The 72,089-nt window shown below is 35.2% G+C and overlaps 1 protein-coding gene across 1 annotated transcript; it reads right to left on the bottom strand.

The window, feature by feature from the left end:
* Positions 1–15,082: 15,082 nt before the first annotated feature.
* Positions 15,083–64,728, bottom strand: LOC123666237. Its single transcript, XM_045600415.1, has 9 exons — positions 64,531–64,728; positions 31,314–31,397; positions 29,646–30,308; positions 24,281–24,468; positions 23,400–23,503; positions 21,836–21,988; positions 17,410–17,501; positions 16,741–16,901; positions 15,083–15,867 (listed from the first exon to the last, which is right to left on the bottom strand). The coding sequence occupies exons 2-9, from the start codon at positions 31,378–31,380 to the stop codon at positions 15,211–15,213; spliced, it is 2,085 nt and encodes a 694-aa protein (XP_045456371.1). The 5' UTR covers positions 31,381–31,397; positions 64,531–64,728; the 3' UTR covers positions 15,083–15,210.
* Between the last annotated feature and the right edge of the window lie 7,361 nt (positions 64,729–72,089).

The raw sequence follows: 72,089 nt of genomic DNA, 5'->3' as shown, positions 1-72,089 counted from the left end.
AATATTGTCAAAATAACGAGAAACAAATAAAATTGGATATAATTGCACAAAATCATGCTGACAAAAATTTTAACAAATTTTGGAAAAATACAAATAAACTTAATCCAAAGTCGAGCCTCCCCGTGAGTGTAGATGGTAAGTTTAATCCTACCGATGTAGCGAATGCCTTCCGTGAGCACTTTAAGGTGGAGTGTCCCCTCCCTCTGGCGTCACAGGAGTTCGATGCTGGGTGTCGCGACGGGGACCTTACTATCAAATTTTCTGAGTTCGAGGTCGCCTCGGTTATCAAAGGAATGATCGGAGGTAAGTCTCCCGGTCACGACGATCTCAGCATCGAGCATCTGAAGTACGCGGGGGTGCACTTGCCTCGAGTGCTTACTATGTTATTTAATTTATGTTTAAGCCATTCTTACTTGCCGAAAGAATTGATGTTTACTGTTGTTGTGCCTATTATAAAAAATAGAACTGGGGATGCCTCCGACATGTCCAATTATAGGCCTATATCATTGGCTACGGTTATAGCCAAGGTGCTTGACGGTTTGCTTGACAGAAAACTGACCGAAAACATTGACATCCATGACTTACAGTTCGGTTTTAAGCCAGGTCTGTCCACAGAGAGTGCCATTTTCTGTCTCAAGCAGACCGTGCAGTACTACACGGCTAGAAAAACTCCAGTCTATGCTTGTTTTTTGGACTTGTCAAAGGCATTCGATTTAGTATCATATAATTTATTGTGGAATAAGCTAAGATGTGAAACCAGTCTACCTTCGGATGTCATATCAATATTTAAATATTGGTATGACAACCAAAGGAATTGCGTTAAATGGGCTGGCTCGAGGTCGGATGAGTATGGGCTTAGAATGTGGAGTGAGGCAAGGAGGGTTGACCTCACCAAAGCTTTTCAACTTGTATATGAACAAACTGATCGAGGGGCTCAGCAGCACTTACGTGGGATGCCATGTAGGCGGGACGTGCATAAATAACATAAGCTACGCAGATGATATGGTGTTGCTGAGCCCGTCGATCGGTGCCCTGACTAAGTTACTTAAATTATGTGAGGAATACGCAGTGGCTCATGGGCTCAAATATAACGCGCTTAAAAGTGAGTTCATGGTTTTTCAGGCTAAGGATACGAGGAGTAGGAGAATTGCTTGTGTTACACTAGGGGGATCCCAGCTAAAAAGAGTAGACCGATTCAAATATCTGGGTCACTGGGTCACTGAGAACTTGTCAGATACGGTTGACATTGAAAGAGAGCGTAGGACGTTGTCTGTTCGTTGTAACATGTTGATTCACAGATTTGCACGCTGTAGTAAACAAGTCAAACTGACGCTTTTCAAAGCTTACTGTCAATCTTTCTACACTTGCAGTCTGTGGGTCGACTTCACGCGGCGAGCTTACAGCGCACTGCGCGTCCAATACAATAACGCGTTCAGGATGTTGTTCGGTCTGCCACGCTTCTGTAGTGCGTCGTCTATGTTCGCCGAGGCGCATACTAATTGCTTCTACGCGATCATTAGAAGCGGTGCGCCTCACTGTGGAAGCGAGTGCGTGGAACATCGAACACCGTCCTGAGTGTGTTGGCCGACCGATGGGACTCCCCATTGATTCATCGCTGGATACAGCTCCATGCTCCCGCTGCGGACTACTATTTTTAGTACGGGAGTCTCACCGGAAACCACAAATTTTAATTTAGTTTAATTTAATTAATTTAATTTAATTTAAGGCTGGTACTTGTCATGTGGTTCCAGTTAAATTTGATTGAGATCTGACAATTACTTTTAAAGGTATCCCTACTTTAAAGGTATCCCTAATAATGCATAATTATTTAATTTAATAATAATAATAATAATAATAATAAAATGATTTATTGCCACATATATACAAGTTAAAATAGGACGTTAAGTAAACATACACAAAAAAAAACATGAAAACATAACATATATTAAAACGTATTAAAATTTGACAAAAAATAAAATATGAATAGGCAATAGGAAGTGGCTCAGCTTCAGCTGACACAGAACGATAGTCCCATGCAGCGCTGTTTTTCAGCCACTCCCTTCTCCCTGTGATACTGGGTGGGAATAAGCAGTGTGCTCCCCGGTTTCCGTACGACTTTGTAAATGTATCCAAAGCAGGACATTGACCAAAAAACGGTTGTAGTATAAACAATAATATTATAACATGTAAAAGTTACCCTTGCGTGAGCATGCATTTGTGTGTGCGTGTGTATGTGTATGTTTGTGTATGTGTGCTTGTATATGAAAAAATCATTTTTGGAAAAAAAAAATTCTCAGATCAAGCAGTTTCCAATGGGCATGACTCAGATTCTCCGCAGCAATTTGTCGATTGAGTAAAGCTTTTCGATACTTTGTCTTAAACGTTTCAGTACTCATTTGACATCTCAATGGGCGACATCTATCGCGCAGCATATAAACTAAGGAACTAAGGATTGACGTATCCTACATCGCGATATTTAAGTTATCCAAAGATTTAACATATATACAAGAACCCGGCAAAAAATGATGGGAGCAATAGCCCACCAGACGCAACTTCCGTCTGGTCGGAGGATCCTCCCTTTTCAATGGCGGAAGAGGAACTTTACACGTTGTCCCTTACGCACGCACAAAATTGATTGTTTTATTGACTATTTCCTCATCTTGTCGATGTAATTGAAGTCGGTTTGGGTTCTGCGAGCAAACACATTTTTACAATTCACAGTTTTACACTTTCAATATTATCAAACAATAAAACTATCGAATTTTGGTATATTGTTTTCTAATGTTTACGCGAATTTCACTCATTCCAATGAAATAACTTTTTCAGATTTCATAGCGGTTTATTTTTTTGCGGTCACCAACCCGCCCAGCGTGGCGACTATGGGCAGATGAGTTCATGACATTTTTGGCGCGAATCTGTGGACGCCTATGACCAGTAGTGGACTGCGATAGGCTGAAATGATAATGATGATGAAGTTTTTTAGATGCCCGATGTTTCGGATACTTTACAGCAACCATGATCACGGGAGGACTTGTCCCTAAAAAAATTAATAAACCGCGATAAAATCCGAAAAAATTGTTCCATTGTTATGTAATTTGGTAGTCAAAAAATTATTATTTATAAGAGATAGTTGCCAAATTCAATTCTATTGTACTAAGATATTTACTATAAGCATTTCTTCTTTAGTCGAAAATAATCTAGACTTCTTGTTTTTGGAAAATTTACTTACTTGTCCTATTAAAGATGTTTATAAAATACATATCGCAGAATCAGTCTGAAAGCAGATGAGCTTGTGCTGCTGGTAAAACTGAGGTATAATGCTATCCAGCAGATAAAAGCTTAGGATATAATAATGTTTTCGACCTCTATCTAACTCTTTGATAGTTAAATATTTGCTATCAATAGGAACTAAAAGTTGTAGTTTTAATTAGTTGAGGTGAAGCTGGCAATTATTCACGTAGCTTATCCTTAACTTATGTACGTTAAGATAACCATGATCAGCCTTTCATAGGCCACTGATGGACGTAACCCTCCCAGGGTACGCCACAAGACCCAATCACCCACTTTAGCCATCCAGCCACGTCTTCGGTCAATCTTGTTAGATAAATTCTATCAAAAATATTGGAAACTGGTAGTTCTTGAGTTGAAGGGACAAAATCGGATCAAACGCTTTTTTCAGACGATATTTACCAAATGGACTTTACCTTTCCAGGAATCGTGTTAAAACAAATAAAAAATTGTTTTACTAATCATAATAAATATTATCCAGCGTATAAGTTATAGATTATCAGCAGGAGATTTATTAGTTAAATTTTAGATCCACAGCGAGCGACTAGAAATATTTGACTGATAAAACTTGGATGGTGAAAAGGGAAGTATATTTAATTATCTGCTGGATAGCGTTATACGTTAGATAGATTTATCAGTAACCTCTTAATCAGGCAATCAGTAGCAATCAACAATAACGGTGGTTTTACAATATTTGCATATGTATTTTGTAAATAACTTCCTTTTAGAAATTTAGAAAAAAAATCTATGGCTTCTAAAGCAAATTCTCAAATTATTAACAATAATTAATAATTAAATAATTGTAAGCACTACGAAAGCAATTACATATATATTAAGGAATATGAATTTATTTATGATTTATTACTATTTAAAGATATTTTATTAATATGTGTTCAAAATCGAGATCAAAGATGATATTTGTATTGCACCGTATTTGGGTGTCATTTACATCAACTGTAGGTGTCATTTCAAATTGTTATTCAATCAACCGGAAGAAAACTCGATCATAATTATGAAAACACACTTGATGTACTTCAATTAAAAAAAAATTGTATCTTTTTCTTCAATTTTGAAATAATAATTCTGCCAAAATTGTATTCAATTCAATCTAAATTTACATACTTGTTATATTTTATTTAGATCCGTGTTGAAATTGTAAGGCCCTTGATATTTGGAGGCCTTTGTAATTTTGGCCCCCTATTACTAGGGGGCCTTGGGGATTGATATGGTTGATGCGTCACTAGCTACGTGATTAGTTCTTGTGATGACGCGTTATTACAATGTCACGCCACTAGCCAATCCCCGCACATGGCATACATTTGTGTTGGACATACAGATGTTTGCCGTGGTCTGGGCATTTGTGCTTGTCTATTGTGTGTTTCAGGACCCCTGACACAGGATTAATTAATACTGGGGTTCGTTGAGCGTGAGGTGTTAATTTATCTATTTGTTAATTTTAAGTATTACCAATAATAGTGTTAAGAATTTCGTGATGACTATAATATATTCTATTTAATGATCAAATAAATCTTCTATTTCACGTTGACTCACTATATCGTGTTTTATTTTAGACTAGCAACTGATCCTGGTTTCACTTGGTATTTATTGAAGTGTTTAATTATCATGTCACCCCGGTTTTGTGTCATGGTAAGGTAATGGTAGGTTGTCGGATGGTAAGCGATTTCCGAAGCCTATAGACGCCTGCAATATCAGAAGCATCGCAAGCAAGTTATCAATTCTATCCTCAATTCCCCCAGGAGCTCTCGTCACCTTACTCAGCAACAGGAATACTATACAGCTTGAAAACAGTATTACTTAGCTGTGATCTTCTGTAAGATCGACTACCCCAGTCGAGCTGCTCCATATTTTGTAAAACTGCAATTATATATTTCGATATTTATATATAGACTAGCGGCCCAGTACGTGCTTCGCTACGTATAATATGAAATAATAATAATAAAAAAATTACATCAAATTCATTTATTAATAATACAAAAAATATTTTATCAATTGCTAGCTATTTTAGAACTTAATCCAAAACATTTGGATAGACAATATTTTCTGTTTTTCCATTATGAATAAACAACCACACAAAACAGTATGAATAAACAAACGGCTCTGGAACAGGCAACATAAAGTTGGCCATGTGAAAAACATGATTCCTCTAAATTCAATTATAACGTTATCAATTTGATCAGGAGTTATTTTATGTACCAGCCAAATTAATACATGTGCGTGTGGCAATTCCCTTTTTTGCCATTCGATGGAGTACATATCGCTGTCCCCGGGCAATAAAGCGGTAATATCAAAAATCAAATTTTACAGGAGAAATAAAAGAAGCTAATTTGTTTATAGTGCAGTGTACAGTGATCCAAAACAGACGTTCAATATGTCAAATGAAAGCTATTTTTTTTACCAATTTAACCTTTAAAAAATAATTGGAATCGTATAATTTTTTAATGAAATAATTAAAAAAATGTATAATACAATTCATAGATGATACTATTTTAATTGCAAGATCATTAACAACTTTATAAACACAACAACCACTGAGATTCAGGAATGTAAGAGAATAATACGACGCAATTTCCACTTTAGATCTCGAGCGTACTAGTCGATTACCACCTTCTTCAGGGAAATTTTATAGCCAAATGTTAGCTGTATTATTCACTAATCGCCATTTTAGAAACCTATCAAACATATTGTTTGTTATGTAACCATTGTAACAGACTGACCGTATAATGTGATTTATTTTTATTTTTAACCATATTTTTGACAGTATTATATAAAATTAATCTTTTTTTAATGTTATTACTACCTAATTTGTGTTTCCTTAAATTTTAAATGATAATTATTAAAAAAAAATCATTTCAAATCACATAATTTTTATTAAATATTAGCCTTTGGAAACAAAAAACCCTTAAAAAGAAAAAATACTATATTGCCTTAATTTGAATAAAATCACATAATTTTTATTAACTATTATACTTCGGAAACAAAAATAAAATGGTCAAAATCTTAAAAATTAGATTTCTACTATGCTACATCAACTGAGGTAAGGACACAGCAGGAAAATTCCGCTCAAAATATAGAGCAGCTCGACTGGGGTAGTACCTCGACCTTACAAAAGATCACAGCTAAATAATACTGTTTTAAGCAGTGTTGTGTTCCTGTTGGTTAGTAAGGTGACCAGAGCTCCTGGGGGGAACTAGGGATGGGGTCGGCAACGCGCTTGCGATGCTTCTGGTGTTGCAAACGTCTATAAGTTACGGTGATCGCTACCAATCGGGTGAGCCGTACGCTTAAATAAAATAAAAAATATATCCGATATAGTTACAAAAAAAAAAAATTAAATTGAATCTTCGCTTTCAATATCGATTTCTTCTTCACAGTTCCCAACACAATGCAAATTGTTGTAAAATGTATGATAATGTTTCGGGATTGCCTCAGTTTTGCAAAGGCTCATCAAATCATCATAAAGTGGTTTTGGTAAGGCGATTGGCTCTATGTATAGATTTTTCAGTTCATCTGCTGAAACATCAGTCACTGGCGTCTTTTTGGATCTTCCTCTTGAAGATCTGGTGGTTGATGCAGTATTTAAAGAAATATACTCATCGTCAAAGTTATACTTTAAATAAATAACATCTGGATGCGCTTGAGTAATCTCTAGTCGAGTCTGCCCCTAACCAGTGCCTTTTGTTCATTAACTCCTTTAAATCAAAGAAATTATTCTGTTCCATTTCCTTAAGATGAAACTTTTCACCATTGATTTTCGCATTCATAATTATGCCATACATTTGATCTGGTGTATAAATCGTATGGTTCTTTTTTGCGCGTTCAATAAGAGAAATGCATCGAATCTCCTTCAGACTGGCTATGGCCAGTTTCAAAGTACCTATGTATATATATATATGTATATATAGTATATTAACTATAATTATATTATATATGTATATATAGTATATTAACTCCATACTTTTTGGACAAATATAAATGCAGAGCAAAGATAATCCTTTTTTAATTCTGCCCAGCACAACCATCGGAATAAAATATAAAATTCTTGATGCCACGTTGTGTCTCAGTTTGAATGAAATTTAGGACGCAACTGCCGATTTCATTGGCACCCCTTTTGGCCACTTGATAGTGCCAAAGATAGCAGTAACCTCTTCCACTTAATGAGTTGTAAATTGTAAAGTTATATATAGGATACTTTCGCTTGTAATGAAAGATTCCCACGTCTGATTGAGGAATCGTCAGGACTTTTTCCAGATAGCAACGACAGTAGTCCTAGAATCGGCTTCTATTTTATCTTTAGTTTTGAGTTCACGTACACAATCCTTGTTTCTAATGTGCGTTGTGTAAGCTTCTTGGAGCTGGTCTTTTCTTTCACCAGAAGCTTGACGATACAATGTACATTGGCCGCACATATCTTTTTTAGGTTTGTGAAAAGAATAATTGAAATTTGTATTGAACACAGTTTCATACTGTCGTTTTGAGGCCATCTTTACATCATTTGGATAATTTGCACTCTTAAACCATTCATCAGAATACAGCCTGTATATTTTGGAAATGTTCAGTGTTTCTTCTAAATATAACTTCTTAGTATCTCTTCGGACATAATGTAATTCTTTAACTGGAAATTGTTTTATATGTGCAATAACACTTTGCTCAGTTAAAACACTCATTTTCCGTGGTCTATTTTTATGCTGTCCCCTGTTATCTTTGACTTCTTCAAATTTCCCTTTCTCTATTGCTGTATAAACTGTTTTTTCGGTAATGCTAAGTGTATTCAAAAAAATTTTTTTACAAACGTCAATTGGTTCTGATCCATTTATTTTGAAAAAATACCTTATAGTTTGTGTCCTGTTTTTTGTTCTAACTAGTTGCATTTTTTTAATATTTAAATATCGTAAGATATAGTGCCACTGATCCTCGTGATCACTAAGTTTCCAAAATTCGTCAAATATAGCCTGCCGAGAGACTTGAGAAATATTTTCACCGCATTTCTTATTACATTTACAGGTTTCCTTCATCGTTTTGGAATCAAAATTTTTTTTCGAATTAGTACCAGTATAAACTTGGCCTGAATTGGTTACAATAAATTTCCGGGAAGAAAGGCGTAATAGCATTGTACAGAATAAAATATTTTGCGATTACTTAGTATTAAGTGTTTACAGTTTATTGATATAATACGTTTATTTCCAAAAACGTGGTTAAATTTATTACTGTTACTTTTTGTTTAGAAATTTAGTGTAAAGATGTTCACCGGTTTTTTGTGTTATGTTTCTTAGAGTAATGCAATAATACATAACTTAGTCGTAAGAGAATTATCCATGCAATAAAACGGTTATTGTCATTTATTCTAACGAAATATTAATAAAAAAAACTGAAAAAAATTAGAGTGATAGATTGATACTCAGAGAAGCCAAAAATCAAATAACATTAAAAAGGGTGTAACCGGCGTATACCGCTTTATTGCCCGGGGCCAGCGATATGGCAACGCACCTCTCCAAAAACAATAATTATAAAATTAAATCCATAAGTGCTTTCAATTTTTGCCGTGCTGTACAGTCATGACGATCAGTTGTTGACTGTCCTTCAAATAAATTATTTTTGATGTCATCCCACTGCGGATTACATGTAAATGTAATGAACAGATCTGGTCGACCGTGTTTTCGTACATAAGACATTGCGTCTTGTGCATATTCATTCATATGCCGTGGGCTACAAATATACGAAGATGGCAATATAGTTAAACGCCCAATGTCATTAACATTAGCATCATTTGCTATCGCATCTTGCAAATTAATATATTCTTCGGATCTTAATTTTGCTTGGTTGAAACGAATAAAATTAAGACGTTCAGTTTCTATTTTGGCATACATATCAGTGATGTACTGATGATATAGTTTACCACATCTCAAGATATAATTGTGTGCTTGTGGATGAACCATTAATCGATACGAATAAAAATTCGTGGCACTAACTTTTTTCAGTACACATAGACCTGAAAATAAGTGCAAAATGTGACTTTAGAAAATTATATAAATGAAATGTTAACACACTGAAAGTGGTTCAATTATTTTTACCTGTTCGTCGATCAATCATTGGTATATTGATATGGTAGCCATCGTCACCTTTCCAATGCAATATTGGGTATTGTAATGCATCGTAACTACGATGAATTTCCGAAACACGTTGCAAATGCTCATTTCTGCGATGAAGTACAATATCACGGGATTGAAACTGATCACCAATAGTTACAATTGCAACCTCGTCAATTGTCGGTGCATTAAATCGCCTTGCGTGCTCTCCAAAAGGTGTTCTATCAGCCCTTATTACGATTTTGTGTTTATCAGATAGCATAGATCGAGAGCAATTTTGAATAATTGAACTAATGCATTTTGCTGATGGAAAAACCTTTGTAGCTCACGAATAATTTCTCGTCTTGACTAATCAATCTGACTAATGACAATTTGACTGTTGTAATTAAAAGCAACACGCATTATTTCCGCCAAAACAGCACGACGTATTCGTGATTGCCGTTCAAGATTCAGTACAGATACAGGGTCCACAGATCTATTTCGTGCATTACGTTCACACTGCGATGCATTAGCTTGTGCGCGTTCATCTGCAGTCTGTGATCGTCTTAGTAATGCCACATCGTTTGCATTACGCGTTCGCCGACCTGTATTTGCTCGTCTGGCCCGTCGCATTTTTCCTTCATATAAAAAAGAATAAATCAAATTAAAAACAAATTGCTACATTAATAGTGGTGTATCAGTATTAACACATGACGTATATTTTTGTATGGAAATATATATGACTGCATACATCAATGTATATAAAAATGTCATTAAATAATTCATTTTTAAATCTACGTGCTTCCATCTATTACAAAAAATGAATAAAACACCTGTAAGCGCATAATATATTTTTTCAATTAAAGAAACACACGTGCATACATGTAATTCACTTCAACAGCTCTAAAGTTACCGTTGTTTGAAAATTTAATTCAAATAAAGCCTGTAAACGATATGAAACACCGACGACTCGCTAAAAAACTGAGAAAAGTACATGCACATATATACATAGTACATTTCAACAATTCAAGACTCACCGTTTGTATGAATGCACTCAACAATATGTTTAAAAATATAAACACAAAGCAATAATTATCAATTTGCTTTAATCGAAGCACGTCCACAATTAAATGACCTCATTAATCACATAACGACATGCTTATACTGTCAACATTGAAAAAAGTTTAAATTTGACAGCACAATCCCCATCTTAAAAAAAGTTTCAATTTGACACAAAAATCTCCATTAACAAAAGGATGATGTTACAAAAAATGTGATAAATGAAGAACCGCTCGACGGATTTTATGCAAACTTCACACATACCATCTTCTAAATAGTCCGAACAAAGACTAAAAATTTGGTTTGGATAGGTGAGCTCGTTCTTGAGTTATAAAATTACAACGAAAAATGGCATTGATTTTTATATATATAGATTAGATATTTTAATAAACGTGAAATAAGATATTATTTTACTGATCTTATTCTAATCCTGACTCTGATGAAAATTATACACCACATAAATGTGATATTTAAAATCATAATTTTAAAGATAACATTAGGAAACGTTGAAAAAATTCTTTTTATATTTACATCACCTCATTTATTAATTTGTTAATTTTTATTGTACTTTTACTAAGGGTATTGGTTAGTTAGTTCAGCCTATTACAGTCCACTGCTAAACATAGGGCTTCCCAAGTTCGCGCCAGACATCACAGAGATAAATAATTAACAAATATTATATTAAATTTTTTATATATTAAAAACAAAATTCAAACTGTAATGGTTATGTTTAAGACCATCTTCTGTAAAATCGTACTCTTTGATTAGTAAAGATTTTTTACGATTTCGTGAAATTTCATTAGAATCCATATATTCATCATTAACTTTATTATCATTACTTTCCAAATCAAAATTTTCGTCATCAACTTTTGTATTTTCTTCTATAGAAGATTCTTTGTTTTGATTGTCATCACCATCACTTATTGTTTTGAAAATGATGTCCATTCCACTTGCTTGAGAAATAATAGAATCTAAATCAGTATCATCATTACCAGCTCTGTCATAGTTTTCGAATTCAAATTCTTTTGACCTTTCAATTGATCTCAAAATATCATTATCATCTTGAGATAAATCCGAGTGACCTTCATCTCTAACCGATGGTTCTAGAATATCACTGACTTCGTTTGCTATTGCTGTTTCCTTAGAAGCTTCTCTACTCCCCACAGCTTCTATGTCTAATCTGTTTTCTACAATTGGTATTATTTCAGTAATACTATCAACATTATTCTCAAGCTTATTTTCGTTTTCAGAATTCCTTAAAGTTTCTAAATTATCATTTTCTTCGTGTCTATCATCATCTTTTAACTGTTGAGCAAGAATAACCGCTATGGGAACGTTATTTTCATGTTCAACAAAATCTCCATTCCAATTTTTACTATCTTTAAAAGGTACGACTTTGAGATACCTCCTGAGTTTATTGAACGGACCTTCATTAATTTCGTCTGGTTTTTGAATGATGATGTGATCAGCGATCTTTGATATCACGAAGTCCTGATTTAATCCTAGTTCTTCGTCTTTGGTGATGGTGCTGCAACTGCTGCCAGCCAGCAGGAGTACTATTAAAACTGGAACAGAAAAAAATTAATTACCTTAATTATTTTTCGTAACCACTCAATTATCAATAATCAGTTATGATTTTGCTTATCACATTGATTCTGTTACAATATATTAATTACTAGTAGGGAACATATCCACCAACCCGCATTGGAACAGCTGGTCTCAACTAGTGTCGTGTCCCCGAGGTGGGTAAGGTGGACACAGATCCTTAGGAGGGTTAGGAGGATTGACAACGAATTTTCGATAGTTTTGCTCTATAGGCTACGGTAAACGCTTACCTCAGTGTGAACCGTACACTTTTTGCCACCCTTTTTGTTACAAAATATATAAACTGATTATTATATTAATACATTATCATACATAATTTTTACGGGACTCGGGGTGAAAAACGAACCTACTAAGCGAGGACAGAAAATAGAATAAATACTAACTGCACCAACGGACAAACTATCTCCAGTATATGTATAAAATGTATTCGTATATTATAATTAACTGACCCGCTGTACTTTGTACCGCGATATTTCGTAACACAAATCTTGAGCTATACAAAAAAAAAATAATCATTCGATTCGATGTAATCATCAAGTTACGCCCGTTCCAACTTTTCGGGACTCCTATTTATTTATATAGATTAGACTGACTAGCTCGTTGGCGCAGTTTGTAGTGACCCTGCTTTCTGCTCCGGGGGTTGTGGGTTCGATTCCCACCCCGAGTCTGGGTGTCATACATATACTTATTTATATGTATTATTTATAAGTATGTTTATCAAAAAAAAAATATATATATATATAGCTATACCAGTCAGCTGTTACCTATAACACAAGCATTAAGTTGCCTACCTTAGGAACAGACGACGGTGTGTGTATTGTGTAGATATTTATTTATTTATATTTATAGGGATCGTCCATTATTCAGGTTCGTTATTTTAACTTTTTACCCCTTTTTAGACCCCCTACCCCCGCTTTGGTGGTATGTGGTTTTAGACTACCTCTCCTAACTAAATAACCAAAAATAAAGTGTATTTTTTTTTGTGGAAAGTATATCATCATTCAATACAGGTACGATCTGATTACATATTGAAATATTCAGCATCGTAACAATGTGAACCATATTTTCAGACAGACGTCAAGATCGTGGAATGTTTATCGTTAATTTTGTCCCACTCCCCCCCCCCCCCTCAAAGCTTATATTTATAACTAGCTTCCCAACCCGGCTTCGCACGGGTATTTAAAAAAAATTTCAAAATAACTTTTTCCTCCCTAATTATTTTGAAAATATAATATAGCTTATGTCACCGAACTCCCGGATAGTGTAACTTTCGAACAGTGAAAGAATTTTTTAAATCGTTTCAGAAGTTTCGGAGCCTATTCGATGTAAACAAACAAACAAACTGTTTGACTGAGATAGGCCACAGAAATTTCCTGCTCTAAATCTGGAGCAGCCCGACTGGGATAGTACCTCGACCTTACAGAAGACCACAGCTAAATAATACTGCTTTCAAGCGGTGTTGTGTTCCTGTTGGTGAGTAAGGTAACCAGAACTTCTGGGAGGACTGGGGAAAGAGTCGGCAACGTGCTTGCGATGCTTCTGATGTTGCAGACGTCTATAAGCTACGGTAATCGCTTACCATCAGGTGTGCCGTATGCATGTTTGCCGACCTAGTTGTATAAAAGAAAAACAATCAAGTCTTTCCTCTTTGTAATATCAGTATAGATGTACTTTACTCACCAACTGTTGATTCCATATCCAAACATTAAATGTCGACAACGATTGCGTATTTTCCTTATATTAATTATTTCTTCAAGCTTCGTTAGAATCGAGTTCATTAAAGATTAATTGATTTTAACCAGATACTGATTAACTTAATCAATAAACGCCAAGCTACTGACGTAATGATGTAATTAAGTGTAAGAAAAAACACAAACACTTGTAACATAATTGCGTTTGTTATCAAAGAAAGAAAAAACCGTGTGGCGTCGTCGGGACACCAGATGTTCTATTCGAGGTACCTATAAAGAAAATAATTATTCGAGTACTTATTACATTTTTTTATGATTTTTTATCGATAAAAATAAAAAAACTACTTTACAAAATTTTCTTAACACCTTTATTTTATTTTCAATGATTTATAAAAATATATAATAATTATCGAATGATATAATAATACTAGCAAACTGCAATAATAATACCAGTCATCACGTAGACTATACATTAGACACTGTATAGCCATCATACAGACTATACATAACAATCTTACGATGATGACATTATCTCACTATTATTACAAAAATAATGAGTCAAAACGAAACAAAGAAAACCATGTAATTACTCGAGTCAAGTCGTATTGGAAAGCTAGTTTATTTTATTTATATACAGGAGTTCTTTATCGAATACTGTGACTAAATTACGTTGGGTGCAGCCGGAGGATCCAAAAAAATGCAAATTAAATTTAAAATTAATTTATTAACTGTTCTACAAAAAGAAACTATGACTAAATTAAATTAGTGACAATTGGTCGATGTTTGTACCAAGAGTGTCGCTTCTACATATCAGGCTTGAAAGGAAATCTTCGATTGACGTCAATCATTGACGTCAATGCTGCTTGTGGTTGCTGCGCTTGTAAAACGTGGAGCCTATGTAGGTCGTAGGTGCTGTGTGCAATAGGCAAGCACGCTGATGCAGCGATCTACTGGCTATGTGTAACAACTATGATAATTGCCAAAATGTTTTGTTAGGCGTCTCAAATGTGTCAATGAATATTAGTGTCTGTGAATCAGGGGCGTAGCTACCGTCGTATCAGCCGTATCAATGATACGGAGCCCCCGGGCTACAGGGGTCCCTAGTGTGTTTAAGCAAAAAAAAATAGTAAAATGTTATCCACGATGTTACTTAATTTCGTGCTTTCCGGGATTTCCAAAACTTACTTGATATTAATTGGATTCCCAATTTCTAGGAGGAAGTGATAACTTATAGTCAATAAATATTTATTTAATGCAAGCATTTTTGTTTCTTTCGTGAGAAATCTTTACCAACCAATATAATACCAATATACAATACTTTAAACTTAACCCAAAAAATAATAAACATTATAAATCGTATTAAATATATTTTAATTTGCGTTTACATTGAAACTATCAGTTACAATATTTAACTTAAATTAATTAAGTCACTCATATATCACTTATTTATTGACACAACTCATAAACACACATACACACAAATATTATGTCCACCATGTCCTACTACCGCTGTAGAATACATTACTATCCGCTGGGTAGTCAGGTATACGATCATTTCCGTTGTCGTTATAATAGCTATTACGTGGTTTGTTGAAATTCGGTCTGACTGTTGTAAAATCATTGTTGTAATAGTGTTCGTTCGAATTATAATAACCGTCGTTTTGTTGATTATTATTATTGTTAACATTGGCATTATAAATATTTTGTCGATTGTTGTTCCACTGATTGTTGTTTTGTTGGTTCCTGGTATTCGAATATGTATTATAAACATTTTGTTCATTATTGCCCCGTTCTGAATTAGTTTGTTGGTTACCATTCCATTGTTGATTATTAGACTGTTGATTTCTGATATTCGATTCTGTATTGTAAGCATTTTGTTGGTTCCTGTTCCGTTCTGTGTTGGTTTGTTGGTTGTTGTTCCACGGATGACTCCACTGATCGTTCGACTGTTGGTTCGACTGGGTTGTCAATTTGTTTTTGTTGATCTGGTCACCGAAAACCACGGCTGATATGAAGGCTTTTTGCACCAGGGCGTATAAAGCTGGTGTGTTGGGAGCTCCACAGGACCTGCCGAGCGATGTGACAGCGACCACGCGCCACGTACAACCGTCTATAACTTGTGCGGGGCCTCCTGAATCACCCTGAAACACGAAAAGTATTCCGAGTAAGTAAAAATTAAATAATAACTTTACGAGCTACTATATGTTCAAATTAAGCAATTTTTAATGCTATATTCGATTCAGTTTTTTTTTTTTATTACTAATTATAAATACAAAAGACTTCTTTTCATCTCTTAGCCTGCTTCACGTCCTTGCTTTGCAAACTTATGTAAGATACAGACAATATAAGTTTTTAATTTGACGACCGCTCTGGTGTAGTGATGCATACATACGCCTACACACCAGCGGTCGCTGTTCAGTTTCCACTCGGGTTGGCTATTTGTATTTGTAGAATTTATATATATATATGTATGATGTGTATGTTATTTATATATGCCTCTTTTACTATGTTATTTATATATGTGTATTGTTAAGTGTTAGTTAACTGTGTCTCAACATTAAAATTCTCTTAAGCATTTTTTGTGTATCGGAATGTACTGATTGTGACTGTTGTTTTCTTTTTTGTCAACGATATTTCCATAATACGAATTTGTAAACTTTAGGGAAACCTGTTATTGGCTATATTATTTGTTATATGCTTTATGATAAGAATAGTATGTTATAAGCTGTTGATTTTCTGAATAAAAAAAAATCTTTATTTACAGTCTGGTGTTCTGTCCTTGAGGTCTCCCCATCGTGCACCGGAGAGCACGTATGGTTTTCGATCCCGGTTGTTATCATAAACACCTGATAACAATCGTTATATGTAATAGGAATATATCCGCCAAGCAGCAGTGAACATAACATGAGACATGAGGCATTAAGCTCCAATCATTCTCTCTTACAGGGAAAGAAGCATATGCCCAACAGTGGGAAGATACAGGCAGAATGACCATCAAGAGTAAGATTTACTACCTGGCAAGTATCTTTTCCTCCTCTTTTCTCTCCAGCACACATCTGACTGTCGCTCATCGGTCCATCTGGAATCTTCCTAGAAGTTCCCAGCACGTTGAAGCACTCGTCCATATTCCAGACGGGTATGGACGCACTCCGCAGTTCCTGCGACTGATCACCACCTGAAACATGATATTTTTATGCTAATGGGATTTTCTCCATATGGTGTACCTGATCATAAGAGGATATCGCAGTCTTTAGACGTCAGCAACGCATTGCCAGCGCGTTGTCGAGACCCCCCCCCCCCCCCGACCCTCTCCAGGATTAGGATTAGTCACCACAGGAACTACTGCACACAGACTACTTGAGAACACGAGACTAACAGACAGACCGAGGATGACAAAAAAGTGTTAGCCTACCCGATGGTAAGTGGATGTCGTAGCTTATGAACACCTGCAACACCTGAGTATCACAAGCGTGACGCCAATAAAATGGGGGTAAAGTTAGTTTTTTTAATACTATTATGATAGAAAATTACTTAGGTGTAGTCTTTGGAAAAATGTAAGGGTATATGCATTGGTCACAGTAAATTGCTGCGTTTTAGGAATAGGGCTCTGTAATATTACTTAATATTAATGATATAACTCCGTAATATTACGACAAAATTAAAAAAATATATAACTAACTTACCAAACTCAGTTCTTCCCCATCCCGTGACGATAATCGATTTTCCAGGTGGTGGTGGTACCCCCAAACACGCTGGCTTCACTACGCTCGAAAACCTTAAACATATAGATAAATATTTTATTGTAAGTAACTATCATCATCATCGCTTCAGCCTATCGCAGTCCACCGCTGGACATAGGCCTCCACAAGTTCGTGCTAAAAATGGCGTGCGTTGCCCATAGACACCACGCTGGGCAGACAGGTTGGTGACCGCAGTACTGGCTTTGTCGCATCGAAGACGCTGCTGCCCGTCTTCGGCCTGTGTATTTCAAAGCCCGCAGTTGGATGGTTATCCCGCCACCGGTCGGCTTTTTAAGTTCCAAGGTGGTAGCGGAACTGTGTTATCCCTTAGTCGCCTCTTACGACACCCACGGGAAGAGAGCGCGTGGCTATATTCTTTGATGCCATAACCACACAGCAAAAAGAAAGTAAAAAAGTAACTATAAAGACTGTAAATATGATTAAGTATGTACCAAAAGGCAGATTGTTTTTGATTTTTAAATGACAATCTAGCGGAGAGCTGTTGTCGATGGCAGACAGATGGCTATCTTGACATAAGCGTTGACAAGATGGCGCCTGATAATCACGTTTTGACGAATCGCTTGGTATTTTAATATTGAAACAACTTTCAATGAAATCTGAAGAATGAATATTGATAGCAACCACTTTGTTTCTTACAAATATATAAAGAATAATTGTGTTTGCTCGCAAACGAAAAAAAACCGACTTCAATTACATCGACGAGTAATACAACGTAGATCGACGAAAAAATAGTCAAGTAACTACGCGTTATCAAAGATTACTCAAAAAGTAGTTATCAGATCTCAATAAAATTTATATGTGACCACATGACAAACAGCAGCTTTCGATTAAATTAAAAATTGTTAAAATCGGAACACCCAGTAAAAAGTTATTGGGGATTTTCAAGAGTTTCCCTCGATTTCTCTGGGATCCCATCATCAGATCCTGGTTTCCTTATCATGGTACTAAACTAGGGTATCTTCTTTACAACAAAAAAAGAACTATCAAAATTGGTACACTCAGTAGAAAGTTATGCGGTATAATACAACGTAGGTCGACGAAAAAAGCGTCAAGTAAAAACGCATTATTAGTTATAGCTCGAAGAATGGTTGTTAGATCTCAAATACATTTAAATGGGACCAATTGACACACACCACCTTTCGATTAAAAAAAATTTTGTCGAAATCGGTCCACACGGTCAAAAGTTCCGATGTAACATACATAAAAAAACCGTCGAATTGAGAACCTCCTCCTTTTTTGGAAGTCGGTTAAAAAACAACGCCGCGTTGGCCCAACGGTTACAGTCATGGATTGTATCTGTTGCGCTGGCAGTTGCGGGTTCGATCCCCGCACATGACAAACATTTGTATTGGCCATACATGTGTTTGCCGTGGTCTGGGTGTTTGTGCAGTCCTTGTGGGTCTCCCCACCGTGCCTCGGAGAACACGTTAAGCCGTCGGTCTCGGTTGTTATCATGTACACCTGATAGCGATCGTTAATCATAGTAGTGAATATATCCGCCAACCCGCATTGGAGCAGCGTGGTGGATTAAGCTCTGATCCTTCTCCTACATGGAGAAAGAGGCCTATGCCCAGTAGTGGGATATTACAGGCTGAAGCGTAAGAAAAAACGAGTGTGCTTTAGACCACACGACTGAAGTAAAACTTACGAAACGTAACTCTCTCTCTTTCTATCTTCACTAACTTATATCTCCCTATCAACTTTCATTCGCCTCGCTCGATCACACTTTTCGTAACGTTCTCGTCACGCATTCATCAGCTTACTCTCCAAGTCAAGCTTGTGTAAGGAAGTTTTACTTCAAAAATACCTTTGTTAGGTATATGACACAAACGAGTATTAGATACTTAAATTATACAGTAACAGACAACATAAAAAAAAGACCAAAAAAAAAAATGATAAAAAATATCACCAGAAATGGCATCTCGTGTTACTCATACGATTATAAAAAAAGGCAACAAAAAACCACAACACAATTTCAACATACGGTAAATTAAAATAATACATAATTAATATCTTGAAACAAAATAACAGAACATGTTCATTAAAAAAAAAACCGTGTCGTGTTGCCAGACACCAGATAGCAACGAAGTTCCTCATTATAAAATATTAATTTCAAGTTCTATTCGAGATATAAAGAAAATAGTTATTCGCGTATTACATTTTTTACTATGATTTTTTTATCGATAAAAAAATTACTATACAAAATTATCATAACACCTGTTCAAGATCATTTTTATCAACCCGACAGACTTCGTTCTGTCAAAAAGATTTATGAGGCAGTTTTTTGTTTCTACCTATTTTATAGTCGGCGCAAAAAAATCTCCTGGACAGAACCGTCACCCTGATGGGTGGTGTGTGAGGTTCAGCTCGGGTGACCAAAGTATCTTCGCTTCCACGAACTTTGGCCACCCTTCTGTGACCCACTTAAAAACCCCGACTGGGATGTCTGCTAGAGGGCTTCAAACTAAGAGGCGAACTTAGGGTTCAAACCTGATTGGAAAATAATCTAAAGGGACAGTGGGGACCTAAAGGTGACAAATATTTAAAAATTGTGTGCCTTACGCCAAGTTGCACGAAAACAAATTAAAATTTAAGTAGTGATTAAACTAATTTAATCGCAAGAATTGAATGAAATTCTTGTGATTATATTAGTTTAATCTCTACTTAAATTTTAATTTTGTTTCGTGCAAGTCGGCGTTAATGACATAACATAGAGATAGACGGGTTATTAACCGACGTGATTGTATTTAAAGGTGGCGCAAGTCTACGTCACAGAACGCGCGACGCGTCGTGCCCGATCGCGCCGATTTGGCCTGATCGTGACATGATATTAAATTAAAAATTAACCCTTTTTTAACCGACTTCAAAAAAAGGAGGAGGTTACTCAATTTGACCGTATATATATATATATATATATATATATATATATATATATATATATTAATGTATGTTCGGGGATAACTCCGTCGTTTATGAACCGATTTTGATAATTCTTTTTTTGTTGGAAAGGAGATATCCCTAGTTTGGTACCATGATAAGAAAACCAGGATCTGATGATGGAATCCCAGAGAAATCGAGAGAAACTCTCAAAAATCCGCATAAATTTTACTGTGTGTACCGATTTTGATGATTTTTAATTTAATCGAAAGCCGATGTTTATCATGTGGCCACATTTAAATTTCATCGAGATCTGATTACAACTTTTGGAGTAATCTTTGATAATGCGTATTTACTTGACTATTTTTTCGTACGTTGTACGTTGTCTACCTACGTTGTATTACTTGTCGATATAATTGAAGTCGGTTTTCCTTCGTTTGCCTGCGAACACAATAATATGTTATTAACGTGATTTGTTTGACAGATGTAATGACTTGAAAACTAATGTATTTAGGTAATGTCGCGTGCCGAAACTAAAACAAAAGAAATAATATCGCGAAGCCAACCAAAATAAAAATCAGTACTAATGATCTATAAGCTCTTACATTTTTTGACTATTCAATTTGGTCGGGTTCGCGATATTATAACTTTTGTTGAGTTTCGGAACGCGACATTAAATCGTCCAACGCGAACACGCACACTGTTTTGATAGATATGGTTGAATTTGAACTTTGTGCAGCGATAATAAAGTGCAAATTGACTCTATGACGTTAGGAACACACCTACATCGCTTAGACAACAGTGAGTGCTTGTAATTTAATATGAACTTTATTGAATAGCAATAAAGTTCAAATTGACTCTAAATTAAGATTTTATAGGGTACCGCAAAGTACCATAAAGAACTTCGTTCCAATTATAATTACTTATTTCTTTATGTAAATTACTCTTCTAACAAAACTGGCTGTCAACTGCGTAGGTTGTTGAAATAATAAAATCAATTAAATACGCATTATTAGAAATAACTCTGTAAGTACTGACCAGATTTCGATCAAATTGAAATGGGATCGCATCAAAAGCTTTCGAATAATTAAAGACCTCCTCTTTTTTAAGTCGGTTAAAATGTGCTCTTGAATAGTACTTGAAATAACGTAATTTTAAATATCTATACAAATGAATAAAATTGGAGTGTCTGTTTGTAATATTAAAATAACCGCTTTTTACTAAATACATATGGATGTATATACGGTACATATACCAAAATAATAATGCTATATATGCAATAGGCTCTGAAACGGCAGAGCCGATTTTGACGGCACTTTCACTGGCAGATATCTGATGTAATAAGGAGTAACTAAGGCTACTTTTATTTTATAAATTTATTTATTTTATAGCTCTGCGAACTGAACAATAACTTTTTGTTAAATTCCACACGGACGAAGCAAAGCTAGTAGTACATATAGTAAAAACTCACGTAACAGTGGTCGCCATTTTGACGATCGCAAGGTCGTAGTAGGATCTCGGCAGCTTGTACTTGGGATGTCTGATCACGGCTGCTACTTTGATGAGGATAGCGTTGCGATCGTCCATAAACGATGAACCCAACTGGACAACTCTTGGTGCACCGCTGAAAATATATAAATATATATAATATCCTAAATAAATAAAAATAGTTTATTAAACATTATACATATTTACAATTCACAACTTAAGAACTAAATATAGATATATACAGATAGTTTTGGTATAAATCATGTCCGCGTGGAATTGTGCCAAGAATGCTGGCAGCATTTCCCCGTTGAATCGCTATGCCGATTCTCTGGGCAAAAAATGCACCAGCCCTCTTGTCACCAGTGGAGGCAATAAGGCAAGGAGTTATCTCATTAAAAAAATTTATAGCACAAAATTAATATATTAAAAGGGTTTGATTGAGAAAAACGAGTGTGCCTTAGACCACACGACTGAAGTAAAACTTCTCAAGCTTTATCTAAATTATCTATCTAAACTACATTTCGGTCACCAACCCGCCTGCCCAGCGTGGTGACTATGGGCAAAACACATGAGTTCACGTTATTTTTGGCGTTAACTTGTGGAGGCCTATGTCCAGCAGTGGACTGTATAGGCTGTAATGATGAAACTACATTTCGCCGTACCCGATCATATTTTTCGTAACACTCTTGTCACTCATTCACTTCTTACTACCCAAGTCAAGTGTGTCTAAAAAGGGTTTACTTCAATGAGTACCTATATCTTAATATTAGTGAAGATAGACAGAGCTACTGGATAAAATTGGTGGTTGGGTCGAGGAAGCGCTAGACGACCAAAGGCTACGGTAACCTAATATAGAAATTAAGTTCTTAGATGTGAAAATTTAACAAGAGATATTTTTTTTTTTTTTAAGATTTTGTCAGTAAGAATTTAAATAATTCTATAACGAATACATACAGACAACCAATTTTTTTTCCTTTTTATTGTATCATTCCGAATTATATCATATTTTTTTGAGATTATACTTCTTATGGCGTGTGGGAAAAATGATGAAAGTAAATTTTTAAGATGCGCGCGAACACCGTCACAAGAAACCGACAGACTGAAGTTAGCTAGTCAACGAAGAAGTTAGCAACGTGAAGTTAGCTAGTCAATGAAGTATAACTTCTTACGTGCGTACATAACACAGACTTTTTTGTGTTATTGTCTAGACAAAGTTTGTTTAAAAGAAAATTTAGACAAATGGATTTAATCACTAAAACAAAATATTGCGACACAAAATTCACCAGGTTAGCTTTATTTATTTATTTTAATTATACTTAAAACATACATATAAAAAAAATTAAATTAAACAATACATAACAACAAAGTATCTGATATGTATGTCACTTACAAGTGTACATAACACTTTGGAGTACATGGATTAAAAGCACAAAAAATCATAAATAATTAAAATATTTGAACATTAGATATACCTACATTAACACAGTTAAACACTTACAATATTCAAAAAAAAAGAAAGCTTGTAAGTAAATAATGAAAAGACTCACGTAACAACACTATTGTCCCTTTCCTGGTAGGCGCAGTGCGCCGCTGTCAACACATACTGGTTACTCACCAGAGAGCCCCCGCACTTCCAAGAGTAACCCCCATACTGAAAGAGATATATTCCATATTAAATTTTGTTGTAATACAATTGTTTGTTCTAAAAACAAAGCAGTACACCGCTGGACGTAGGCCTTTCCAAGTTCGAGCCAAGCTTCCCGGTTCTCTGCAGTCCTCATCCAACCGCTCATGGTGACGCTATCTCCAATCCCCCCCACCCCACCCAGGAGCTCTGGTCACCATACTACACAGAAACATAACACTGCTTGGAAAATGTATTATTTCGCTGTGATCTTCTAGGTCGAGGTACTTTTCCAGTCTGGTTGCTCCAGATTTTGTGCAAAAATTTTCCTGACCTACCTCGGTTTGCTGCTACGGCAGTTTAGAATCTAGCCAACCCCTCTCTTCTCGTGGGTGTCGTAAGCGGTGACTAAGAGATAACAAAGTTTCATTACCATCTTAAAACTGGTGAAGCCGACAGATGGCAGGATAACCATCCAACTACTGGCTTTCAAATGCACCGACCGAAGACGGGCAGCAGCGTCTTCGGTGCGATAAAGCCAGCACTGCCAACCCGCCTGCCCAGCGTGTTGACTACGGACAAAATTCATGAGTACGCGCAAAAAAATTCGGCCCTTAGTTCCCGGCACCCCACTATTCCCGGCTATTTTGATTACCAGTGGGGCCGGAATATTTGGCGCGATCTTGTGCAGGCCTACGTCCAGCAGTAGACTGTAATAACCAACACTACACATCGCGTTTGCCAACACTATAGATATATTTGATAAATAAATAAAAACAACTTTCCGATACAAGTGCTACTTACTCGGACCTTCAACCATCCCAGTAACGCCATGTGGGGGAACTCGTTCACCGTCACCACCTTACCACCTACCACCAGGGGCACGGTGGACGGCGTACAGGTCGACACGTTAACTTTGACCACGTCTGGGGACGGTAGCAAGGGTATAGCTTGCACCTGCTTGTGGTCGAGTGACTTGTATTTATCGCACACTGGAACAGAGAAATTGTACATATTTTTTTTTGGAACAAAGTTCTTTCTGGGGCGTTGTGGAGGGGTTTGAGGGGGAAAAAATCTTAGTAGTAAGATATTTATGTATAGTCATGTATAATGTCTACACAGTGTCTAATTTATAGTCTAGTCATGACTGTTATTATTATTGCAGTTTGCTATTATTATCATATCATTCGATAGTTATTATACATTTTATAAATCATTATAAATAAAATAAAGGTGTTAAGATAATTTTGTAACATATTTTTTTTTATCGATAAAAAAGTTATAATAAAATATGTATACCCGAATAATTATTTTCTTTATACCTCGAACAGAACTTGAAATTAATATTTTATAATAAGAAACTTCGTTGCTATCTAATATCCCGCGACATCACACTGTTTTTTTTTTCGAAACAAACGGTATATTATCGTAACATACAGAACGACAAACAAAATAGTATCACTCACCAAAAACAGTTTTCCATTTTACAACATAGTTGAGAAGACATGCTTAAAATTAACATTCCCACATCAAATAATAAGAATCACAATCATTGTAACAAATTGATTAAAAGCGAGAGAAAAAATAAAATTAATTAATACAGAAATTATAAAATAAATGATGGCATTATCGAATTTAAAAAAAAAAATAAATTAAAATTAAATAGTTGTGTTTGCTCGCAAACAAAAAAAACCGACTTCAATTACATCGACAAGTAATACAACGTAGGTATACGAATAAATAGTCAAGTAAATACGCGTTATTAGATATAACTCGAAAAGTACTTGTCAGATTTCGATTAAATTTAAATGGGACCACATGACACGCAACACCTATCGATTAAAATGAAATCATAAAAATCGCTCCACCCAGTCTTTAGTTCTGAGGTAACATACATTTAAAAAAAAATACAATCGAATTGAGAATCACCTCCATTTTTGAAATCGTTTAAAAAGCGCTGTAAGGCGTCGCTCTCAGCGCCACTGAGCGTCAGGGATTTCACTTCCCATATTTTTTTTAAGTAAATTTTCTTTACGCACGCTTGACTTGGGGAGTAAGTTGGTGAATGCGTGACGATAGCGTTACGAAAAGTGTGATCAGGCGAGGCGAACGGAGTTCAGTTCTTTCTATCTTTCACTCATAGTCAGTAACGTTACGTATATATAAGAGTGTAGGCCTATTGTGAATGCGTCACGATAGCGTTACGAAAAGTGTGATCAAGCGAGGCAAACGGAGTTCAGTTCTTTCTTTCATAGCCAGTAACGTTACGTATATACAAGACATAGTGCAGGCCTATTGTACAGAAGTTTACTTCAGTCGTGTGGTCAAGCACACGTTTTTTTCTTCTTACCAAAAGCCTTACACCATTACTCAGTCAATAAACTCCGAGCCACAAGTAAATAAACACGGCGAAAATCTCAAAAAAGTTTTTAATGTGATGGAAAAATCCAATTCACGAGTTACGCATTATAAATATAGTAATGGGACTAACTAATGTAATTTACATGCAAATCGTAACGTTACTTAAACCATGATTTTAAATAATTACAAAATTAATAAAAAATATAACTTAGTACCATAGTAATTGGGTTTAAAATACAATGATTACTAACTATAATTTATTCTTGTTTGTAACAGCACCTATTATTCATAATTAAATTAAAAGTTTTATGAATTGTTGTTGCTATTTTTATTTCTACAACATTTATATACATCTTATACTAGTGACCCGCCCCGGCTTCGCACGGTTGCAAAAACTATTACTGTATATGAATAGAAAGTCATAAAGCTACAAACTGCTGTGTGGTTACGGCAGTAAGAAAATATATAGCTACCCCCTCTCTTCCCGTGGGTGTCGTAAGAGGCGACCAAGGGATAACACAGTTCCGCTACCACCTTGGATCTTAAAAAGCCGATCGATGGCGGGATAACCATCCAACTGCTGGCTTTGAAATACACGGGCTGAAGACGGGCAGCAGCGTCTTCGGTGCGACAAAGCCAGGTTGTGGTCACCAACCCGCCTGCCTAGCGTAGTTACTATGGGCAACACACATCAATTCACGACATTTTTGGCGCGAACTTGTGGATATGTCCAGCAGTGGACTGCGATAGGCTGAAGTGTGAGTGATGGTGAGTGACAAAACGAAAATTTAAATAAAAATCTAAGGATCAATTTTACTTAATGCAACCTTAATTAGTCGATGTATTTAATAACAATAATAATAATACACTTAATTGTACACCAAAAACAGAAATGATACATAGCAAAGAAAGAAAAATATTAACAATATATTCATTAGGTACAAAGAGTGGCCTTATCGCTAAAAAGCGATCTCTTCCAGGCAACCTTAGAGCAAAGGAAATGGTCTAGCGTCAGCATAAATGTACAAGTAATATTTTTTCATTTCCACTTTTTTATTTGTTTTTTTTTAAACATACTTCCTAATCAATGTTTAAATGTTAAGGATAAAACTTACAAAGATAAATGACGACAGTTATTTATTTTACGTAATTCAAATAAATTTGTTTATTTATTAAACATTTTTCATAATCCAAGTTCAATGATTTTTACTTTATAATGGTAATTCCCAATTAGTCTTTAACCGACTTTCAAAAAAGGAGGAAGTTCTCAATTCGATTATATTTTTTTTATGTATGTTACATCAGAACTTTTGACTGGGTGGACCGATTTCGATAAAAAAAAAATCGAATGAAGGTGCGTGTCATTTGGTTCCATTTAAATCTATTTGAGATCTGACAACTACTTTTCGAGTTATATCTAACAATGCGTTTTTACTTGACTATTTTTTCAACGACCTATTAACCGTTGTATTATACCGCGTAACTTTTTACTGGATGTACCGATTTTGATGATTTTTAATTTAATCGAAAGCTGATGCTTATCATGTAGTTAAATTTAAATTTCATCGAGATCTGATTACAACTTTTGGAGAAATCTTTGATAATGCGTATTTACTAGACTATTTTTTCGTCTACCAACGTTGTATTACTTGTCGATGTAATTGAAGTCGGCTTTTTTTTATTTGCGAGCAAACACAATTATTATAGTCAACAACAGTGGATCCAGCCAATATACGAAAAGGATCGATGTTCGTTCATCTATAACTCTGAACTCATTATAATAAAACTCGAGGCTAATTTTTTAATCGATATTCCGTATTGGAAATAACGCTAGAAGGTTACCAATTACCATAGAAATAAATTTTAGAAATACACAGTAAACAAAAAACCTGTCGTGACATTAATTGCTAATTTATTTAAAAATATTTTGCTGACCGTTTCACCAACCAGTTATATTCTTCGACAAAATAATTTTTATTTCATTTTAAAAACAACAATAATTTAATAATGATAACTATCTAAAATTATAAAAATTGTGTGTGTGTGTGTGTGTGTGTGTATATTGAAACGCCGTATTAATAAATAAATAAATAAATAAATATCTACACAATACACACACGGTCGTCTGTCCCTAAAGTAAGCAACTTAATGTTTGTGTTATAGGTAACAGCCGACTGGTATAGCTACATTTTTTTGATAAACATACTTATAAATAACACATATATGAATATATAAATAAATATATACATTACACCCAGACTCAGGGTGGGAATCGAACCCACAACCCCCGGAGCAGAAAGCAGGGTCACTACAAACTGCGCCAACGGGCTAGTCAACCTAGTCAATTAAATCTGGACCGTGCTAGTTTATTAAATTTTTTTTTTCGAAATGACTGTTACAGTTGGCCCTACTGGCTCTTACAGCATCACCGGTGAGAGGGGCCGGGTACTGTACGTGTGTCAGCTCCAACGCGCGACCGGAGTTTACTTTCCAAGAACGATTTCCATGATATTTAGAAATCAAAATGTTCTATGAAATGAATCAAATTATAAATAATTAAAACAATAAATCTACAATCAAGGCATAAATAGACGTTTGCTACTCATTTTAATGCAGTAACTGCTGGTATACTGTTATACTTGTCTTGCATAAGCAGCTATGATTGTGTTAACTCGCAAACGAAAAAAAAAACTGACTTCAATTACATCGACAAGTAATACAACGTAGGTAGACGAAAAAATAGTCAAGGAAATACGCGTTATTAAAGATTTCTTAAAAGTCCTTGTCAGATCTCGATCAAATTTATATGGAATCACATGACAGGCACCATGGAAATGCACCATTTTTCGATTTAAAAAAAAAATAATTGGAATCGGTCCACCCAGTAAAAATTTCAGAGGTAACATACATCAAAAACAATAAAGTCGAATTGAGAACCTCCTCCTTTTTTTGAAGTCGGTTAAAAAGCGCTATAAAACATCGCTCTCAGTCTCCTTTGTGCGTCAGCGTCATTAATCGTCAACGTCATTTACTTTCAAATTAGTATATAAATAACAATTTAATTACTTGAAAAATATAAGGTGTTTGACCTAACACATATTAATTTACATAATAGTTATATATTTTATTATACAACTAAGTTGGCAAACAAGCGAACGGCTCACCTGATGGTAAGCGATTACCGTAGCTTACAGACGTCTGCAACATCAGAAGCATTGCAAGCGCGTTGCTGACCCTATCCCAAATTCACCTGCTCTGGTCACCTTACTCACCAACAGGAACACAATACTGCTTGAAAGCAGTATTATTTAGCTGTGATCTTCTGTAAGGTCGAGGCACTACCCCAGTCGAGCTGCTCCAGATTTTTTGTACGAGGTTTCCTGCTATGCCCTTTTTTACGTGGGGAAAATCCTTCATGGATACCCTCCGGCGTGAGGGCGCCAGAGGGTTATGTCAGACTCGTAATGACTAAAAACCACCACGTGTGAGCAGTCGTCCGCTTGGGTGGGGCGAAGTGGGGTCGCGCTTGCATTCGCCACCTCGCCCCGGTTCCTGCTGTGCCCTACCTCAGCTAAATTTATTTTATAATAAGCCCTTACAGAAGATCACAGCTAAATAATACTCTTTTCAAGCAGTATTATGTTCCTCTGGTGATAAAGGTCAAGTGAGCTGTATGGCAACATCAGGTGAGCCGTACGATTGTACCTAGTTATATAAAAAAAAGCTTAGCGAGATGTAGTTCGTCACCAATTAGTGTAACAGAATATTTTATTTTTGTAATTGCTAAGAAACAAATAAATTAACTTACTTTTTTCAGCTAATTCAATGTATTTTCTCTTTTCAACTGTAGTCATGTAGTCTTCATTTGGTCCAATAATGAGTTCTGGACTGACTGTGATGTCTTCCTGCGTCGGTTTAGTTTCAAAACTCGGTCTCTGCGTCGCTGGCTTATTTGTAATTGGTGGCCCATTAACAACAGCTGGCTTAACACCAGGTCGGATTGTAAAAGGATACTCAGTTTGGTACTTCTTTGACTCATAATCTTGGTATCGTCTTGTTGTTTCATAGCTTATAACGGTATTTCTTCTACCATCGTCAAATATAATTCTATCATCTCCAGATTGTGATCTAATGTTTACTATTCCTCTGTTATCGGTTATTTCTTTTGGTTTTGATGTTCTGACTTTCGGAGTTTTATTCTGAATTCTTTCTCTGGAATTCGGACTATAATTTTGACTAGATATTTGTTTTGTGGTTTTCCTGATTGGTTTCACAGTTGTGACGCGAACATTGTCGATATCAGAGTTTTGATTTTGTTTTTCTTTGTAAATATCTTTGTATACATCTTCGATGTAAGGTATTCTTGGATTTTCGGTGGTTTTTATGACTTTTTCAGTCTTGGGTCTTTTCGTTGTTATGTCATATTGGTAGCGCGGTGTCGAATGCACTAGTTGGAACGCCGAGAAGAAATCTGTTGGAGAAAGATCACAGAAATATGTGGGATTGATCAATTTATAACGTCAAGAGTTCAAGTACATTCTTTTGGTCTCTTTTTTAAACTAATGGTCCTATTTAACTAATTTTTTGTATACAATTCAGAAATAGTAGTATGTCCTTGTTTGTTTCCCTACCATGCCTCGGAGAGCACGTTATGCCGTCGGTCTCGGCTGTTATCGTGTACACCTGATAGCCATCGTTACTCATAGTAGGGAACATTGCATTGGTACAGCGTGGTGGATTAAGCTCTGATCCTCCTCCTACATGTGGAAAGAGGCCTATGCCCAGCAGTGGGATATTACAGTGTAATTTTTTGCCTCTCAATCATTTATCTACCCTCTTTATACAGCTCGTTGGCGATTCGATACCCGCACGTGTGCGATAAACATATCTGTACAAGTTACAAAATATGTGTATATTTGTAGGGGCCATACAAATGTTTGTTGTATGGTGGATATTTGGTTCTGTACTGTGCATTCACGAACAGGAGTAAATTACACTGGGGCTATTGAGGCATTTTTATATGTCAGAGACAGTCATTATTACGGACGAATGTGAGTTTGACGGCATTCTGAGGTTGCCTGAATGTTGGGCAATGCGGTCAAGATGACAAGACGTCGACGCGTTTCACTATTGTGATGAAATTTGTGAAAATCATTAAAACGAAGATAATGGCGTTTACGTCGTAGTTCCTTTTCTTAATTATCCCATTATTAGACGCGTCTGACAATAGTTAGAATAACGCTGTCTTCGATACATACATCTTATATGTAAAATTCTCGTATCACAATGTTAGTTACCATACTCCTCCGAAACGGCTGGACTGATTTTTATGTTTTGTGCATATCGGGTAGGTCTGAGAATCGGCCAACATCTATTTTTCATACCAATAAGTTATAAGGCGCGGGGGGTTATGGGGGTTAATAACATATATGGCAAAACAACGTTTGCGGGGTTAATATACACATAAGGTACATACCGTAAAATTGGCTCCTCACGTCAGTAACAAGTACGATGAGAAGGATAGCGTAGCTGATCCGAAGCATTTTGTCATTTTATGTATCTGTAAAGAAAATAACACAATTTATAAATTCAAATCAAAATCAAAAATCATCATCAACATCATTACAGCAGCCTTTCGCAATCCACTACTGGACATAGGCCTCCACAAGTTCACGCCAAAAATGGCGTGGACTCATGTGGTTTGCCCATAGTCACCACGCTGGGCAGGCGGGTTGGTGACCGCAGGACTGGCTTTGTCGCACAGAAAACGCTGCTGCCCGTCTTCGGCCTGAGTATTTCAAAGCCAGTAGTCGGATGGTTATCCCGCCATCGGTCGGCTTTTTATGTTTCAAGGTAGTAGTGGAACTGTGCTATCCCTTAGTCGCCTCTTACGACACCCACGGGAAGTGGGGGAAATCAAAAATATCTCCATTCAAATAAGCGTCATAAGCACCTTCGAATCGACATTTAACGAATCAAATTTTTAATTAGTTTTAAAAATAAACTACCAACTGGTTCAGAATGCAGATTATGTAGGAAGGAACCGGCAAGAAAATCCGCAGGTACTCTTTAAAAAAAATACTCTTATTATTTACTAGATTCTGCCCGCGTCTTTGTCCGCGTAGAATAGTTCCTTTGGGCTAATTAGGGAAGCTCTCAAAAGAAAAAAAAAGAACGATTTTGAAACATTCTTCATTGGTGGTCCTCTCCTATTGGTCTTACCGTTATGATATGTAGCCTATAGCCTTCCTTAATAAATGGGCTATCTAACACTGAAAGATTTTTTCAAATCGGACAAGTAGTTCTAAGATTAGGTTCAAACAACCAAACAAACTCTTAAGCTTTATAATATTAGTACAGCTTTACTCATGTCTAAGTCTACAGACTTCAATAATATTTGTAACTCGTTGTGGCTCGCGGTTTCATCCGCGTTAATTTGAGGAAAAAACGTACTAAAGTATTTATGGGCTGATATAGCCTAAGGCATTTTACCTTTCTCGGTAAACGGTCCAATTCAAAAAGAATTTCTGAGATTAGCGCGTTAAAACAAACAAACAATCTCCTCAGTTTTTTGATTATGATATAGATGTTAATAGGCTATATAAAATCAACTACAAATACAACTTTCTTGTAAGAATGTTTACAAAGGAAACAATGAAACATATATCGTATCAACAATTATCCAATATGGCGGCGCTACGTCACTTGAATACTCTGAAGAAAACGAGATTGTCAGCCGACCTTTGTTGTAACCTTGCTTAAAATGCTTATCGAGTTCGTTGCCTTTTTCCTGTATATTAATGGCCTAGTTATAGTTTTACTAAAAAACAGACATCATGATAATAATAAATTAATATCCCATATTTGTATAATTAATTTGATTGATCGATTGATTCAAATACGCATAAGTCCAGATAGCTCAAAAACGACTCAATAGATGTCGCTTAAATTTAAACGGGACATTGACAAGCGCCAGCTTACGACTAAATAATTTTATTTGCTTGAAAATGAAATTAATAAGTATGTGTGTACTTATGCACGCACGTAAGAAGTCATACTTCATTGGCTAGCTAACTTCGCGTTGCGAACTTCTTCTTCGGTGACTAGCTCACTTCAGGGTAGTGATGGTGTTCGCGCACAACGTAAAATTTTACTCTCGTCATTTCCCATAACGTGCCAAGAGAAGTATAACTTCAAAAAAACTACTTCAATTATGTCGAAAAGTAATAATAAATACCCATTATTAGGAATAAATCAAAAAAATCAAATCAAAAAATATAATTGTTATATCTCGCTTAAATTTAGATGCGTCGACAACATGACAAGCACTAACTTCCAAATAATAAAACAATAATCAAAATTGGTTAGCCCGGAAAAGCTATGATGAAACATATAAAAAAGAAACAGTCAAATTAAGCCTCATCCATTTCTAAAAGTTTGTTAAAAATTTAATCAAGAAATCTGTACTAATATTATAAAGCTAAAAATTTTGTTTATATGAAGGCTAATTTCAGGAACTCTTTTGTTTGGATAACTCGCTTACTAAGGTAGGCTTTTAGAGTTTATTGAAGTTTACTCTTTAGGAATCGATTTTCATATAAGTTCCCTGGGTTGAAAAAATATGAGAAGTAAAATCTAATGAGCGAACGACCTCGTTACGTTTTTGTTAACGCCATCTATCGGAACTCTATTGGGTACGTTTTCTATTTGAGTAGTTTATTTACCATTTGATATGGTATTCATATTTTTTTTAGACTAGTAGATCTTTATGTGCCTATTTAGACAGTCGATCTGAAGGAGTAAACTCCAGTCGTGCGTCGGAGCTGACACACACTTTTTATTTCTATTTTATTTGCTCAAATTGACGCATGTAAAACCCTGGGGTAATGATGAAAACCCTGGGGAACAGAGTATGAACTAATAAACTAAAATACTTATAACTTTAGTAGAAAGTCGAACGCAAACAAAATGCAACGCACTTGATTCTAAATTAGAATTTCTGTAACCGTATTATTGAAATAACTGCGCCTCGTCTGGGTCAAATTCCAATCAATGGTTTTATGTTATAATCAAAGTAACTTAACTGTAAAATTCTATAAAAGTTTTGCGGTTTGAATTAGGTTATAATTTTGAATTACAGTTAAGTACTGACAGTAAAGAAAATTTATATATATATATATATATATATATATATATATATATATATATACTAGGTTTCCATCGCGGCTTCGCCCGATTGGACTATACGATTTTACTTTTGAACTCATGTGCTGCCCATAGTCACCACGCTGAGCAGGCGGGTTGGTGACCGCAGGGCTGGCTTTGTCGCACCGATGACGCTGCTGCCCGTCTTCGGCCTGTGTATTTCAAAGCCAGCAGTTGGATGGTTATCCCGCTATCAGTCGGCTTTTTAAGTTCCAAGGTGGTAGTGGAACTGTGTTAGTCGCCTTTTACGACACCCACGGGAAGAGAGGAGGTGGCTATATTCTTTACTGCCGTAGCTAATAAACGCCTCACACTCAACGGCCGCCAATAGGTTTTTATCCTGTGTCGGGGGTCCGGAAACACACACAATAAACAAGCACAAACGCCCTTACCACGGCAAACAACTATATGGCCAATACAAATGTTTGTCACGTGCGGGGATCGAACCTGCAGCCGCCAGCGCAACAGCCACAAACCGGTGCTGTGACCGCCAACGCGTCGTCAAGCAATATAAATAATTAACAGTAACCGGTTAAACATGGACTTAATACAGAATAATACATACAAAATCTCCTAATTATAACCTACATCTACTAGTAGACCAGGGGAGGTTCTTACAACCATAATTTTGTTAATATATCATTTTATTAAACTTTTTCTTCCAACAGTACGTGTAATTTGAAGATACAGACAGATCGACCTCATTTTTTTAATATATCGCAGTTAACCGACTTTACAAAAGGAGGACAACCTAGATATTAGACACTTAATTGTGGATTTGTTTTTTACGATGTAGTGTTTATCGTATTTTCATTAATTTGTTTGTAATGAACCAGATCTTTCTCGAATATTCTTAGTGCAATAGTAATAGACGTTTAAAACGGCAGTTAACGATTTGTTTCCTTCGGACTAAATTATTTAGTTATTACAAACTAGCGACCCGCCCCGGCTTCGCACGGGTGCAACGCTGATACTAAATATACTACAGAATGTCTTTATTTATAGTGTGAAGCTAGCTTATGACATGGTTATTAACATAATACCAACAACATTCAAATATGCGTCGTTAGATTACACGTTGTTACAGAATGCGTTGAAGACATAAAGGTTCACTACTCGTTCCCCGTAGGTGATAGCGTGATATGTAGCCTATATGTTGACCCGACTTCTTAATAATATTCGTGCCAAATTTGAAGTAAATCCATGCAGTACTTTTTGAGTTTATCCCGGATATACATACAGACAAACAGACAAAAATTCTAAAAACTATATATTTGGCTTCGGTATCGATTGTAGATCACACCTCAAGTATTCTTTAAAAAAAATATTCAATGTACAGTTTTGACTTTCCTACCATGTTATTATATATATAGATAATATTTTTTTTTATATTTACCTAGGATAGCGGGAAAATATCTGTTCGTTTTGTAATAATTGTGTTAGCAAACGAAAAGAAACCGACTTCAATTACATCGACAATTAAGCAATACAACGTGGGTAGACGAAAAAAATGTCAAGTAAATACGCGTTATCAAAGATTACTCCAAAAAAAGTAATCAAATTTCAATCTCGATCAAGTTTAAATGGGATCACAAAACAACCGCCACCTTTCGATTAAAACAAGAAAGTTATGAGGTAACATTACAAAAAAAATACAATCTTATCGAGAACCTTCTCCTTTTTAACCGACTTCAAAAAAAGGAGGAGGTTACTCAATTCGACCGTATATATGTTTTTTTTTAATGTATGTTCGGGGATAACTCCGTCGTTTATGAACCGATTTCGATAATTCTTTTTTTGTTGGAAAGGAGATATCCCTAGTTTGGTACCATGATAAGGAAACCAGGATGTGATGATGGAATCCCAGAGAAATCGAGGGAAACTCTCGAAAATACGCATAACTTTTTACTGGGTGTACAGATTTTAATGATTTTTAATTTAATCGAAAGCCGGTGTTTATCATGTGGTCATATTTAAATTTCATCGAGATCTGATTACAACTTTTGGAGTAATCTTTGATAATGCGTATTTACTTGACATTTTTTTTGTCTACCTATGTATTACTTGTCAGTTGTCGATATAATTGAAGTCGGTTTTTTACATTCACTTAAAAAAATCCGCTTCGAGCGGGATTCGAACTAGTTACAAGCGTTGCCTTTTACCACAAACACATAATGGTTGTTATTTGCAAAGAATTTTAATATAATTGTCATATTTATTGTGTTATCATATGGTTATCTTGCAACGCTATGTCGAGTGGGTGGCATCCTCTAATAACACTATTTTATGACCTCATTATAGTAACATAATTAATATTTTTATCATGTTATTGAAACGAAGTTCCTTATGGGGCGTTACGGATGGGTACTCTAGCCGACAAAAACGTCCGTAACGTAAAAAAAAACCGTAAGTCTACGTGTATGTGATGACTGTTATTATTATTGCAGTTTGTTATTATTAGTGTATCATTCGATAATTATTATCTAATATATAAAATTCTCGTGTCGCGGTGTTTGTAGTCAAACTCCTCCGAAACGGCTTGACCGATTCTCATGAAATTTTGTGTGCATATTGGGTAGGTCTGAGAATCGAACATCTATTTTTCATACCCCTAAGTTATAAGGGGGGGGGATTGAGAAGGTTTATAAAATATATGGCAAAACAACGTTTGCGGGGTCAGCTAGTATATTTATATAAATCGTCGTAAATAAAATAAAGGTGTTAAGTGAATCGTGTAAAATAGATTTTTTGATTTTTATCGATAAAAAAAATCACAATAAAAAATGTATACCCGAATAATTATTTTCTTTATACCTCGACTAGAACTTGAAATTAATATTTTGTAATAAGGAACTTCGTTCCTATCTGGTGTCCCGTGACACGACACGGTTTTTTATTATTTATAGCAGCGACCCCCATATGGACTACGACACTTTTAATACAACTTTCCAAACTCGAGACTAGGAAATTCAACCGTTACCAATATGATAAAATAACTTAAATAACCGTCGACCCGGTCGGTGTCGTTCTACAGGGCCCCACTCAGGTCGGTCGGTCGATCGATGTCGTTATACAGGACCCCACTCAAATTCGTCCATGACCCACCAGTCGGACGCAACCCATAATTTGGAAAAGCCTGATTTATGTTAATTCGTTTGTTTAATTAATAATCTAATATTATAAAGTAATACGCTTTTGACGACGCGTTGGCGCAACGGTCACAGCACTGGTTTGTGGCTGTTGCGCTGGCGGTTGCAACTTCGATCCCCGCACATTAAAAACATTTGTATAGGCAATACAGACGTTTCCCATGGTCTAGACGTTTGTGCTGTCCTTATGGGTGTCAGAGAGCACGTTAAGCTGTCGGTCCCGATTGTTATTATGTACACCTGACTTACTCATACTAGGGAATATACCTGCACTGAAGCAGCGTGGTGGATTAAGCTCTGATCCTTCTCCTACAAGGGGAAAGAGACCTAAACCCAGCAATGGGGTATCATAGGCTGAAGCGTTTTTATAAAAATGTATGTATTATTATTAATACCATACCATTTAATAATACTATGTGTTATTATAAAACAATTACATTATACGTATATTTAACTCATACTTGGCTTTTTTATTACATAGCATATTATATGATTATGTAATAAATCTATGTAAACAATTCTTCTTGTATTTTATTTCTCATTCCATGCTCAACAAACACACATGGTCGTCTGGCAAGGTTGAGATACTTTCCCATTCGGGCTGCTATATTATTTTTTCCTTTTTTGTAATTAGGTCGGCAAACAAGCGTACGACTCACCAGATGGTAAGTGGTTACAGTAGCTTATAGACGCCTGCAACACCAGAAGCATCGCAAACGCGTTGCCGATCCTGTCCCCAATTCCCCGCATGAGTTCTGATCACTTTATTCATCAACTAGTACAAAACACTGTTTGAAAACAGTAATATTGAGCTGTGATCTTCTGTAAGGTCGAGGTACTACCCCAGTCGGGCTGCTACATATTTTGAGCGGGAAATTGGCTGCTGTGTAATACCTCACTTTTAACAGGACATTTTCTGTTCTGTCCCGTCTTAATCCATACACATAAGGATCGATTTGAACAGAGCACATAGAGATAGCATTTAATATCCACAAAGAAGATCACAGCTAAATATTACTGCTTTTATGAGTAAGGTGGTCAGAGCTCCGGGGTGAGGGGTTAGGGTTGCCAACGCGCTTGCGATGCTTTTAGTGTCGCAGGCGTCTATAGGCTACGGTAATCGCTTTCCATCCACCAGTATATGGTACGCGCTCATCGTAGTCGTACGTGTTTGCTAAGCCAATTATTAAAACTAGTGAGAAAAAATTTAGTGATGGGAAACACGCTCCTCGATATCGATACTTTTGATTAGGTTATTGTTATCATGGAGCGTTTTCTGCAAAGATCGAATTCACTTGGGAAACGACCTAACGATTTTCCCAGTGACACCTCGCATTGGGAAATACCAAAGAGACCTGCACGTCCGGCGGAAGCAAATGCATCGGTCCCAACAAACACCACAAATCGGTTCACCCCTTTGGAAACCAATAACTCATCGGCAGATAACCCAAACAAACGACTTCAAGATGCTACTACTGCCCGTAAGAATATACATAAGACCCCACCTATTGTAATAGAACTCAAAAAAGAATGGAGTCACGAAGATATTCGGGTTCTTATCAGTAGATATAGCACAACCTTTCATTTACAATATAGAGGCAATAACAGAGTTGCAGTTTGTTGTTACTCCCCAGAAAGTCACGAAGCCGTTAAAAAGGGTCTCAAGTCGGAAAATGTTCCCTACCACACTTTCTCACGCAAAGATGAGAGAACATCTAAAGCAGTGATTTTTGGACTACCAGCTTACGTTGAGCCGTACTTACAGGAAGAGCTCAACGCTCTTGGGTTTGCTGATGTCATTGTTCGCAAAATGAAAACACCGAATGGAAGTAATACCACATGTCCACCTTATTTTGTTCAACTCCCTCCTGGTAGTGATATTAAGCGCTTCAAGCAAATAAAATACATTAGCAATTGTGTAATTCAAATACGTAAATACCAATCTAAAAACCTATACGGAACTCAATGTTTTCGTTGCCAGGGATTTGGACACTCATCGAAGAACTGCAATCTTACTCCCCGGTGTGTCAAATGTAAGGAACAACATCTTACTAATGACTGCCCAAAAAAGGATCGCACACAACCAGCTCAGTGTTGCAATTGTGGAGAAAGTCATCCTGCAAATTATCGACAGTGCAGTGTACGAATGAACTACCTTCGATTTATCCAGGAGAAAAATTTAAAATCTCAAACTACCAAAATTTTACCTAAATCATTGATAGGTGGACACGTTGATGGTCGCCCCTGGAATGAAGTAGCAGCCTTAAAGAACCAAAAACATCCCACTGGTACTCAATTCTCCAATAAAGATGATCAAGCAACCTTAGATATGCTAATAATTTTTAAGGCAATTAAATCAATTAAAAATGAATTTGTCGCATGTACGAACATGATGGATAAGGTTATTCTTATCCTAACCCATCTAGGTCAATATGTTTAGTGCGAATACATTACGCCTACTAGTTTGGAATGCTGATGGCATTCGTAGAAAGATTACTGAGCTCTGGGATTTGGTAAGTACTCTTAAAATAGACGTTATTGCCTTATGCGAGACCAGAATATCACCCAATGTTAATCTTAAAACACCTGGGTTTCATTGTTACCGACAGGACAAGACAGACGAAGGGAGGGGGCAGGGGGTGGCCATTTTAATAAAGACCGATATTCCTCATACTCCAATAAAAATCCCCCAAATAAACAATCTAGAGTGCATAGGACTACAGTTACAGCTTTCTTGTGGCCAGGTGACCTTTATTGCTGCTTATCAGTCTCCGAACCTCCCGTTGTTGTGTAGTGACCTGGATGCTATAATGAATTCTTATACTTCAGTGGTTCTAATGGGTGATTTAAATACAAAGCATCCTTACTGGAACTGTTCTGCGGCGAATTTGCATGGCGATATTTTATTTAATCATATGATTAACAATGAATATGACATCTTTGCACCTAACACTCCAACTTTAGTTCATTATAATGCTTTATACAGCCAATCAACACCAGACGTAATCGTGGTTAAAGGCGTTCAAGATATATCTGAAGTAAAAGCCTACACCTCCTTATCATCGAACCATCTTCCTGTCTTCTTTATGATTAATAGTAACTACACTCGCAAATCTCACCTCGCATTTAACTATACTAAGGCTAATTGGAATAATTATAGAAATTATATCAATCAAAATATCACTCTTGATAATTTACCATTCAAATCTGTGTCTGAAATAGATTACAACATAGAACATTTGTCTAACACCCTTATCAATGCCCGTAATTTTAGTATTCCTGTAACTAAAGCTTACGGTAAAATCTTGCTTCCTCGTTACATACGAAAACTAATTAAATTCAAGAATGCTTGCCGCAGAGCTTCTCTCAAGGCAGACAACAATGGATTAAGACGATATCTCTTATCTAAATTTAATAACTTGCAATATATAATCGACAATAAAATAAAGGAGTTTAATGATAGCCTCTGGGACAGGAAATTAGCAAGCGTAGATAATCCCTCATCCGATCTTTGGAGATTTGTCAAATCAATTAACCCTAGACCAAATGTCATACCTCCATTGAAAATAAGCAATAGTCACACTACTTCCACCACACAAGAACAGTGCGAAGTGCTGGCAGATGTATTCCTGGAAAACATGAACCTTACAAAGTCTTGGTACAGTGACTCCGAAACTGAACACAGAGTTGCTGAGTCCGTCAAGGGTCTCGAATCTACCCATAACTTTATACCTGAGAAACTAGTTACGCCATCACAAATAAAGAGATTACTTAGCAAACTCAAATCTCGTAAGGCCCCTGGTATAGATGATTTGACAAACTACCTGCTAAAAAATATATCACAAAAAGGTCTTGTCTTACTAACCAAAATATTTAATGGATGTTTAATATTGGGTTATTATCCATCTTCTTGGAAAACCGCAAAAATGATACCAATTAAAAAACCGGCAAAAAGCGATTCCTGTCCTAAAAGTTATAGACCCATTAGTCTACTACCTAGCCTTGGCAAATTGTTTGAATCAGTAATCCTAATGCACCTTCGAAAATTCACGGATCATTTACTTATATCGGAACAGTTTGGTTTTCGTCGTAATCATTCGACCACGCAACAATTAGCTAGAGTAAGTGAACAAATAACTCATGGTTTGAATCAAAAGAAGTGTACTGGTATGGTCTTATTAGATATTGAGAAGGCATTTGATACGGTGTGGCATGAAGGACTATTGCATAAGCTATTAATGTACAATGTTCCAACAGGACTCGTAAAACTGGTTCAGTCATATCTGGTCAACCGTTCGTTTTCGGTAGCCATTGGCGATCATAGATCTTCTCTTAAACATATACCAGCTGGTGTACCTCAGGGCTCAATTTTGGGTCCATACCTCTTTTCACTGTATATAAACGATATCCCCAAACAGCCACATACACAACTCGCTATTTATGCTGATGACACAGCATCATATACAACATCGGAGGATTGTGATTTGGTGATCGGTCGGCTACAACTTTCCATTGATCTACTCAGTGACTTCTTTACCAAGTGGAAGCTAAAGTTAAACTCCAATAAAACTGAATGTATAATGTTCTCTAGACGACGTTCGGTACCATCTAAGAAAATTAAAATAAATGATCATATCATCCCTTGGAGTCGTCAAGTCAAATATCTTGGTACAATAATTGACGACAAAGTTAACTGGAGTAAAAACACCGATAATCTGGTTCTTAAGGGTGTCAAGGCTATAAACGCACTACGGCCCATATTTAACAGAAAGACAAAAATTAGCTCGTCCACTAAGATGAAAATGTACTCAATGTTGGTAAGACCATGCTTAACATACGCTGCTCCTGTTTGGTGTAGTATACCAGAGTCAAAATACAATAAATTACAAACCATTCAAAATAAAGCTATTAAAATTGCCTATAATACCCCATTTCGGACTAACCTCAAAAGATTACATAAACATATTAGTTATCCAAGTTTAAAAAATTATATACTTAAAATATCTCGCAATTTCTATAAAAATAAAATCCCAGGTCACCCTAATATTCTGGTCTCATCGATTTGTCGTAGCAAACTTCGAACATTACCATATATCGATACATACAACAGGTACAGGTTACCACATCACTACTTTCTTGATGAATCATAACCAAATGAATCAACAAGCGACCGGCTTGCGTTGCGTATGTCGATCCAAAGCTCAGTAAATATTTCTACATACCCACATTGATTTATTTTTATTTCTATTATAAAATTGTAAACTAATAAGTACATATATTTTTGTAAATCTATTCTTTATTTTTTATTTTTACACTCATTTTCTAAGTGTAATAAGTATTAAGTGTAAATTTTAAAAATGTGCAACGTTTTACAAACGGCACATACCTAAAATTAGGTACTAATTGTACTACTCATACATGTGAAGTGTTTTTTTGTGTAAATATGTTATAATTACTTTTTGTGGTTCAACGTATATGTTTGTAAAGGTGAGTTAGCCTAAAAATGTATTAATAAATATGATGTTAACAATAAGTGATGCTTTTGTAAACATTTTGTGTACTTGTATGATTTAATAAAGATATTTAAAAATCAATCAAATCAATCGCTTTCCATCAGGTTAACCCATAAGCTTGTTTGCTAGCTTTATAATATAAAAAAGTGTGTGTGTCAGCTTCGACGCACGCTGGAGTTAACTCCTTCAGTTCGACTGTCTAAATAGGCACGAAAAGGCTTACTAGTCTAAGAAAAAATATCATATCAAATGGTAAATAAACGAATCATATAACGCCATCTAACCCTATTGGGTGCCGATAGATGGCGTTAACAAAAACGTAACGATGTCATTCGTTCAGTAGATTTTACACCTCATATTTTTTTCATACCGGGGTCTGATATGAAAATCGATCCTTAAAGAGTAAACTCCGAAAACCTACTTTAGTAAGTAGTGAGTTATCCTAAGAAGCTCCTGGGGGATCAGGGATTGGGTCGGCAACGCGCTTGCGATGCTTCTGGTGTTGCAGGCGTCTATAGGCTACGGTAATCGCTTACCATCAGGTCGACACCAACAATTTATACTACGCCAATTCGACTTTTCGATAAGTTTGTTTTTTTAATGCGAACTTGATAAAATTTGTTTTTATATGTAATAAAAAAATTGTTAAATTGCAATGAATAACTTAACTATTGAAGACACCAAATTTCAAATAAGTTTCTTAATCAATATAAAATGTATCACGTTTTTTCCTTTTTTAAGCCTCTATTGTAAAGTTCACTTTTAAGAGTTAGCTTAGTATAAATTGCTGGTGTCGAGGTGAGCCGTACGCTTGTTTGTCGACCTAGTAACATATAAAGAAAAAAAAACCTAAAATTAGTGCCTTTATATAAAAAAACTTTTCAGCTTTATAATCTTATATATAAATTACGTGTAATATAAAAAAAGGTGCATTAATAAAATTAGTATGCATAAAGCGTTTTATTTACAAACTATCAATTTCTACTGAGAATGCATTAGTAACATAATTGTGCCTTTACGTGGAAAAGATACAAGGTCGATGAATCAACTCGGTACAGTGTATTAAGATTTATTACAACGTAAATATGTGATAGCAGGGTCGTATTTAGGGAGGGGATACGAGGTGCCCCGAGGCATAAAAAGGGGCTACAGGCATAAATAAAAATTAATTATTAAGAAAACAAAAAACCCGACTGCGACAAATAACCACTAATAATTGTGTTTGCTCACAAACGAAAAAAAACCGACTTCAATTTCATCGACGAGTAATACAACGTAGATCGACGAAAAAATAGGCAAAATCGGTACACTCAGTAAAAAGTTATTGCGGATTTTCGAGAGTTTCCCTCGATTTCTCTGGGATCCCATCATCAGGTCCTGGTTTCCTTATCATGGTACCAAACTAAGGATATCCCCTTTCAAACAAAAAAAGAATTGTCAAAATCGGTATATCCAGTAGAAAGTTATGCGGTATAATACAACGTAGGTCGACGAAAAAAGCGTCAAGTAAAAACGCATTATTAGATATAACTCGAAAGGTAGTTGTTAGATCTCAAATAAATTTAAATGGGACCAATTGACACACACCACCTTTCGATTTAAAAAAAATTGTCGAAATCAGTCCTCGCGGTCAAAAGTTCTGACATACATAAAAAAAAAAGTCGAATTGAGAACCTCCTCCTTTTTTGGAAGTCGGTTAAAAGGGAACAAGTTTTACATTTTGTGCACTAAAGTGCACTGTAGATTATATTCCATTCGATACTTTAATTCGCGTTTGCGCAACGGTCACAGCACTGGTTTTTGCGCAGTAATGTTGATGGAATCATCTCATTTTCTAATACACATTATTTATCAAATTTATCGTAACGAATTTCTCGTTTCATCGAATCTCAAATCACAAATCGATTCGTATATGATATAACGATACAGAATACGCTACATGTAACCGACATATGGTATTAACATACGATTATTGTATGAACCTGTGGTATTTATAAAACCAGTCCGACAAGATGTATTATTTATATGTATGTGAATTCCTTCGTATTTTAAAATGTATTGTGTTTTTCTTGTTTCGGAGTAAAAAACCTACACAATTCCTTCTCCAGGTAGGAACGAAGTTCCTTCAGATAGTATAGAAGCGACACAATTAGGAAAAAAAAAATGTTGAATTTTATATATATTTTCTAGTTCTTGATTTTTTATTAATTTTGTTGATTGGTTTTTAATTAAGTACATAAAAGTATTTAGGAAATTTAGTATTTTAGAAAATAACAAATACCGTAAAATAAAATTAATCAAACAAAACAATAATAATAATAATTCAAACTATAAGTGAAATAAAAAACATGTTTTTATTTATTTTTCTCGACAGTAAAAATTACATAAATAATTTAAAAAAAAGTTTACTAGTAATATTTTAGTTTTTCAAACGTCATATTATACAGTCGTGTGACTGATATTACGTCACTTCCGTTATATGTTTTTCTTACGGCTTTAGTATCACATTTTTTTCAGTTCGGTCGCCCAGCCAAATTTCAAGCCTGCCGTAAGGAACTTAATATAAAATAATAGTTTAAAAAACTATAAAAGCGTGTTTTTTTAGTTTTTTAAACTATAATTTATTTTTTATTTTTAGTTCGATTTTTCAATTAATTATTTGCAGAAATGGCATGCGTAGATCACGCACTAGCCTTATCTCTCTTACTTCCTTACAGAGGGTCCAAGAAAGAATTTATTAATCCTGGCGGTCCTAATAAGGATATTGGAAAACTGTTATTGAATTATTGCATCGTCATCGGTCCTTGATACGTCTGCAAAGTTTCAAATAAATCAAACTTCTGTAAATTGGTGAAAATTATGCTCAAAGATTCCATTACATACATACAACCCAAGCTAATAAAAGGGTTGTAAAAATAGCCTTTCGCGATAGATAGGCTATCCAATACAAAAAATAATTTTTCAATACGAACCAGTACTTTCTGAGAACAGCGCGTTTCAATAAACAAACAAACAATCTTGTCTGTTTTATTAACCGACTTCAAAAAAAGCGCGAGGTTCCAAATTCGACTGTATTTTTTATGTAGTTACCTCTCTTGTTTCGACTGGATGGAGGGTCGCGCGTGTCGTGTGGCCCCATTTAATTTCATCGAGATTTGATGACTACTTTTTGAGTAATCTTTGATAACGCGTATTTACTTGACTATTTTTTCGTCTACTTACGTTATATTACTTGTCGATGTAACTGAAGTCGGTTTTTTTAATTTACGAGCAAACACAATTATCAGAAGTTTCACTTTTGCCGTGTGAATTGTACACACACACGCTTTTTATTATTTATGTGTTTGTGTGCAAAACTATAAATAAATAATACTAATTTTTTTTATTTAATTACACATAAGTTATTGTTAATTTTGGTTCACAATTAAAATGTTTTTACTCAGTCAGTAATTTGTAAGGCCTGAACAAGTTGATGACCTTTAGTGACCTTTAGAACCACCTTTTCATTACATGCATCTTGAAGGTAAAATATTATATCGATCTTCTTGACAGCGGAAGTGTCATGTAGCCTTCACTTCCGGATATTATAATGTATTTCATCTGGGACGACTCAGGTCTGCCTGTGCTAACTTTGGCGTCAAGTTTTATTAATTTTCTCTCGACTTCAGAAAAAGGATAAGGTTCTCGATACGATCGCATGGTTTTCAATAGCTTCAGAGCGCGCTAGCCAGACCTTCGTGGAATGGAAATACAAATGGAAAGTTGCTCAGCGCATACTAACAACGTAGGTAGAAACAATGGCCAAATATGAAGTTTGACTCAGTGGCTTTGACAGGTTGACGTGAAGCAAAAATCTTGTAACCCTTTTTACGATAATCGCGCGAACGGAGGAGTGTGAAATTTCGCACACTTATAGTTTATATAGGGAAGGAGTGCAAATATAAATATTTTGTTAAAAATTATGCATACAAATACGTTAAATAAATAAGTTAAAAAAAAATTACACACTATATATGTATTTGACACACAGACGCATATATACTTTTTTGTATATTATTATAGAAGTATAATCTTTGACAACAGAACATTAATTATGTTCAAACTTATAATTAAAATTAATTATGGTCGATTTTCAACCTCTGGGCGACTAATAGTATAAATAAATATCTACAATATACACAATAATAGGGATGAAACCGCGAAGCACAACGAGTTACAAATATTATTAAGGCCTTACTTACACATGAATAATTTTGACATTACTAAGGCCTTAGATGAATCTAATATATAAAATTCTCGTGTCGCGGTGTTTGTAGTTAAACTCCTCCGAAACGGCTAAACCGATTCTCATGAAATTTTGTGTGCATATCGGGTTGGTCTGAGAATCGAACAACATCTATTTTTCATCCCCCTAAATGTTAAGGTTAGTCCACCCCTAAATTGTTTTTTTAATTTTTAGATAAATAATATATTTTTTATTTAATTATGATTTGGCGTTGAAAAATACATACCACCCTAAATTTTCACCCTTCTACCACCAATCCCTATTTTTAAATAGCGTTTAGCGGCAAGACGTTCGCCGAGTCAGCTAGTATCTTATAACATACACACACGGTCATCTGTTCCTACGGAAAGCATCTTAATACTTGTATTATAGCTAACAGCCAACTGATACAACTACATATTTTTTATTAGATATAAATAATACTTATATATACATAAATACATCTATTCCACCCAGACTAGAGGCGGGAATCGAACCCGCAACACCAGGAACAGAAAGCAGGGACACTGCAAACTGCGCCAACGAGTTAGTCCTATCATAAAACGTAAGTTTTAACAAACTTTCAAAACAAGAGGAGGTACTCAATTGGATTGTATTTTTTTACATGTTACCTCAGAATTTTCAACTGGCGATTTCGATGATTTTTAGTAGAAAGTTATGCGGTATAATACAACGTAGGTCGACGAAAAAATAGTCAAGTTAAAACGCATTATTAGATATAACTCGAAATGTTGTTATTAGATCTCAAATAAATTTAAATGGGACCAATTGACACATACCACCTTTCGATTAAAAAAAAATTGTCGAAATCGGTCCACACGGTGAAAAGTTCTGATGTAACATACATTAAATAAAAACAGTCGAACTGAGAAATTCCTCCTTTTTTGGAAGTCGGTTAAAAACGCATATTGACTATTTTTTCGTCTACCTACGTTGTATTAATTATATATGTAATTAAAGTTGTTATTTTTTGGGTACGTAGGTGAGTACACGTGGTATCATCATTATCATCATTACACGTGGTATAAATATAAGTAAATAATAAATAATTAATAAATATCTACAACATACACACACGGTCGTCTGTTCCTACAGTAAGCAACTTAATGCTTGTGTTATAGGTAACAGCCGACTGGTATATTGTACATATATTTTTATTTTCAATAAACATACATATAAATAATACATATATACCCATATAAATAAATATATGTATTATATCCAGACTCGGGGTGAGAATCGTACCCACAACCCTGGAGCAGAAATTAGGGTCACTACAAACTGCGCTAACGGGCTTATCATATAATTTATAAGTATTTATAAGTACACTAGCTGACCCGGCAAACGTTGTCTTGCCGCTAAACGCTATTAAGAAATAGGGGTTTGTGGTAGAAGGGTGAAAATTTAGGGTTATATGTATTTTTTAATGTTGTATCATAAAAGAATAGAAATTAAAAATTTTGTCTAAAAAATAAAAAAAAAATTTAGGGGTGGACTACCCCTAACATTTAGGGGGATGAAAAATAGATGTTGGCCGATTCTCATAGATACCGGATAAGCACAAAAAATTTCATCAAAATCGGTCAAGCCGTTTCGGAGGAGTATGGCAACGAAAACTGCGACACGAGAATTTTATATATTAGATATCTAGCAAATTTATTGTTAGCGGAGTACGTCTTTAAATATGGCAGACATTTTTTATAACACTAGTTTATATTTTGTCTCTTTGCTACACTTATCCTCATTGTTTAGTAAAAAAATCATTTCCTATTACCCATCTCTTTCTAACACGTACCAATCCATAACTTTATCTCTTTCCAACGTCAAACTATTACGAAATGTAAGAACAATAAGTTAATCGCAATTTAATGGCCTTATTACGTTCTGACGTGGAAAGGTAATGTTAAAGGATTTTAGGCTCTATTTGTCATGATATAATATTCATTTTTATCTGCTTTTTAACCGACTTCCAAAAAAGGAGGAGGTTCTCAATTCGACTGTATTTTTTTTTTTTTTTTAATGTATGTTACATCAGAACTTTTGACCAGGTAGACCGATTTCGACAAATTTTGTTTTAATCGAAAGGTGGTGTGTGCCGATTGGTCCCATTTAAATTTATTTGAGATCTAATAACTACTTTTCGAATTATATCTAATAATGCGTTTTTACTTGACGCTTTTTTCGTCGACCTACGTTGTATTATACCACATAACTTTCTACTGGGTGTACCGATTTTGATAATTCTTTTTTTGTTGGAAAGGGGATATCCCTAGTTTGGTACCATGATAAGGAAACCAGGATCTGATGATGGGATCCCAGAGAAATCGAGGGAAACTCTTGAAAATCCGCAATAACTTTTTACTGGGTGTATCGATTTTGATAATTTTTACTTTAATCGAAAGCTGATGTTTATCATGTGGTCACATATAAATTTTATCGAGATCTGATAACTACTTTTTGATTAATCTTTGATAACGCGTATTTACTTGACATTATTTTCGTCACCTTACGTTGTATTATACCTCATAACTTTTTACTGGGTGCACCGATTTTGACGTTTCTTATATAAATTAAAAGCTACTATTCGTCACGTGGTCCCATTTAAATTTAATTGAGATTTGATTCGTAATTTGTGAGTTATATCTAATATTGCGTATTTACTTGACGGTTTTTTCGTCACCCTACGTTGTATTATACGTTATATCTTTTTACTGGGTGCACTGATTTTGATCTTTTTTGTATAAATCAAAAGCTAATACTGGCTATGTCGTTCGTTTTAAATATGATTGAAATATAATGAGCAATTTTTGAGTAATCTTTGATGACACGTATTTACATGACGATGTTAAGACGACTGTGGTCATGTTCAATACTTTGCCACAACGCCATCTATCAAAATTTAATGAAATTACTTCGTTCACTATCGATCAAATTACAATATTCCACTAGAGTAGAGAGTAGCAGTTTATTCGTTATAAATATATTTGAGCTTTTAATTTTTGAGTTATCGCTAATACTGGGTATTTACTTGGCTATTTTACGTCGACCAACGTTATATTAACCTCATTACTATTTTACTGGGTGGACCGATATCGATGATTCTTTATTTAATCGGTAGGTGGTGCTTGTCATGTGGTCCCATTTAAATATAATTGAGATTTGACTCGAACTTTTTGAGCTATATCTGATATGGCGTATTTACTTGACTGTTTTTGGAGTTTTCTCCTTAAGAATCGATTTTCATTTAAGGCCCCGGAATGAAAAAATTGAACAGTAAAATCTACTGAACGAATGACCTTGTTAGAGATGGCGTTCAGACGTTTTCTAATAACGCAATTAGGTTCCGATAGATGGCGTTATTGGATTCATTTATTTACAATTTGATATAGTAATAATATATTTCTTAGACTAGTAAGCCTTTTTGTGCCTATTTAGACAGTTGATCTGAAGGGGTAAACTCTAGTCGTGCATCGGAGCTGTGTGAAAACATGAACATTACATATTTTTAATAAAAAAAACATAAACCGTAATTCAATATAAATCCGCTTCAACTAAAAAACCCGCCGTAATAAGCGATGTCAGCGCTTCGCGCGAATCGACGACGGGCCTTTTATGAAATTTCTGCCTACAATCGCTAACAAAATGTTAGAAATAACAGTAGAACATTATATAATTCTACAATTTTATAATGTCGCGTTATATGGAATACGAACAAAGTATTACTATTTTTTCGTCGATCTACGTTGTATTACTCTTCGATGTAATTGAAGTCGGTTTTTTTTTCGTTTGCGAGCAAACACAATTATTTTAGTGTTAATATTCAAAATTTTCGTCTGTAAGCGACATCTTACTGGTATTAGACGCCGCGTTGGCGCAACGGTTACAGCCATGGATTGTACCTGTTGCGCTGGCCGTTGCGGGTTCGATCCCCGCACATGACAAACATTTGTATTGGCCATACAGGTGTTTGCCGTGGTCTGGGTGTTTGTGCAGTCCTTGTGGGTCTCCCCACCGTGCCTCGGAGACCACGTTAAGCCGTCGGTCCCGGTTGTTATCACGTACACCTGATAGCGATCGTTACTCATAGTAGGGAATATATCCGCCAACCCGCATTGGAGCAGCGTGGTGGATTAAGCTCTGATCCTTCTCCTACATGGGGAAAGAGGCCTATGCCCAGTAGTGGGATATTATAGGCTTAAGCGTGTACTGGTATTAAAAACTAAGATACGGTGAATTTAGCTGCGTTAGGCACTCTTTGGTAGGGGAATCTTATGGGTTTGCGTTACCGACATGCTCATGACTCACGCGCAACGGCTGTGCGCATTAGACGCTTGTTGAATGGGTGAAATCTCGTGCGTTCGTGTCACTGACATGCTTATAGTAGATTTTTTCTATATATATAACTAGGTCGGCAAGCAAGCATACGGCTCACCTGATAGTAAGCGATTCTGTATTAGTTTTAGTTTAATAAGCTATAAGCTAACCTAATAAAATAAAATAAAATAAAATATGAGCTGTCATCCGCCAACCAATATTGGAGCAGCATGGTGGATTAAGCTCTGATCCTTCTCCTACATGGGGAAAGAGGCCTATGCCCAGAGGTTGGTTAGTACAGGCTGAAGCGATATGAGCTGTCAGTTCGTCACTTCATCATCATTTCAGCCTATTGCAGTCCACTGCTGGACATAGGCCTCCACAAGCTCACGCCAAAAATGCGTGAACTCATGTGTTTTGCCCATAGTCATCACGCTGGGCAGGCGGGCTAGTGACCGCAGGGCTGGCTTTGTCGCACCTAAGACGCTGCTGCCCGTCTTCGGCCTGTGTACTTCAAAGCCACCAGTTAGATGGTTATCCCGCCATCGGTCGGCTTCTTAAGTTCCAAGGTAGTAGTGGAACCTTGTTATCCCTTAGTCGCCTCTTACAACACCCACGGGAAGAGTGGGGGTGGCTATATTCTTTGGTGCCGTAGCCAGACAGCACAGCTGTCAGTTAGTTTGAAAGTAAAAAAAAAAACATAAAAAATCGTCGAACCGTCAAACTTGTCTTAGACTTTCTTTACATTAAAATAACGTGGAAAGGATATTCAAGTATATATTTTAATTACCTAGATTCCTGTACGCTTAGATTTCAATAAAAGCTACTTATCGAGTTTTGGAGTGAATTACAAGGAGATAGTCTGATCTTGAGCGCTCAGTTCGAAATATCGCTTTGCACATCGTACAGAGATCGCAAACTGGTCGAAACAGAAGTTCATCAATTCGACTGTATTTTTTTATGTGTATTAGCTTATAACTTTATCCTGGGTAAGTAGATTTCGATATTTTTTTTGTAATTGAATGCTGGTGCTTGTCTCACTTCAGCCTGTAATATCCCACTGCTGGTCATAGGCGTCTTTCTCCATGTAGAAGGAGAAGGATCAGAGCTTAATCCACCACGCTGCTCCAATGCGGGTTGTATAAATTCCCTACTATGAGTAACGATCGCTATCAGGGATACATAATAACAACCGGGACGGACATTATAGTGCTCTCCGAGGCACGGTGGGAAGACCCACAAGGGCTGCACAAAAACCCAGACCACGGCAAACATCGTATAGCCAATACAAATGTTTGTCATGTGTGGGGATCGAACCCCGCATCCCGGTGCTTGTAATGTGGTCCCATTTCAATTTTGTTCGAGGTCTGACGAGTGCTTTATGAGTTATCTCAAATAATGCGTATTCACTTGACTATTTTATCGTCTACTTACGTTGTATTACTTGTCGATGTAATTGCAGTCGGTTTTTTTTTCGTTTCCGAACAAACGCCATTATGACTGTTACTTAAACGTATTAGTAAGTTAGTAGTGAATGAAGTAATTTATAATTTTGGAACGAAGTTCCTTAACCTTAAGTTTCCTTAAGGCTTGACATTTGACTGGGCGACCGAACTGAAAAAAATGTGATACTAAAACCGTAAGAAAAGTATATAACAGAAGTGACGTAATATCAGTCACACGACTGTATAATATGACGTTTGTAAAACTAAAATATTACTAGTAAACTTTTTTTCAAATTATTTATGTAATTTTATACTGTCGACAAAAATAAATAAAGACATGTTTTTTATTTCAATTAATAGTTTGAATTATTATTATTATTATTATTATTTTGTTTGATTTATTTTATTTTACGGTTTTTGTTATTTTCTAAAATACTAAATTTCCTAAATACTTTTATGTACTTAATTAAAAACCAATCAACAAAATTGATAAAATTTCAAGAACTTGAAAATATATTTAAAATTCAACATTTTTAGAATTTTTTTTTTTTTTTTACACAATAACACACAGTCGTCTGTTCCTAAAGTAAGCAACTTAATGCTTGTGTTATAGGTAACAGCCGACAGGTATATAGCTACATATTTTTTTTTCGATAAACATACTTATAAATAATACATATATAAATAAATATTTATATTACACCCAGACTCGGGGTGGGAATCGAACCCACAACCCTCGGAGCAGAAAGCAGGGTCACTACAAACTGCGCCAACGGGCTAGTCAAGAATTACTCACGTTATCATATAAAATGTCTCAAAACTCTGTTAAACGAATACAAATTTAATTATGATTGAATCAGTACTTATATAAGTTTTTCCCATTGTATATTTTTTATGTAAAACACCGCTTTATGTGAAGTAAACACATAAAAAATTTTAATGTGACTAAAATACATTTGGAAGTTTTTCGTAGATTTAAAGATATGCAATTAATAATTGCTATAATAATATTTTATATAATTTTTGTATTTTTTATATAAATCAATGAATGTTGTTTTTATTTAAATAAATGAATAATTTTTAAATTCAAATGAATAGAGTCTGTTTTTAAATCAAAATAAATGAATTCAAATGAATGGATAGTTTTTATATTCTCCTAATTAATGAATATTTTTATCATCAAATGTATGAGTGTTTTTTTTTATCTAACTGTATGAATACTTTTTTTTTATTAGTTCAAACGAACGAATAGTTTTTATCAATGACGTGTTTGTGTATGACAATAACATAACAAAAAATATCAGAAGCTACCAGATTAGGATGTACTCATAAAAATTCTTTATCTGTATGTATATAATTATTAAAGTTCCTTATATAACATACTAGCTGTGCCTCGCGATTTCACGTTAATTTGAGGGGAAAAAATGGCATATAGCCTTCCTTAGTAAATGAATCTATCTAATACCACCAAAACAATACTGTATAACAAATATCATAAACATAAAATGTCAAATCATTTATGTATATTAGAAAAAGAAAAGGACCTAGAATTGATCCTATTGGAACGCTCGTTTCTAACACAGACTTTGTTACGCTTATTGATGCGTATTCAAATCTGATATTATAATGTGAAGCAATGGGATTTACAAAAGAATTGCAAAACTTTTGCCATTAACACCGTAATACTGAAGATTATTAATAAAATTTTGTGGTCTACGCAGCAAAAGCCTTTAATAAATCACAAAATATCACTTTAGCCTATCGTAGTCCACGGCTGGACATAGGCCGGCCCAAGTTCGTGTTTTGCCCATACTCACCAACCCGAGTAGAAATTTTTTCGTCTTCCTAGTCAGGACCGGACCGTGCATGCCTGATCAGGACTAGATAAGGCATGTAACGCAGATGATGTATCTGGACCTAATCAGGACCACCTGATCTGGACCTGATCAGGTTTTCCTGATCTCAGGTCATACCTGATCTGGACCTGATCAGGTTTCCCTGGTCAGTTCCAGATACATCATCTGCGTTACATGCCTTATCTAGTCTTGATCAGGCATGCACGGTCCGGTCCTTGGTTGCTTGATCCAAATCGAGTATGCCCAGTGCGGTCCTTTTACCGCGATGCTCGGCGACGACGAGTCCTGGAAGGCGATGGTCTCCCCTTCTGCGAGACAATAATGTCCCAGAAGGAGAACGACGAGCGGATGAGAGGGGGCCGCCGACGAGGCCTCCGTCCGCAGGCGACGAACGGGGGTGCGTAGGAGGCGCTACTTAATGCGTTTCCAGTAACGCCCCTGTGCCCATGTCGGGCCGGGATGGGAACCCGGTCCTGCTAGACATGGCGTCGACGGGATTGTTTAGAGGTGAGCCGGACAGTCCCATGGAGGAGAAGTCTGGTCTTTTCGCCGAGGCCAGCCTGTCGCTGGAGGGATCCTGTTGCCTGCAGATCCGGGACCCTCCAATTAAAGCGGCTGAAGGCTCCTCCGCAGGGGTTTCGGTCGGTAGTGCACCCCCAAGTACTAAGCCGACATACGGTCTACCCTGGCATCCTGGATATCACCCGTAAATGGGTTACCCTGCGATATCAAAAAAAAAAAAAAGTGCGGTCCTTTTAAATAAAACACGAATGTACAGTCTTGACAAAATTGTTTATTAAAAAACTTGGTTGTCTGCAAAGTTGGTTTACAGACGATAGTTAAACGTGACAACCGTCATAACAAAACATCTCCTCGGATGCATAGGCCGATCAGATAGATGCGGCACAAGCATACATATGATCGTAACGAAGCCGGCGTTAATCGATTTATTAGACGTCACGTCAAAAAAAAAAAAGAAATGATATTATGTTACTTAACATACTATGTATATTTAAAATAACATATTATATATATTTAACTTAACATAACATAACAATACACTTTATTGTGCACTTAAACAGAAATAAAACTTATCCGATTGAAAAAAAAAACATATTTATTTCCATTTATTTTTTCAAATGTATTATTTATTTTTACTTTAAATATCAATTATTTTTATGTTATAGTTAAAAATAATAATGATTGTTATTAAATATTATGAATTAATTTTTCTTTTTGTTTGCTTGGCAAAATATTTTACACAGCAAAAAAAAATAGTTGTTTTTATTTATCTTCATTAGATGGTAGTTTTTGATCCTGGATACCCTGTACCCATCCCAATCTTTATTATTATATTAGCATTATTTAATACTACAGACAATGCTTGATGGAATTTATTATCGAAAATACTTTCTTGATTCTTTTCGAATCAAAATTTAAATTAATCATGTACGTAATTAAATTAGTAATAGTAAAAAATAATTATTATTAGGTATAAAATAATAACACATAATTAAGAAATAATTAATTAGGTATCAATGATAGTAATTCTGCACTATATAATGATTAACATACTTTTTATAGAAGTGAAAAAGTCGTATCTTTGAAAACTTTTTTTTGAAGTTGCTTTAACTGCTACATATGTCATCTCTTGTCATATAAACACGAGTAATATTTCCCATATTATGGGTAAAAGTATTTTTTCCATCAAGAGAAAAGTATATACGTTTATTCTGGAAAAGAAAATTTATTATAATTATTTGTATGATTAATTAATTATTAAGATTAGCATTATATCAAATATGACAATTTCAATATTGTCAGATAGAGCAACTATATTAGATCTTTCATATATTTGTATATAAGAATATAGTTTATTAAAAACTTACCATTTAATTTTTATATTTTTGGCCTTTTAATTTTTCATTGAATTTATCAAAATAATATCTTCCATTGTTGATAGCGGAAATTCTAATTTTTGGACCACTGGATTTCCTTCAGGATCTGTTAATAAACTAAAATCTAACAGCTGAGTACTGTTATTTTTTTATTTCAGATAGGATTTGGGAACGTCAGCAGATATGGCCTTTTAAATTTGCTAATTGTTTTGATAGACCGTTATAATTATGTTTGATACATTCCAGCAAAGAATCTGTTGAAAATAAATTATATATTATTTTTTTTTAACTAACACAATGATTTAAATTTCAAAATTGTGACACTGATGTAAATATAAATATTGATAGATAAATATTATCACGATTACAACACTCCACAATTTCAGAATGGAATCTATATTATGATTTTGTAAATAATTATAATAAGTATAGATATATCCTAATAAATTAAAAACAATATATATTTTTTTCTTACCACTGGATACAGTATTTTTTGTTGATGATGATCTAGCTGCTAATATATTCATTTCAGCTTCTGTTTCAGATTTATGATGATGATGAAAAGGGATTATCAGCAATTGTTGCTAATGTACTGTCTTCATGTGCTATTTCCATACGCATATTTATGTCCTTCAAATTCGAGTTGATTTTTCTTATTTTTCTACGTTTAGTTGATGGTGATGATGAAGATGATCAAGGTAGTATGGTGTAGATTATGAACTAGTTTTTTTCCTTTTTTTTGAGCCAACTATGTAGTTAGTACTGTCATTAATACGTTTTTTTTTAGTTTCATTATTTATTTTCGTAGGTTTACATAACAATGACGGTGGTGATGAAGATATCGAAGACACTATTGATGTAGATGACCATTCGAGACTATGTTTTTAGGCTTGTTTCTTCACAATTTTTTGGTTACATTTTTATGGCTTTTATTTCTTAGGTTCTAGTGGAATGAAAAAATTTGAAATAAAATTTCAGTATTATAACTTAGTATAAAAATTAACGATTAAAAATAAATTTATATCAATTAATATATATCCCTTGTAAAAAAAAACATTAGTAAAAAAACTATTAGAAATTAATCAACAATATTTACATTTTAAATAATAAATATTACCTGCAATTTCAGTGGGTTCGTCAGTTAACTCTAAAGCTATTTGGCTAAATATATTATCTATTTTTAATCAATCCTTTGCTAATGCTTTTAATTTGAAAGTTTTTTCAACAGCAGCCGCTTTTGCTTTACCAGACTACTCATTATTGGTAGAGAAGAATAGGGGTTCTTTTTAATCTTATTAATTTTTCCTCTGCCTCTTCCATTGTTTCTGATAATATTAATTGTAATTATGAATTACTTTCTTATTATTATGACAATGAAATAGCAATTCTTAAAAATCTATAATTTAAATAATAATTTACCTGCTGTGCCACTTATTTGAACATAAAACGTTGGCCATGTCGGTCAGACCCTTCACAATGTTTAACTATCGTTTGTAATAATTTACAATACTTAGTACTTTTTAACAATGATTCAGGCTATTTACATCCGGTACCACGATATTCAATATATCAATTTCTTTATTGGACGAATCATTTAAAAATAAAACTAATGCATACATAAAAGCAATCTGAAAAATACAGATTATTGAAATAAAAAATTATTTTAAAAATAGTAAAGAATTGTAATGTATTTTTTCAATGATTTTTACTAACCTTAAATGTTTTACGTAATTAAACATAAAACGAAGCTTTACACACAACACAAATTTTTATCTAGCTAAATTAGTCCACAAGTTCGTATTTTGTACACAATACACACTGAGTAAACGTCTAGAGAGAAGTTTATAGTACACTTTTTTTTGTTTAACACAATATTAATATGGTTCAGTTTTTGTATTGAACTTATTTAATCTTGATATTATTTACATTAATATGCTAATCGACAAATAACTTTTAAGTTATATAAAAATATAATTATACACTGATATACACTATATTAGATATATTACACTATATTAGACACAAAGATTAATACACTGAAACACTGATGTGAGTGATGTGCGTCTTAACGAAGAACAAGAACACTGTTAACAAGATTCGACATGTTGCTTCGTGACGTCACGCGTTGTCGCTTATTATTTCGTTCCTTAATATGTTGTATTTATATTAATATTTTCGTTAATTTTTATTTATTGTATATAATTCAATACAAGATTATATTATGTTATATTCGTTATTATATTCATGTTATTTAATAGAAATTAAAGGCAGTTTTTTATATATAATATACTCAATTGACTAGAAGTGAAGTGACCTATGAATAACAAATTAACAAACAACTAAAGACTATCAAATTGTGCTTGTAATACAATAAATGAATAAATCGATCATAATAATGATAAAAATAAATTTACGTCATGTAATTATTGTTTCTATAAATTTAATGAAAAACGGAAATAAAAATAGTATCTAATTAAGTCGAAATCTTGGAATTGAATTTCAAATCAAGAGTAAAGAAAAATAACTCTGTTCATTTATTTATTTATTTTTTGACGGCTATCTTAAAATTTAACTATGCACGCGTTAGTGAAATTTAATAAAGTCTAAATAACAGATTAGTATATACCTAATTATGTGGCTAGGTCTAAATCTGGCTAATCAAGAGTTATGGAGCAAAAATACTTGGAAAATCACATACCTACCTACTTATTTATCTAACAAATTTAGAATACAGAACAAAGACAGTTTTTTTCTGTATTCTGAGTTAACAAATTAGGTACGAAATTGGGTATGCAAATGAAACAAGTAAAATTATTGGTTAAAGTAACAAAACAAGTAATAAACGAATAAATAATTAATATTTTTAATCTAAAAATATTTCATTAAATCGATGGAAATTTCTTCTGATTATTATTTAAAATTGAATTTGGTATTATCTAATCTCTGAAACGGCTGGACAGATTTTGACGGGGTCGAAGTTGCGCCCCCAGCTAGTAATATAATAAATACTTATATAAAAATATAATAAATTTAGATATACTTAAATATATAAATATAAGCGGGTGGAAGATTACGATTATAATAGTTATTATTATGTACTCAGCTACATGGTATTTACTAGACTAATAATATTAAACGATTAGATTCATTAAAATTTTTGGTCAAAAATATCTTGAATTGAATTAAATTGTTATTTATTCCATTGTTGACAAATAAATTTTATGCTAGCTGAGTTCACTTGAAAAAAATTAACACCAGATTAATCTGATTTGATGCAAATACAACTTAAATCATCATCATCATTTCAGCCGACCACAGATCCACTGCTGGACATAGGCATCCATAAGTTCACGCCAAAAATGGCGTAAACTCGTGTGTTTTGTCCATAGTCACCACGCTGGGCAGGCAGGTCGGTGACCGCAGGGCTGGCTTTGTAGCACCGAAGACGCTGCTGCCCATCTTCGGCCTGTGTGTTTCAAAGCCAGCGGTTAGATGGTTATCCCGCCATCGGTCGGCTTCTTAAGTTCCAAGGTGGTAGTGGAACTGTGTTATCCCTTAGTCGCCTCTTACGACACCCACGGGAAGAGAGGGGGTGGCTATATTCTTAATGCGGTAACCACACAGCATATTATTTAACTTTATAATATTGTTAACGTGATTTGTAATCCCTTATAAACCAGTTGTATTTGTTATTATTTATAAACAATTACAAGGAAATTTATGTTATAGGAAAGGTCACTTAAATAATAAATTATTGATTGATTGATTACAATGAAACAACTTTTTCGGATTTTAGCGCGGCTTATTAAGTTTTTTAGATGCCCGACATTTTAGATACTTTACAGGAACTATGGTCACGGGAGAATATCCTGAAAATGTTGTTTCATTATAATGGGTGAAATTCGCGTAAACATTAGAAAACAATAACATTTTTTACTTTAATTTCATTTTATAGGTGATTATAATATTACAGGTGATTATAATACTACAGGTGTTTATAATACTACAGGTGATTATAATACTACAGGTGATTATAATACTACAGGTGATTATAATACTACAGGTGATTATAATACTTTTTAATTTCCGACGATAGTTTTTGAGAATAAATAATGACATTTCTATATTATGATCGCCATTTAATCCCTATACCAGTTATCAAGTTAATTAGACTTAGAAGTTGCCAAAAACTAGGTTGATTGATTGATTCAGCATAACATGTCACATTGGGCGTGGGTATCAATAACGTCCAGACAAGGGTAGCCTGATGAAGTATGCCTTACCATACTTGGTTATATTTTACATCAGTCTATCCTTGTCTGGACCGGACCTGGTCCTGATCCAGTATGCCTTACCATACTTGATAATATTTTACATCAGGCTATCCTTGTCTGGACCGGACCTGGTCCTGATCCAGCATGCCTTACCATACTTGATTATATTTTACATCAGGCTATCTTTGTCTGGACCGGACCCGGTCCTGATAGAGCTTGCCGGATCAGGCGTACCTTATCCTATCCTGATCCGGTCCAGATACATGATCTGGTTGAGCCTGACCTTTTTTCTACTCGGGAAGCTGGGCTGGCGGGTTGGTGACCGCAGGGCTGGCTTTGTCGCACCGAAGACGCTGCTGCCCGTCTTTGGCCTGTGTATTTCCAAGCTAGCAGTTGGGTGGTTATAATATAAGTCACAAAATATATCGACAGTATTTCGTGAGGTCTTCCAAGCTTGAGAAGTTTTCAGAGTTTTTAGATTAAAAGTCAGATATATAAATACCAAAATCTGAGAATATTGAGTTTAAAGTTTCAAATATTGTATTATAACAGTAAAATAGGTCAATAAAGTGATGGCATAAAAGACAAAAGCAGTGAAAAACGGTAACTGATTAATGCCTAAGTAGTGTAATTGTATTTGCTAGCAAACGAAAAAAACCGACTTCAATTACATCGACAAGTAATACAACGTAAGTAGACGAAAAAACAGTCAAGTAAATACGCGCTATCAGAGATTGATCAAAAAGTAGTCATCGGAACTCGATCATATTTAAGTGGGACCACATGATAAACGACGGCTTTCGATTAAATTAAAAAAATTATCAAAATCGGTACACCCAGTAAAAAGTTATGCGGATTTTCGAGGTTTTCGCTTGGTTTCCTTATCATGGTACCACACTCCTTTCCAACAAAAAAAGAATTATCAAAATCGGTTCATAAACGACGTAGTGATCCCCGAACACACATTAAAATAGATTAACCTCCTCCTTTTTTGAAGTCGATTAAAAAAACATACTTTTTGCTGTGAATAATTGGTAAAGAACCTTTTTATCTAAGTTCGTTTCACACTTGACTGATTTTTTTTAACACACACGTCTCATGAATATGAAACCGATTCATAAAGATACGACAATATCCTGTTTATTGAGAAAAGGAATGGAAAAATCGGCGCGCACCGACCTCAACTGGTTCTGTTAAGACGCTCTTATTATATACCAATCGAGACTTAGAGGTGTTTATATTTGTATAAATATTTATTTCTGGTCTGAAAGAATTTTATTTGTTTTTTATTTATCAAGCTTTATCGCACAAATAAGATACATTTTAGAACGATTAGATACAAAAACAAATAATGTATGCAAAGCCGACCTTATCGCTTATAGCGAACTCTTCCAGGCAACCTTTAATAAAAGTAGTAGGTATAGGAAAAATATGTCCCAATTGCTATCATAGACATCTGATAGCGATCGTTTCTCAAAGTGGGGAATATGACGTGGTGCATTAAGCTCCGATCCTTCTTCTATGTGGAAAATGATTCCCACCAGCGGCGTAGCGGGGGGGGAGGCATCATGCCTCTGGCGCTACTCAAAAACTGGCGCCATATGGTCCGCAAAAAATAAATTGCTGGATATTTATGGTTTTTGAATGGGGCGGGGGGCGCTAAAGAAATATTGTGCCCCGGGCGCGAGTTAAGCTCGCTACGTTATTGATACCCACGCCCAATGTGACATGTTATGCTGAATCAATCAATCAACCTAGTTTTTGGCAACTTCTAAGTCTAATTAACTTGATAACTGGTATAGGGATTAAATGGCGATCATAATATAGAAATGTCATTATTTATTCTCAAAAACTATCGTCGGAAATTAAAAAGTATTATAATCACCTGTAGTATTATAATCACCTGTAGTATTATAATCACCTGTAGTATTATAATCACCTGTAGTATTATAAACACCTGTAGTATTATAATCACCTGTAATATTATAATCACCTATAAAATGAAATTAAAGTAAAAAATGTTATTGTTTTCTAATGTTTACGCGAATTTCACCCATTATAATGAAACAACATTTTCAGGATATTCTCCCGTGACCATAGTTCCTGTAAAGTATCTAAAATGTCGGGCATCTAAAAAACTTAATAAGCCGCGCTAAAATCCGAAAAAGTTGTTTCATTGTAATCAATCAATCAATAATTTATTATTTAAGTGACCTTTCCTATAACATAAATTTCCTTGTAATTGTTTATAAATAATAACAAATACAACTGGTTTATAAGGGATTACAAATCACGTTAACAATATTATAAAGTTAAATAATATGCTGTGTGGTTACCGCATTAAGAATATAGCCACCCCCTCTCTTCCCGTGGGTGTCGTAAGAGGCGACTAAGGGATAACACACTTCCGCTACCACCTTGGAAGTTATAAAGCCGACCGATGGCGAGATAACCATCTAACTGCTGGGTTTGAAATACACAGGCCGAAGACGGGAAGCAGCGTCTTCGACGCGACCTGCCCAGCTTGGTGACTATGGGAAAAACACATGAGTTCACTCCATTTTTGGCGTGAACTTGAGGAGGCTTATGTCCAGCAGTGGACTATATTGGGACAGTGGGCTGAAGTGATGATGATGATGATGAAATCGGTCCAGTCGTTTCAGAGATTAGCCGAAACAAACGACAGAAAGACAGACAAAAATTGTAAAAATGTTATTTTGGTATATGTACTGTACATCCATATGAATTTAATAAAAAGCGGTTATTTTAATATTACAAACAGACACTTTAATTTTATTTATTTGTATAGATAAAGTTGAATTGGTATGATTTAAAAAAAAAAAAATACGGTCACCAACCCGCCTGCCCAGCGTTGTGACTATGGGCTCCATTTTTGACGTGAACTTGTGGAGGCCCATGTCCAATAGTGGACTGTGATAGGCTGAAGTGATAAAAAATCAATAGTTTATTCGATCTACGGAAAATAAAAATATATTAATATTATAAAGCTGATGAGTTAAATTGAACGCATTAATTTTAGGATTTACTGGTTTGATTTGAAAAACTATTGAATGTAAAGTTCTTATCGCCGCGCCGCTTTACTTAGGGAGTAAGGTGGTGAATGCGTGACGAGTGCGTAACGAGGCGAACGGAAGTTGAGAGGGAGATATAAGTTAGTGAAGATAGAAAGAGAGTTACGGGATATTATGTACAATCGAGGAGTGTATGGATAGGTTAGGGTTTTTTTTTTGTATGAAACTGTCGTTAAACGTTGTATTTTTTTTTTTTTTTTTTTTTTTTTTTTTTTTTGATTTTTGATTGTACTTCTTAAGTTAGATAGGTTAGGGTTAAATTACACTCCTCGATTGTACATAATTACCGAGTTACGTTTCGTAAGTTTTACTTCAGTCGTGTGGACTATAAAGCACTTTTTTTTTGAGTAAGTGCGGAGTTTTTTCTGATATCTCTTTGAAGAATTTTTATTTCGAAATTTTATAATTGATTGATTAAAAATATATATAATTTAAATTTGTGAAATAACGATTAGTGCTTTTGAAGCTCGAATTAAAAAAAATAGTTTTATGTTTGATACCGCAGTTACTTGATATAAATTGAAATAGTGTTTCTTTTGAAAATAAACACAAAATTTATAACCCGCGTAAATATAAATCAACGCATACGAAGTCTCAGTTAGTAATTAATTTTTTATAACAAAAATACAGTGTACTTGAATAACTTAAAAATATATACATACCTCCTTTAGTTTTTAAATCCGCAATAAGAAATAAAACACTTTTTTTTCTGTTTCCGTCACTCGAACACTAAGGACTTATTTATGGTAATTTTATTGCGATGTTTTTTTTTTTCATATAATTTATTAAAAAGAACACATCTGTTCCGTCCGCGCGCGGAGTTTGAACTGAAACATTGAGCGTCTGCTGTCTACAATAGTTGTAACTTGTTGTTAGGGTTGTGACTTTTCTATGAATGCCTTGCAAGACATAATACTAGCTAAAACGTTGAACTTTAGTCACATTTTTATATTTTATTTATTTATTTGTTTGTATTTGGAAAACAAACAGTGCAATATCACATAAAATAAAGAATAATAACAACAGATTATGTTTCCACTTATAACTAACACATACAAAAACAATATCAAAACCGTTGATCGTAAAAAGAATTAATGAAGTATCAAAAACGAGTGTGCTTTAGACCACACGATTCTCTTTTTATCTTCACGAACATATATCTGCCTCTCAAATTCCGTTCGCCTCGCCCGATCACACTTTTCGTGACGCTCTCGTCACGCATTCACTAACTCACTCTCCAAGACAAGTATACGTAAAGAAGTTTTACTTCAAAGAGCAAATAACAAAAGTTTTGTCTCAATCGCACATTTCGTATATTAGTACAAATCGACACCAGCAATTTATACTAAGCTAACTCATAAAAGTGAACTTTACAATTGAGGCTTATAAAAGGGAAAAACGTGATACCTTTTATATTAATTAAGAAACTTATTTGAAATTTGGTATCTTTAATATTTAATTTATTCATTGCAATTTCACAATTTGTATTATTACAAAAAAAAAACACATTTATTCAAGTTGCATTAAGACAACCAAGTTATCGAAAATTCGAGTTGGCGTAGTATAAATTGTTGGTGTCGAAATGAAGCGAATTTCTTTGAATCTTATACTACTTACAGATAATAACGGCCAGTTTCAATATTCCATCTATTCTGAATTCGGTTACTAGATATAGAATTTTGACGTAAGCAGCATTGCAAGTGTCAAAAATCTAACGCTAATGGGCAAACGGGAGATAAGTAGATTATTGACAACGACCGTAAAAGAAAAGAAGAAACAAGAAACAAAATCAAAACTATTACGACGAAAAATTAAACTATGATATATATTACAGCTTCGTTTAATTAGTAATTAATGAACGTTTAATTAATAATAATAATTATTATATTATTATAATGAAAAATCAACAAAAGACAATAAACAAAAATACCTCAATGTTGTGGCTTACTGGGATTTGTTTTATAGCATTTTATTTTAAAACGTTTGACAGCCCTAAAAACTTGGCGCCATTAAGTGTAAACCTCAAATATGACGTAGATTACAAGTGGAAGCGGGAAACAATTAATTAATGATGATCTTTTTTATATAAAAAAACTAGCTGTACCCTGTGTGCGTTGCTACTCTTTTTTTTTGGTCGGACCAGCTAAATAATACTGTTTTCAAGCAGCATTGTGTTCCTGTTGGTGAGTAAGGTGACCAGAGCTCTTGGGGGGGGATTGGGGATTAGGTCGGCAACGCGCTTTCGATGCTTCTGGTATTGTAGGCGTCTATAGTCCACGGTAATCTCTTACCATCAAGTGAGCCGTACGCTTTTTTGCCGACCTGGTGATATAAAAAAAAAATAGCAACTTTGAAACCTTTGTGGGATCATGCACAACACTTTTCGCCGAAGATCGTGACATGATCAAATGCATAGTTAACGATATCTTCAAATGCATAGTTAACGATATCAAAGGATATATAGACAAACATTTATTTTTATATATATAGATTATTGGGAAAAACTAACTAGAACAATTTTTTCCACATTTTTTGTACGATTCATCTGATGGTAAGCGATTACCGTATCTTATAAATGCAACACCAGAAGCATCGCAAGCGCGTTGCCAGTCTTACTCCTGACCCTCCCAGAATCTCTCTACCTCACCACAGGAATACAAAGCTTCTTGAGAGCAGTGTTATTTAGCTGTGATCTTCTGTAAGGTTCAGGTACGTCCCCAGATTTGACAGTTCAGGTGCTCTAGAATTTAGATATATTCTTGTGCCGTGTGGCTACGGTATCAAAGAATATAGCCACCCCCTCTCTTCCCGTGGGTGTCGTAAGAGGCGACTAAGGGATAACACACTTCCACTACCGCCTTGGAACTTAAAAAGCCCACCGATGACGAGGTAACCATCAAACTGCTGGCTTTGAAATACACAGGCCGGAGACGGCCAGCAGCGTCTTCGGTGCGACAAAGCCAGCCTACGGTCACCAACCCACCTGCCCAGCGTGGTGTTTGGGTCACACACATGATTTCGCACCATTTTCAGCGCGAACTTGTGGAAGCCTATGTCCAGCAGTGGACTGCAATAGGCTGAAATAATGATATCCTCTCATCTTACCCGCTATCATCTTATAACATATAACCTAGCGCCTTCCCCACATCGGTGAGAAGTTTTTCCCTGAACCCTATTTATTCATATTATATTATATTAATATTATATTAATACAATAATGAATTGATTTAAAACGAATTTACTCACTCATAATTGAACTTTGTGTATGAGTATTGTATTTAACCGCCCGCTCGCAGCTTCTTCAACGTGACTCACACGATTGTGTCTGTACCGTTTTCTCTAATTATAACTGTGTTTGAAAGAAACAGAATACCTACTTCAATTACATCGACAAGTAATACAACGTAAGGATTCGGTTAAACGGTCAACTAAATACGGATTATTGGTCTCGACTACGCAAAAATACCGTTCAATTGACAATCTCCTTCTTGTTTTGAAGTTGGTTGAAAATATAGCCTAGTCAGTCAGTTCAGCCTATTGCAGTTCACTGCTGGATATAGGTCTCCTCAAGTACGCGAAAGACATCCCGATATTCCGCAATCCTCATCCATGCCTATGTCACTCGGTCATAACACATAACGTAGCATAACTAAGCTAAGGCCACAGCAGAAAGTACCTTGTTCAAACTTAGAGCAATTCGACTGGAGATGTCCTCAATCTCACTTGCGGAGTCAGGTTAGATTTAGAAACATGAAAAATTGACAAACAGGCCGAGCTACTTTCACATTGAAAAGAACTAGTTACGCCGCGCGGTTTTACACGCATAATTTCCGAAACTGTTCGAATATCGAAATAAAAAACAGCCTATGTGTAATTCTTCTCCATATATCTACGTACGTTTCAGCCTGCAATATCCCACTGCTGGGCATAGGCCTCTTTTCCCATGTAGGAGAAGGATCAGAGCTTAATCCACCACGCTGCTCCAATGCGGATTTGCGGATATATTCCCTACTATGAGTAACGATCTCTATCAGGTGTACATGATAACAAACGGGACGAACGGCTTGACGTGCTCTCCGAGGCACGGTGAGGAGACCCACAAGGACTGCACAAACACCCAGACCATGACAAACATCTGTACGGCCAATACTAATGACACGTGAACGTGAACAACAACGTGAATGAGAAACTAACATACATTTGTATTAACCATTCTGGACCCCCGGCACAAGAGAAATTCCTGAGGTCGTTAAGTGTGAGGAATTTATTTTTTTCCTCACAATATTCGCATTCATAATATTAAGGGATTATAGGGTCAAATATGAAAAGGATGACGCGATAATTTCGTGTGAATATGCGTCATCTATACGTATAATAAAATTGTAACTGATGTCTGTAAGTACATCAAATTTAATAAAACGTATTGTTAAATTAAATTCCAAATTATTACCTAAGAATGAATTTTTATAACCAATTAGTTGATGATTATGGGCTGGTATTTTTTATAAACAAGCGAACGGCTCACCTGATGGTAAGCGATTAACGTAGCTTATAGACGTCAACACCAGAAGCATCGCAATCACGTTGCCGACCCTACCTACTATTTAACGTTCGATGAGGAATTACAAAGGGCATCAATAAGTTACGTCAAACGAGATTCACGATTATTTGACCGCTCCCTCGTCCTCGTCACAAATGGTAAAATACGTTAGAAAACATTATATATATATATAGTTATAGGTACCAATTGAGAATTTATTTTTATACTAGCTGCGCCAGCGACTTTGTCCGGACGGAACAGTGACTTTGGATAGCATTTTTTGGTAATATCTTTCGGTTTATTATCGGACATTAGAATATAGCTCTGATATTTTTCTCTTGTAGCGAGCTTATAAAACATTTACATAAACCTTTCATATTTCCAAACAAACTTTCATCCTCTATTCCCTATTGTTATTTTACACCCTTGAGGGTAAAACTTTTATAAACTTTGAATGTCATATTTATTTATATCGAATCAACAGCTTAAAAAATTTCAAGCTTCAAGCTCTAAAAATGATGATACTGCCATACAAATTTTCATCCCCACCTTTTAACCCCTTACACACCTTTTTTCGCATTAAAAAGCTTAGTCCTAGTCCTTTCTCAGGCTCTAAAGATCTATCTGTGTACCAAATTTCATCTAAATCGGTTCAGTAGTTTTAGCGAGGAATCGCTACAGATAGACAGGTGGACAGATAGACGGAGTTACTTTCGCATTTATAATATTAGTAAGGATAATATTTACTAAAATGAAAAAAACTAACGGATATCGCTAGTACGAGCACACAGGTCGTAAAAAATACACGGTACTATGATGAGTCAATTAATTAAAAAAAAGTTTTTGTTAGTGTATACAAACGTTTTGAACGAATTTTCCTCCTTTTATATGTAGAGATTTTTCTCGGAAAACAAATTTTTTTTTAGGATTCCGTACCATAAAAGGAAAAAACGGCACCCTTATAGGATCACTTTATAGTCCGTCTGCCTGTCAAGACCCTTTTTCTCAGGCACGCGTGGAGGTAGATGAAATTTATTTCAAATACTCACGTCAACTGTCCCTTGAGAGCTGTGACAAAATTAAAATTCCAAGCCAAAGCAATCGAAAGATACAGACGTTTATGATGCAAATTTTCGACACTCGCAAGGGAACCAAAACCTACTAGGTCATCATCATCATCATCATCATCATCATCATCATTATCATCATTACAGCCTATACAGTCCACTGCTGGACATAGGCCTCCACAAATTTACGCCAAAAATAGCGTGGCTTCATGTGTTTTGCCCATAGTCACCACGCTATGCAGGCGGGTTGGTGACCGCAGGGCCTACTTACTATCATTTACTATGAAGCAACGTCTTAACCCTCGTTGCACGAGTCCGACTCGCACTTGGCCTGTTTTTTTTATACTACCTGACCCGGTGAACTTCATACCGGTAATTTTTTACCATATCTTTTTTCTGTTACACAAGCCTGTTATTTAGACAACCTTAGGTCTCGCTTCTGAATTATGTTAATGAGAGAGATTTAAAGCCAACGCTATGATTAATCTTATAAAATAAAAACAAAGTTTTATAAAACTACGTCTAAAAAAGGAGGAAGTTCTCGATTCGAAATTTTTTCGAGAACTTTCGACTGAGTCGACCGAGTTCGATGATTTTTTTTTTTAATCGAAAGGTGGTGCGTGGCTGACAATTAATTTTCGAGTTATATTTAATAATGCGTATTTACTCGACTGACGTTATATCGCATAACTTTTCACTGGAAATCCCGATTTTGATGATTCTTATTTTAGTCGCAATGTGATGCTTGTATTGTAGTTAGTTTTAAAGATCAAGATATACTGAGTAATCTTTGATGACGCGTATTGACACCTTTTACTTTTCACGATTTAGCACATTTATTAACTGCAATAATAATAACAGTCATCACGTAGACTATACATTAGACACTGTATAGCCATCATACACAGACTATACATAAGAATCTTACGCTTTTTTTAACGTTACGGAATTTTTTTGCCGGCAAGGGTACCCCCCCGCAACGCCCCCATAAGGAACTTCGTTCCAAAAATTTAGTAGACTATATTTACTCTTTAAGCCCCAAAACTTTACGTGGTATTTTGAATAAAGCCCTTGAGACATATTATTAAAATAAAATTCACCACCACTTCAGCCTGTCCCAGTCCACTGCTAGACATAGGCCTCCACAAGTTCGCGCCAAAAATGGCGTGAACTCATGTGTTGCCCAGTCACCACGCTAGGCAGGCAGGTTGGTTACCGCAGGGCTCGCTTTGTCTCACCGAAGCTGCTGTCCGTCCTCGGCCTGTGTATTTCAAATTTAAATAAAATAAAATAAACCCAGTTTTTTAATTATTTATTTATTAGCAAAAATAAATAAGGCTTACATTTTATTATACATTACAAATTGTGACAATTCAAGTTAGTTTACTTCATAAAAAAATTATGTCATTTATTAAGATTAGGCCTTTACTCTTAGCCTTTTAACAAGTTGTCGATAACGCTATTTGACGGATGACGTTACAAATAAACTTTGACAGCGGGAGGTAGAAGAGGGCAGTAGGACCTGTTTATCTTGAATTGATAAACTACAACTATATTCGAATAAAAATATCTCATAAATATAGAATTTCATGGTAAAAAGAATTATACATCATTAGCGACCCATCGCCGCGTTGGCGCAACGGTCACAGCCATGGATTGTACCTGTTGCGCTGGCGGTTGCAGGTTCGATCCCCGCACATGACAAACATTTGTATTGGCCATACAGGTGTTTGCCGTGTTCTGGGTGTTTGTGCAGTCCTTGTGGGTCTCCCCACCGTGCCTCGGAGAGCACGTTAAGCCGTCGGTCCCGGTTGTTATCATGTACACCTGATAGCGATCGTTACTCATAGTAGGGAATATATCTAATTATATATATAATATATATGAGAACCTCCTCTTTTTCTTGAAAGTAGTTTAAAAATGTTTAGAAATCCTAATGTGTGGGTAACACAAAAATAAAATCGTACAAGTTCAGAAAAAGTATCATATAAAAGTCAGTCAGTCAGTTCAGCCGATTGCAGTCCACTGCTGGACATAGGCCTCCCAAAGTTCGCGCCAGACATCCCGGTTTTCCTCAATCCACCCATCATACAAAAGGAAAGCTTATAATACTTAGCTTACTAACTTCTTCTACTTCTTCTTCTTCTTCTTAGATTTTGGCGTCATTTATTAAAAATCCAACAATATAAATATCTTTATTTTACAGCCATTATTTTACATTACATAATTTTTAATTATTAACAATTATTTTCCAATGTATAGCTTTGCTAGCAATTTTTTTTCCTAGTTTTCATTTATGTATTATTTTAGAGTATTACAGGTTTAAAATAGCTCTTAAAGATATATTTTTGGAGTTAAGGCCCCGGTATGAAAAAATATGAGGATAAAAATCAACTGAACGAATATCAACGAAAACGACCTCGTTACGTTTTTGTTAACGCCATCTATCGGAACCAAATAGTACACCGATAGATGGCGTTATTTAATACGTTTATTTACCATTTGATATGGTATTAATCTTCTTTTTAGACTAGTAAGCCTTTTCGTGCCTATTTAGACAGTCGATCTGAAGGAGTAAACTCCAGTCGAGCGTCGGAGCTGACACACACTATTT

Source organism: Melitaea cinxia, chromosome 25, assembly GCF_905220565.1.
Source record: "Melitaea cinxia chromosome 25, ilMelCinx1.1, whole genome shotgun sequence".
NCBI classification, from domain to species: Eukaryota; Metazoa; Arthropoda; class Insecta; order Lepidoptera; family Nymphalidae; genus Melitaea; species Melitaea cinxia.
The sequence above is the reverse complement of the archived record's forward strand: the minus strand, read 5'-3'. Positions and strand labels throughout refer to the sequence as shown.

What these genes read in the sequence shown, in the direction of transcription:
- LOC123666237 (XM_045600415.1), bottom strand. Translation starts at nt 31,380, where the DNA reads ATGCTTCGGATCAGCTACGCTATCCTTCTCATCGTACTTGTTACTGAC. An exon ending in TGGGATGGTTGAAGGTCCGA is followed by an intron (nt 23,504 to 24,280) that starts GTAAGTAGCACT and finishes TATCTCTTTCAG; the next exon opens with TATGGGGGTTACTCTTGGAA. An exon ending in GAGGAAAAGATACTTGCCAG is followed by an intron (nt 15,868 to 16,740) that starts GTAGTAAATCTT and finishes TTCGTGTTTCAG; the next exon opens with GGTGATTCAGGAGGCCCCGC.